The 67,500-nt window shown below is 37.8% G+C and overlaps 4 protein-coding genes across 4 annotated transcripts; 2 read left to right on the forward strand and 2 right to left on the reverse strand.

Moving 5' to 3' along the window:
* The first annotated feature begins 295 nt into the window (after positions 1-295).
* LOC115627591 lies at positions 296-3,940 on the forward strand. The gene is made up of 7 exons (XM_030523314.1): positions 296-606; positions 665-769; positions 838-981; positions 1,031-1,142; positions 2,440-2,783; positions 2,838-3,323; positions 3,386-3,940. Exons 1-5 carry the CDS (start codon positions 406-408, stop codon positions 2,604-2,606), a joined length of 729 nt encoding a protein of 242 aa, XP_030379174.1. The 5' UTR covers positions 296-405; the 3' UTR covers positions 2,607-2,783; positions 2,838-3,323; positions 3,386-3,940.
* A 1,004-nt stretch (positions 3,941-4,944) lies between these two features.
* Positions 4,945-52,530, reverse strand: LOC115627481 (small G protein signaling modulator 1). Its single transcript, XM_030523160.1, has 10 exons — positions 52,398-52,530; positions 18,233-18,662; positions 17,952-18,171; positions 14,777-15,001; positions 14,222-14,717; positions 12,315-12,614; positions 10,393-11,456; positions 6,836-7,140; positions 5,475-5,752; positions 4,945-5,405 (listed from the first exon to the last, which is right to left on the reverse strand). Exons 1-10 carry the CDS (start codon positions 52,414-52,416, stop codon positions 5,317-5,319), a joined length of 3,426 nt encoding a protein of 1,141 aa, XP_030379020.1. The 5' UTR covers positions 52,417-52,530; the 3' UTR covers positions 4,945-5,316.
* Positions 28,506-31,187, forward strand: LOC115627482. Its single transcript, XM_030523161.1, has 3 exons — positions 28,506-29,502; positions 29,555-30,772; positions 30,848-31,187. The coding sequence occupies exons 1-3, from the start codon at positions 28,543-28,545 to the stop codon at positions 31,094-31,096; spliced, it is 2,427 nt and encodes an 808-aa protein (XP_030379021.1). The 5' UTR covers positions 28,506-28,542; the 3' UTR covers positions 31,097-31,187.
* An 8,718-nt stretch (positions 52,531-61,248) lies between the features above and the next one.
* LOC115627583 (small G protein signaling modulator 1-like) lies at positions 61,249-67,433 on the reverse strand. The gene is made up of 3 exons (XM_030523307.1): positions 66,430-67,433; positions 62,921-63,198; positions 61,249-62,855 (listed from the first exon to the last, which is right to left on the reverse strand). Exons 1-3 carry the CDS (start codon positions 67,347-67,349, stop codon positions 62,767-62,769), a joined length of 1,287 nt encoding a protein of 428 aa, XP_030379167.1. The 5' UTR covers positions 67,350-67,433; the 3' UTR covers positions 61,249-62,766.
* Between the last annotated feature and the right edge of the window lie 67 nt (positions 67,434-67,500).

Genomic DNA, 67,500 nt, shown 5'->3' on the forward strand with positions numbered 1-67,500 from the left:
GACAGACGGACGGACGGACATGTCTAGGTCGAGTTCGCCCGTCATGCTGATTCAGAATATATGTATACTTTATGGGGTCGGAATGTTTCCTTCTGCATGTTACATACTTTGCACAAACCTAATATACCCTTTTTACCCTACGGGTACAGGGTATAGAAATAATAATTATGTATATTTGAATCTTAGCTACCGGGTCTATTACTTCAAGACGATCTCGAGCTCTTTAGTCATAACAAAACTCTCTAACTCAATACGACACACACACAATTCTCAGCACAAAAGTATATATAGAAGCCAACCAGAATTGTTGTGTAGAAGATTAGGTGGTTTTAATAATATATACATATATATATATATATATATATATATATATATATACGAGTATAGACGTATAGTGAAGTGAGAATGTCCAAACGTCCTCGCGAATTAGATAGCGTGAAGAAGAAGGCGGCTAGGGCGCGCTTTCGCAAATTAGTGCGCAGTGTTCTGTTCAATCGGCAATGGCTAACGGATACGGATGAGCAGCATACTGTCTCCCTGAATGCCAAGAGAAATGTTGCCACGTTGTTCCGACGCAAGCGCAAGGCGGGTATATTAACAATGGCAGTAAGTATGCAATAAAGCTGTGCACCCACTATGTAGTTCTACCTGGTAACGACAACAGGAAAAGGCGCTTTTGGGGACCGCTAGTTATACGCGAACTGTCGAGGAGCGTAAAAAATTGGTCAGCATTGTTGCTCATTTGGCATGTTTTTCAAAAATACCACCGGTACGTAGTATATATCGGAGTTAGATAATTCGGAATAAGTTTATATCTATTATTAATAAAATCTACAGAAAATACGAGCCCGGATGGTGCCTTGCTTAAGGTTCATGGCTTGTGGAGCTGGTCGCAGGCTAATGAAAGAAGGAGATAGAGGTGTAACTATATACTTTATTGTTACCGGAGAGGTAGAGATGACCAAAAAGGTGTTCAATGCGGTACGTATTGAAAGAAATGCTTTGAAAAAATGCATAATGTTTGCAATAGGTGACCAATGCCTACGAAGACAAAACCGAAGCTATCTACGGCCCTGGCGATTGTGTTGGAGATGTAGATATGCTTGAACAGCAACTAAGAACTCATTCGTTTACATCGACGTGTAAGTGTGAAAATTTTCGGAACGATAAAGTAACATTGGAGCCTTTGTATACATACCCTGTACCCGCTGCACTAGCACATTAAATACAAGTATGTATTAATGTTGTTGATTAAGAATGTGAAGGTTTTAATATGCATATAGCCATATGGGATCACTCTACAAACTAAACTAGGTCAATCAATTTTAATGCAGGTCCCTATCCATTCCAACAACTAGACCTCCATATTCTAACACAAAATATTGTGTGGTTGTCTGAGAGAGAAAACCATTTGATTTCAAAGTATACCCCAATTATTATCAAAATGTTTGAGTACAATATATTTGAATACAAGGGTATAAACCCTTGGCAACGTTTTCTATATTCGAAACTTTTTTGAAGTTAAACTTCTTATGTGTCAGTTTTAAATGCTGGATCAGCAACCTTTTCCGTAACGAAACCAATAGCACGATAACAGGCGCACATAATTGAACAGCAAGTAGACCAGCTGACGAAATTGAAATTATGAATGGAAAATGCTGCCCGAAGGTAACATACATACATACATTAAAATAAACTCGCATCTGGTATTTTGATTTTTCAGAGTCGCCATTTTTTGTGGTTTCCATTAATATGTTTAAAATATTGTCAGAGGCTCTTGAAAGCTGGATCGGCAGCCATCGGTGACGGCGGGTTTTCTATTTTTTTAAGTGTGTTCTATAGCTATATATAGTGGTGCTACTTACGATATTTTAAATCTATTTTTAGTGGGTTTTCTAGATATTTTTAGGCCGATTTGTGGTGGATTTTCCACTCTTTTTCTAACTACTTCAAATAGCTTGTCTACCCATTTACGTATCTAACGATTTTTCTATCTAATTTCATTGGGTTTTCTAGACATTTTTAGGTGGATTAGCAGATTTTCCACACTTTCTCTAGCTACTTAAAATTGCTTTTCTATCCATTTTTTAGCAGGGTTTCTAGCTATTCATAGCAGGATTTGAAGCTAGTTTCTAGCACGATAACCTTAAGCGATAACCATTTGCTAGCGAAGGCAAATTTACATTAGCCACCATCATTTATGAATAATTATAAAGGCTTCTCTGACCAATCTAAATAAATTAACTTATTTAATCATTCCAATACAGCCATAAAGTTTCACTTCTATCGCGTGTTGCCCTTACACACAAATTATTTTTTGTTCTGGTTGAAATAAAAAATGTACACGCTTATAAACTTTGGGTACAGGGTACAATTAGGCATATACGAGTCCCTAGATGACATAATAATTGACGAAGACTCTTTCCTAATGTCCTGCAGCGGCTTGTGAGCTTTTACTTTTAAATGACCGTGATTTCCACGAAATATTAGGGCCATATGCTGTAAAAATTTGGCGGGAGAAGAAGAGGGCCTTAGCGGGCCTGGAATATTTCAGTTTTATGAGCAGGAACCAGGCAAGACACTTGATCTTAATCCTCGTTCACTAAATGCGAACTAAAGTCTATTTGTATTTCATAATGTAGATTGTAGAGGCTTGTAAGTTTGGCACCATTAAGCAATACCATCCGCTGGACACCATATACTCTGAGAACAGAGGTTCAGTGAGCTACGTTTATTTTATTCTAAGCGGCGAATGTGTTATACTGCAGTGTCTTCATATGAGGGTATGATCTAAATCACCTAACTGTAGAGTCATCCTCACATAGTCTTTGCCACAGGTCTCCAAAGTGAACAGTACCAAGCAATATGAATTAGCTGGTTATAGGAAAAGAACTAGCACTTACCCAATGTCAGCCAAACAGTCAAGCTTTAATATTAAAGAAGTTTTAGAGAGCAGCACTTCTGAAGATGCCATTCCGCATCCGCGCAGACCACGTAGAAGTGCGTTAGGACTCGAGGGAATCGAGCAAGCATGCGGACACAATGCACCACCCATCCCTGACCCAGTACATATGTCTCTTTTGGACCCTTATACCGAAAAAGAGTCGCTTGAGGGTGAGGAACAAGAGGTCGAGGAATACGATGACCTAAATGGTAGAAATTTAAGCGAAACAACAGAGCACTCTCAAGCCTTGGACCCATCAAGAAGTTTTATTGAACGATCAAGCCACAGGCTCCTTCTGAAGGAAAGCGAAGTTTTTACCCTATCATCGCTCAGCAGCACGATATTACGGTCCAAGGGGTTAGCGAGATCTCAAACGGAAGTATGCCAGCACACTTAGCATTTACTGTTAGTAAGTAAGTGATTAATTGAACCAATCCACAGCTCCCAGACCAATTTGAGACCCACTTCATAGATGTTGGGTCGCTTACATACGGAGGCATTTTTGGTTTGGGTGAGACATTTGAGCATCGCGTGATAATGGCACGCACGACAGTGCAGTGCTTGGTCCTTCCACGTTTCTGGTTAATGGAGAGTGCTCAGAATCCGGGAAACATATGGCAGCGTCAACGTTTTTATATCGATAGATGTATTCCTTCGAGGGTGGCGTTGTTCGAAGACTTCTTAACTACGCGCAAATGGAATTCGTTTTGTAGCGATTACATTCAAAGTACTTTGGACAAAGACTCAACATCGAACAGCACCAAGATCGAAAATATTCCTATATTTTGTCGCATTATGGAAACATCGGACGATTCCTAAACGGGCAACCACTTACAGACATACATTTACAACACTCCTACTATATATTTTTAATTCACAGTCTTTGCGGACGATAGTCGAGTGTTCCTATCGTATCGTCAATTTATCATGTTCTCATGTTTATGAAGGACAGAAAGTGAAATGATGTTGAATTAAAACAGAAACATAACCAACCAACTACAACTTTTTTAATCACAAGAAATGCATTTTTTTTTTAAATTATAATGGAATACGTTCCGTTTTCGAATAGTAGTAGGTAGGTACATACAAGTGTAATCTTTATTTTCTGGATACATTATATACTTACATACATAGGAAACATTTCACACCCATACTTTTTAACAAACACTATGTAGTATGTACTTCATTGCAGAAAATACTGAGTTCCTAGCAGTTGTTGTTCGCCTGTTCTCAGGATTTCCCCATCTTTCCAGATCTTAAATATTTTTACTCGACGAGAGAAAGGTACATTTACAAAGTTTTCTTTTAATAATAGTAGATAATCCACAACATTTATACTCAGTGTAGAGAGATCACACAGGAGATAATACTTTATAGTACAAACATATAATAGCTTACACAAATCTTTTTCTGTATATTTTTGTACATACATATACATATGTACATACGTACGAGTAAGTACATAACTATAAAAATAAAGTAAATTAAATGTGGAACAAGATTTGGCAAGTAAACGGCTCATACATATGTATATGTGTATATAGATAGTACTTACAAACTCGTATTTTAAATAACGTTTCCAATGAGTCTTCAGACATACATACATACATAGTTACATATATGCATATTGTACAATAGATACAAACATATCATATAGTATAGTAATTGTTGTGGTACATTTTTGACTTATTGTTGACTGATTGTTTTAAGTGTTTTCTTCGCTGGTACATTGTTTAAATAGTCGTATTGGTACTACAAGGATGTACGATGTGGGACTTGGAATCTAACCGATTCATACTATATATCATTTTCTACAGCATGTATTAGTTATACTTGTATATATAATTGTGTATGGTTTTGATTTTTGCATAACATTTCACTAATATTTTTCTACTTTTGCATACATAATACTTACATATATCAATTTTTGTTTAAAAAAAATATTTATTAAGGTACATGCACATCCATATATTGTATGTATATTGAAATAACTTCTCGTCTCGCAGATTGCACGATTGCACTGAAAACTTTCCATTACACACAATACCTTTCTGGTATATTTTTATAAGTAGAATAATTGGTGTAGTTAGAGCAATATATGTATATAGTATATAATTTGGGTTTTCATTTTGTACAATAAATAGCATAGTTTCTTTGGAGTCTTATGTGTTTTCAGCCCCTGTGATTGGTTTTAAGAGATATGCGCACACAGCTTAAATTCAAATACATGTAGATACGTACAAGTTCATTTTGTGCAAGGATGGGGATATTGTTTCCGGATAAAAAAAAAATAGAGAAAAATTGTAGAAAACTACCGCTACTATACTTTGCTTTATATTCCTATATACTATATAGTATACCATAAATTCAATTTACTTATTTTCAATGATCAATTGCAATTGCAGCACGAGACTTCGAGCCAGTTGCAAAACCGCCTGTGCATTGTGACGTTCGGCCATCTCTGAAATAGGTACATATAAATATATAAAGATAAATGAAAATTCATGTATATAACTGCGTATTAGCTTACCATTAAAGAACTTGATGACATCCGTAAAGTCCATGCTGTTCGACAAGATAATGTCGCGGTAGGTTTCCAATAGAGCCAGAGCTAGGAAGAGTACAAAATGGCCGGAAGCCATGTTCTTGGCCGCCCAGATGACTTCCCAGGTGGAAAAGACGTCATCGTAGACCAGTTCCCGCTTAAAGTCCAGCAGGAACCAGCGATAGCAGAAATAGAAGTGCGTGTAGTCGCCGTTCGAGTCCATTAAATCGTACATTTCTGAGTCCAGTATCTGGATGAGTGAACTGCGCCCAATAAAGAAAGCAAAAAAGACAGTATAAATTTTATAGCAATTGCATTCCAGTTTTCCCGCAAGGAGCATTTTAGCTGAAAGGACTACCAGTTAGTTTTCGAAACGCCTAAAATCTGCAGACGTGCCAAATTCTAATCCAACTACAAGGTGCGTTCCAAAACAAACAGGATTTTTACGTATACAAAATTTAGTAATTTAGGAATAATGTACTTTTTCTAATTTCAATGAAGGGGACTACTTCAGACTTCGTACATTGACTTGCACGGTCTAAAAGAATCTCCAATGAATGGCTTCCATATCCACATAACTCTTTCCTTTCATCGGTAAATGCATTGTTCGAAAATATGATTTAGAACATATTCTCCAATTTAAACTATGACAGAGTACTATATTACAACTACAAATACATACATAGCTGCTTAAAAAAGTTTGTTTGCATTGCCAATTGGCTCTTATATAGCTGCTGTTAAAACAACATGTGTAAATATTGTGCAAAAGCAGTGAATACCATTGACCGAATGTCTTAAATATGTAATTGTTCACCCAAATTTTCCCTAGCTGGACCAAAGTCTAGCCTATACAATTTTAATTTACAACTCTCTGCTCTCATTTATTCACAGATACAGACTTTAAGTTAAATCCCACAGCAAGAATAACTGTGGGTGGAAATTTTATAAAAAGCCTTTTCACAAGCTAAGAAACTTAGTTGTAAACAAACAAATTTCTGAAAGCTCAATCTTGTGCCAAAGGAATTATGTGTGTTTACCTCTATTACTATTAATTATTTTTTTATGAATTACTATACAACGTTAAAATTCACATATTTACTTTACATTCGAATAAGTTAGACCTGACTACAATAGTCCCCTAGGATCTTTCCCACTATTAAAAAGTCTCGTTTTAAAATCATTCAAACCGCTATCCAATCCATTATGGGAAATTTATTGAAATTTGAAAGTATGTTCTGATTATTTATTTATTTGCATAAAACGGAGCTTTTTCGACAAGATTAAATGAACTTTCCTAAGCGATATTTTTCGATTTGTTTATAAAGTTTCAATTAATTATTCCTTACCGCATATTGGCAAAATGCATGTCCATTGCACCGCCACTGGGAAAGTTCTCAATCATGCGCTCCATCAGCTTGCAGAAGCAACTGTAGCTCAAGGACTCATCGTCGAAGATTACGAGCAGTGGGGCGACGAGGTCGCACATGCCCTGCATATAGCCCACATCCAGATGCTCCCACACATAGGTCGATATGACGTTGCGCAGCTTATCCAGATTCTCATTAGCAAAGTACCAATAGTTGCGGTCACAGCGCTGCACATCCTTCTCAATGCGATGGAGATTGAGACCAAACTGTTCTAGGAGCTCGCTCTAAATAATTTGAGATACGTACATACATATGTGTATAGGCATTAATGGATGATATTTAGAAAACATAGTCGTTATTTCAATAAAAAAAAGCATGTACATATACGGCTAATATTGCGATCTTTTAAATGCACTCTCGCCACGATGCTCTGACGTGGGTACAGTAGATGCAAAATATTTTGGCAACCCGAAAAAAAAGTTGTTACGCTGTTGGTTTGTTTTTTTTAATGGGGGGATATATTAAACGTTCCGCCTCCCGTGGCTCTTTGGCTAACAAAAATCAAATTACAAAACTATGAACTAAAACCTTCTGCCTTCGCGGCCCAACTTCAACTAAAATTCGTACAACTCCATTTTGCATTCTCTAGCCCAGACTTATCAACTATTCCTCCTCCCTTTCTTAGGAGGAGTCAGTCTGAGGGGCTGCCAACTAGCTCCTGCGCCAGCGGTGCTCGTTGTAGGAGGCTGCCACCTGTTGGTTTGGCAGTCGGTGGCAGTGCTCCCCATTCCTTATTATGGCGTTATGTAGCTGTCAGCTTTGACAGCCAGCGTTATGTTGTGGGGCTGCAGCTGTTGGCCACGTGTTGCCGTGCATTTTTATAGCCTGTACCCAAAGGGTGAAAGGCTATACTAGTTTTGTGCGCATGTATGTAACACACAGACGGAGGCGTGGCAGACCCCACAAAGTATATATATTATTGATCAGGATGAGAAGACGAGTCGATATAGCCATGTCCGTCTGTCTGTCTGTCCGTCTGTCTGTATGAGCGCAAGGATCTCAGTGTTTTTATACCCTGTACCCGTAGGGAAAAAAGGGTATATTAGGTTTGTGCAAAGTATGTAACATACAGAAGGAAGCATCTCCGACCCCATAAAGTATATATATTTTTGATCAGCATGACGAGAGAAATCGATCTAGACATGTCCGTCCGTCTGTCCGTCTGGATGAACGCGAGGATCTCAGAAACTATAAAAGCTAGAATAACCAAAGTTGGCATCCAGATTCTCCTAGGTCCGAGTAAGGACGAGTTTATTTTTTTTTTTTTTAATTTTCCCCCCCTTCCCCCGCTGCAGAATTTCGTCAATAGCGTCCACATTTCAAATGCTACCTGAACCAAACTTTGCACACATAATTTATAAATAATTTATAAAAAATAAATATAAAATCTACTGTTGTTTACAATTTTATTGAATTCTGTCAATTCTAAGAAAAGTTATTAGCGAAACAAATTCTCGCCAGTACAACCCCCACAAACTGCAGTAACAAGTTCGCTCTTCTTCTTCCTCTTTTTGCTGCTGCTTTGGGCGCATATAACTCAGTGACGGAAGTTTACCTGGGTACAGGGTATTACACTGTCGGGCTTGCTCGACTGTAGCGTTCTCTCTTGTTTCTTATAACTTCCGTAATTCTCGGAATTTTGAAATCAATTTTGGTAGGTATATCCAGTTAGTAATGTGTCCGTGTGCCAAATTTCATTATGATAGGTCAATTCTGAAGAAAGTTATAGCCATAAGTAAAATCGCTGCTCATGCGCTGCCTGCAGCTCTGTCGGCAGCGCTGCCCGCAGCTGTTGTTGTTGCTGCTTTGTTCAACTTTGTGCTGCATACATACACGCATATGAACACGCATAGGTACGTGATGTAAATGTATGCTGTTAAAACTGAACATAAACATGTATTCTAATTTAATTAATTCATTCATTCATTTTTTTTAATAATTTAATTTTTTTTAAATTTTTTTTTTTAATTTTTCCTTTTTGTGGAGAGTACAGGCTATTTTACTGTCGGGCTTGCTCGACTGTAGCGTTCTATCTTTTTTTTTTTTTTGCAAATTTAGGTTGCACTTTCCTTTGCAAAATCTGTGACTTCTCCCGAGTGTTGTCTGGTGTTTCGTAGGCGTTAATTGGTGTGTGTGTGTTGTATTGTTGTCACACCTAAAGTAACTTCTGGTCTTCATTTCCCAACAACCGCAGTCTCTTCTGGCGCATCTGAGTCCTCCCCGTGAGCGAATGTTTCCATTCGCCATCATCGCCATAGTCTCCTCGCAAATCGTTCCATCGATACCGGCACGTCAACAACTCGCACATTCCCCCCTACTGGTGGGACGGGCTTGCGAAGCTACTTGTGGCTCCGGTATCCACCAACGCGTCGAGGGCAGACCGCAGATCGCAGTCTACCCTCAACACCATCGCTAGCGTGCGTTCTGCCGTTAGTTCTCCTGCGCGGGCTCCGGCATTTCCCGCTGGACGCCTGCAACACCCATTCGCTCGCACGCCCACTTTCCCGCACTCCCAGCAATCTCTTGGCATTAGGGCAATATCCTAGGTAGTGCCTGGTATTCCACAGCGTCGGCATGGCAGATGTGTAATTGAATGCTGTGACCCCGGAATTTCATCGACGGCGGGTGTTGGCTGTGCCGCCGCGAGTGGAACCATTAGGCTCGTCTCGCCCACTGACATGGGTGGGGCTTCTCCTCGCACTACCTTTTCCAGTCGGTTCATGGCCAGTGCGAGCTCGGATATCGTTCGGATCTCCTTACCGACGCGGATTCTGCTGCGTATTGATGGGTGACTGTTGTGGTGAATAAGTATCAACTATTCTTCTGGCGTCCAGTCTGCGTCGAGCATGAGCTCCTGCATCGCCCGTGAGTACGCCAGACTCGGACTCGACTCGGACTCTCCTTGGAACCACTCCCGCACCGCTCGACGGCACTTCACCACATAGGGTGCTGTGGGGAATGCCTCTAGCAAATCCTCACGGAACTCTACCCACCGCTGGGACAGGTTTTGTCTCTTGCGCTCCCACATGAATGCCACACCCGTGAGGATTATAGGTAACATGGATACTAAAGTCATCTCTTCTAGATTACGAAGGAAAGACCTGGGGTCCGCGCTGCCCGGCTATGTCGATTAATAGATTTCGTGGAGTGTTTCACCTACCTTCTAGTACTTTCGCTCCAATCTAGTATATCGTTTTACAGTATATTATAGGTGGAAGTATGTATGTATATAAGTGTAGAGTCAGGTAAAGAAAACGGGATGTTTTCACTGAATTTTTAAAAGCGGTGGTGCTACAAATATTTGGACTTAATTTTTTGAAGAGACGGGTATCTCACATTGTGAACAATTGCTCGGAACTCGGGAATTCGAACTGGAAAAATTGTAAACTAATCCAGAAAACAACATACTCGTATATTTGAAAACCAAATAGCTCAAAAGCAAGTAGAGATTTGAAAAGGAGGTAAGTGTTACTTACGCTGTAAACACCTCCATTGGAGCTAGCTGGAGATGCGCATGAGGACTTTGGCTGCTGCAGTGAATCCAGTGTGCCACCACTGGCGCCTTCGACCGCTTGCTCCGTGAGAGGTGACATTTGGCCGTTGCTCCCACCTGGCTTCGACCCTTGCTGCCAATTGGCAATGTCTACTGATGCGTTGGTTATGATGACAGCCGCCTGCAATGGCTTGCTGGCCTCCTCTGGCGGTTCTTGGGGTTCTTCGTCTAGCAGCAGCTGTGCCTGCAAATCATCGGCGCTGAGGTACTCTGGGCTAAGGACGCTCCGTGTATCAGCCATTTGAGTCGCGCCGCCAACTGTCTCGTAGCTAGAGGTGGGCGATGTAGAGGAGCTTGGCACACATTTTTCATCCAAGGGCTTGCTCGTATTCACTGCTGATGTCTGTTGCTGATCTTGTTGTTGTTCTTTTTGTTGTTCCTCCTCCTCGTCCAGATCATCGAGTCCTTCATCCACATGACCTGAATCTGTGCTGGTCTTCATAGCACGTGGTATGGGCTTCACGCTTAGGTGCGAACCACTGCCCGTTCCTACGAGTGCGGCTTTGGGGGCTAGTGGTTGTTCCTGTTCCTTTTGCTGTTGCCCCTGCTCATCATCGGACTCCAAGTCGCCTGGATCTGAAATGTCTGATATGTCCTCAAACACCTCGTTTTCTAGCTCACCACCAGCCTCCAGATCAGCAGCGCGCACCGTACGCTCATTTCCACTGTTACTGCCCGAGCTCAGCTTGGCCACAGCTCGTGCTGTTTTTTCCTTTTCCCGCTGCTGCACAATGGCATCCACAGCCAACCACTCGCTCATCGTCGTCTCGTAGTAGTGCTTGCAAGTCTCATCCTGTTTCTGACGGTCCTCCAGCGTGGATCCGAACGCATAGTGGCCCAACAGATACGGCCACACCTGCTTACGTAGTTCCGGCTCTACACCACCAAAGTAGACCAGGCGATAGAACTCTGTTTGGTTGTGCATGACGCCGTCAACGTTGAGTAATTCCCATCGCTCCTTCGTCAAGCCCTCCTCATCGGCTTTCACTGCAATGAGTGTGCGACCAGAAATGAAAAATTAGAAAAATGCATTTCACTTTTTTAAGTAATTAGTATGACTCCAATAAATAAAACTCTGCAGACAATACTGGTCTAAAAAATATATTTTAACTGGTGAGTAGAAAAAATTCTTGTATGAGGGAGTTAATCAAGTTAGCGGAATATATGTATATTCCTATTTGGGTACGTTTTGAAGTGAAACTTCTTATACAAGTATAAGGGTTTTGAAAGCTGAATCGGCAACCTTTTTTGTGACGAAATAACTTTTTTACAAATGGAAATACAACTGTTTTCTACTATTTATAGCGGTGTTTCTTGCCATTTTCTAGCGGTTTTTCTATTAATTTTTTATGGATTTCGTAGGAATTTTCTAGCGGTTCTTCGAGCCATTACCAAATTTTCTCTTCATTTTCTATCTACAAGTATTTATAGCGGTTTTGTATGTCTTTTCTTGAATATTCTACCAATTTTTGCCTGGGTTTCTAAACATTTATAGTGAGTTTTCTAGCCTTTTTAGTGGTCTTTCTGGTTAATTATAGTGGATTTTCTAGCGAGGTTTCTTGTAATTTGTAGAGGATTTCCTATCCATTTTCTATCTATTTGTAGCGGTTTTGTATGTCTTTTCTTGAATATTCTACCAATTTTTGCCTGGGTTTCTAAACATTTATAGTGAGTTTTCTAGCCTTTTTATTGGTCTTTCTTGTGGTGGGTTTTCTAGCGGGATTTCCTTTCAAGCCAAATATACATTAGCCATCAATCATTGTATAACAATTATAAAGGCTTCCCTTACACCTACTTCCTTCTTTTGTGGGTGAATTGTGGGCGTTTATTCTGATTGATACTTACTCTCTGGCGTGATGCGTCCATGCACTAGACCCGACAGGTGCGTGCGGACGGTCGAAAGGTGCCGGCAATAGGCCAGCCAGCCGTAGAAAGCGCGGGAGATGATCTGACGCCTCATGGTGGAGCAGACCATCTCGATGCTGGTGTTCTGTGCGTGCTGCTGCAGCAGCGGCGACTCCAGCGGATATTGATCGATGGAGAGACTCTTGTTGGAGCAATCGCTGCTGCCGGTTGTCGAGCAACTGCTTAATTGGGCGCGTCGCGGAGTGCTGCGCACAAAGTCCAGAATAGAATGTGTGGCCGCTGTGGAGAATCAATGGACAAATAGGCATAACTTTCTAAGCTCTGATGTGAATTTTTTTTTTTTATTTAGTTCATTTCATATTTCATCTATACATATTTCCTTTCACTTAAACAGTACACGCTTTTCAGGAAACACATAAAAAAGTTCACGTTCTCTTCCCAAAAACAGAAAAGATTTGTATGCCAAAATATTTCAATTAGAATCGGGAAGAAACACTAAAGGAAAAGTTTAATTATCTCCTGCTCTATATTTCAGCACTTTTTACGAATGGGAACAAAAAAATCACGTTTATTTCTATCATACAAATAATAAATCATTTTCCAAGTCACCTAAACCCTATATATAGAAATTGCAGCAGGAGGGATTTAAGTTTTAACTTACTGTCAGGACTTTAAAATCCCTTCAAATTGTTGAATAGATAAGAACCAAGATATGTTTCAAGCATTGCTTCTACTTCCTAAATTACTTAAATTGGGAAATGATCCACAGGCAGGACGAGCCAAAGATAAATTATCGAACTATTTAGGATTGTATTATTTTGGACTCCATCAAGTAAAAACCTGATATTCCCCACCTGTGGTGTTTGTTATTTGAAAGGTTGTATCATCGTAAGACGTGAAAACAAACATCTGATATGAAATTAGCTTTTAGACACAATACATATCCATATACAAACAACAAGTATTTCGTGCATAGACTTTATGAAATATAGTGGAGGGATACTCATGTATAAGTAACATTGAAGTTCTATCCTGTCGACTTAGACACGATTCTTGCCATATTGTAGTAGACAAATGGACATATCACTATTCTATACAACAGAAACTTTCAAGTGGAAAACAACTTGATTTTAATTAATTTAACATATTTCTTATACATATTTTAGAAATATTATATATTATATATGTACCAACATATATTCATACACCTTTTAATGTTTTCTGTGCAGGGTACAGCAAATATTTTCTTCAAACATTATTTGGAAATGGGTAAATTGCTTTCTTATTATACCCTGTACCCAAAGGGTAAAACACAAAAAAAATAAAAGCTTGATGATCTTTAAAAATGCTATGTAAATAAAGCCCTTTACCCTTAACATCGCTTGGGTCGTTTCCAATTGAGAAGAAGAAGGACCTCATAAAGTATTTATTCGTATTTATGGCAGAGACAAATGAACCAAGAGACGTCCATCCGTCTGTCTGTATGAACGTGTAGATTTCGTAAACTGCTGAGCCCACATTAACAGAAGTTTGTATGTAGTCTACCCTAGCTCTGTTACAGCACTAGTTTATTTCATTTTATTGATTTCTTGGCTCTTTCCTAAGCTACATAATTTCGTCAATACTACCCCAAATTCTATAAAAACTAAGCTTTCATTCAAAGAAAAGTTTCAAACGAAAAAATGTAATACAGTACTATTGCGTAACGAGACGCCCTTTTGGGGTACAGGAAACTCCACTGTCGGACTGGGTTGACTGTAACATTATCTTCTGCATTATACAAGTGTAATGGAAATTTTCTATTCGTCGTGTGACATGTAATTAGCCATGGCTTGGTCGAACAATCGTGTATTGCTTTCTGAATAAAAAGTGCTGGTCGCACTTACCAAATTCTTCGTGTCGACTCTTGCTCACAATGCGAAACACATAATCAATGGGTGTCTCGTCAACCGATTCCATGACTGATGGCAAAATGCGGCGACGCATGCTGCGCGGCCATAGAAACATTTTGCCAATGCCGCGCTGTGACCAAAGAGGCGGATCCAGCTGTCCATGTGGCAACAAGCCGGTTTCCAGGCAGCTGAGAAACTGCTGCATGTGTCCGCCCTCGGGAAAATGTATCGGGGGTCGCTGCACTCCATCTTGACCCACCAGGATAACAGTGCCCCCACTGTCCTCGCCGCGACTCTGATGACAATGTACATAGACAATGTCATCCACATTAATGTTGAGTGCATATGCCCAGAAGGCGTCTTTGTCAATGTCCTCGTCCTCGGTCTCATTGTAGCCGTTCATTAGCTGGTTGGGCGTCCATTTGATGGTCAGCGTCTGTATGTGCTGGTGAAGACTCAAGTAGCCAGGCATGGGCTCAACCACATCCTTCTGCGAAGCGAAATCAGATCTATATGGTAGTGTACACGAAGAAAAAGCTTCCCACTCACCGGTAAGACGTGCACATTGTTTTTTCCATAAAGCAACGTAGCCTTGGCATTCTGATGCAACGATTCCACATAGTCCTTGGCTACCGAGGCCGAGGCAATGGATTTGAATGAGCAGCTGCTCGCCTCATCCGAGCTGGTGTTCAAGCTGCGCTTGAAATTGATAATCGGTGGTCGGGAGCAGGTCGAAGAGGAGCGGCGACAAGAGCTGATGCGATGACGCTGTACCTGGTGGAAAATAAGTCTATTTAGTGAATACACATACAATTAAATATATAAAATTATGTATGTATGTATATAGATTCCGTAAAATGTAGGCTTTCAATTGAATATAACATTGATTTGAAAGAAAAACATTAATCCAAGAGGTTGGTCCTCTCAGAGAGCTATATTTAACAAGTGAGTCTTTCAATTGAAAAATTTCACTTTATTCCTGTTTTTACTTTCCGAGATTCTAGCATTCATACCGACGGAAGGACAGATGGACAGACGGTCAGACGGATATGGCTATATATGAACTCAAAAAAACTGATCAAGAATTCATATACGGCGCGGAATCGGCCATGCTTCCTTCTGTGTGTTCTATATTCTCGTATCTCTGGGTATATGAAAAGGTAAGTAAAGATCGGCCAACATGCCGGCAGTTCTATTACTTTTTATGAGAATTAAACGGCTTTATTTATACATAGCCTCAATAAAATATTATTTATGCCATTAGGATGATGAATAATACACCTAATTCTGTTTTTACACGGTAGACTGGTTCCAGAAAAAGTCATGTAAAACAAGAGAGAACGCTACAGTCGAGCAAGCCCGACAGTGTAATACCCTGTACCCAGGTAAACTTCCGTCACTGAGTTATATGCGCCCAAAGCAGCAGCAAAAAGAGGAAGAAGAAGAGCGAACTTGTTGCTGCAGTTTGTGGGGGTTGTACTGGCGAGAATTTGTTTCGCTAATAACTTTTCTTAGAATTGACAGAATTGAATAAAATTTTGAACAACAGTAGATAATTTTTAAATTATGTGTGCAATGTTTGGTTTAGGTAGCATTTGAAATGTGGACGCTATTGACGAAATTCTGAAGCGGGGGAAGGGGGGAAAATTAAAAAAAAAATAAATAAACTCGTCCTTACTCGGATCTAGGAGAATCTGGATGCCAACTTTGGTTATTCTAGCTTTTATAGTTTCTGAGATCCTCGCGTTCATCCAGACAGACAGACGGACGGACAGACGGACGGACATGTCTAGATCGATTTCTCTCGTCGTGCTGATTCAGAATATATATACTTTATGGGGTCGGAGATGCTTCCTTTTGCATGTTACATACTTTGCACAAACCTAATATACCCTTTTTACCCTACGGGTACAGGGTATAAAAAGACATTGATCATATGTTATTTTAAATCGTGCTCAGTGGAATAAGGTCGTCTATATAATCTATAAAAATTTTAATTTTCATACCGTGTTAAATCAAAACCGCGTAAAAACAGAATTAGGTGTATAATAAATAAATACACCAAAAATAACAGAAATTTCTTTTCTACCGCGTAGTAGGAATATATTTATATTAATTACCTATTTAAATGTATTTCAATCTGGGTCTAATGGGGTCTAATGCCAATCGCGTCTATTGTTGCTTTCTTTTATTTCCCTTTTAAAATATACTAGTTAGTAGTCGTCCTAAAGAGTACACTAAAAACGATATATTTTATAGAATGGTTATCCATCTCCATTGAATCGCTGCTGAGTAATACGGAACCTGAGTTTTATCCTTTGTCGTGGCGCAGCTTCGCCCATAGCCTAGATATTGTGCCATAGTTAAATGTATTTCATTTTTTTCGTTATTTCCTTTTTAAAATATATTAGTACTCGTACTTGTTTAAAGCGTACCCGGCTTATGTCCATCTCCTTTGAATTGCTGCTGAAAAATGTGGAATCTACAATCTATGGAAGCCTGTGTGACTGGATGACACTTACGTTCTGCTGATCGTTAGCACTTACTATACAAGCCAAACTTCTTCACTTGCATAAAAAAGTTGATTAGAAATAACGAATTTTTATACTCTGTACATTAAATGTACAAGAGAAAATCCCCCCTATGGGGATTTTCCGAATTTTCCATTCGTATAATCGTCTATATCTCAGAGACTATAAGACCTAGGGACACAAATTTTTAGTCCCAGAGGCCTTATGTGAATACGCAGAAAATGCGTATTTTGGAATTTCCCTCCCTCCCCCCTCTCCCCCGCAATCCATAACTACCTTAATTCTTGCAATTTTTCATTAAAATTCAAAAAGGACCTCCCGTTAGTGATTATGAGTCCGTATGTCGAGTTTTATAATGATTAGCCGATTTAACAGGAAGTTATAGCCATATATGTATTTATGATCAAGCAGTGACCGCACCTGTTGTTGTTGTTACTGTTTTGCACAGGCACACAGACACACAAAAACACACACATACACATACACGCATAGCTACGCATAATTATACTACACATATGTACAGAGTATTTCCAAGTCGGGATACCCGACTTTAGCTTCTCTACTTGTTTTGTTTGAATTTGAATTTTCTTTTATGGAGGTCGTTGGAACACTTTTTGGAAATAATGTAAGACTCATCAAATTATAATGATAGGTCACAGATTTGTAGACGCTCTACGCGATGCGTATATTCGGCACCTTTAGGTGTATATATTTTTAATCAGTCTGTCGAAAGGTCTATCCCTCTATCTAAATGAAGGTTTGCATTTCGGAAAGGCTGCGACTCGCAGGGTACAATATTGGTACATCATTATTTATTCTTTTTTTTTCGTCTTCTCCGTTACATAAATTCTTCAATACTATAAATAAGTAGTGTACATGAATTCTACATGAAATTCTACACCATTGTTTCCCATTTTATACAAGTCGACAAAGATATTCTCTTTGGTCATTGTTTGTTTATTTTTTAGAGCATTATCTGAGACCGTTTTCTTACATGACGGAGTACATTGCGTAATTGCTCTGCCAGCAAGTCTCATTGGAACAGGAGCAGGCGCAGGCTTTTCAGATACAGTATATACTTATGTTAATAACAATTTCTTCTGGACAAAACGTAATACCTACATTAGAGTCTTAGATCACTTGCTCGCTCTTTGGACGATAGTTCCAATAATTGGTTGAAATAAATTTCTTACCAACTCATCAGCATGCGGATCAGTCCAATAGTGATCGGCGGTCTTGGCCCGGGTGAACTCCAACGCGCACGGTCCGACGAGCAGAGAGCTGAGGATTGAGCCGTAGTCGGCATCGGCCACCAACGAATCGCGATCGTAATAGCTGGTTGCATTGGCTACCAAATACTCTATGATTTTCGTGAGCCGCTTCTCGTACAGAGCCAAACGAATCCACAAATACCTAGAAAAGAAGGTCCTTAGGGTCGCGCAAAAGCTACTAATGGATCATCTAAGATACTCACTTCATGGAGGCCAGTGACATGCTCGAGTTGCTCGCACTGACCGATGTGGATGCGGTGGCATTTACGGTTGTGGACATTGAACTGCTGCTGCCCTTCTTTAGCATGGGCGGTCGATTGAAGCTGTCGCTGCTGGAGGAGGAGCGCTTATTGGGATCACTCGCCTCAATGTCCTGCACCATTTTGCTAATGTGTTCCGCCTCGGCGCATGTCTTGGCTATTTTGTGCAGCAGTGCTGTGGTGGATGAGGTTTTGAAGAGGCCGAGAGCACGCCTGCGCAGCCCTTGACTGAGGCATGCCTCAATGGCAGCACAGAGCGAGGTCACCGAGCTACTCTCCTCATGCACATATTTCTTTGTGACAGCCTCCTCCATTAGCTGCTTCACCTCCTTCTTGACGCTCGCAATGAGCCGCTCCTTATACTCGTTGCCATCTGCAAAGGGCCAATAATTTTTATTGTAATAAGTACACAAGTATAAACTCGATAGCTCCAACAGCGCCCAGTTGGCACTGCGTTTTATGAAACGCCTCCGAATCTTATAAAAATAATCCCCGGGGGCCTTAAAACAAAATCACAGCGGAGACGGAGACGGTGACAGTGTCGCCGCCCACCAATACGTCTGTCTGTCCATTTGAAACCCAATATGTTCGGAGCGTGTTTCTGACGCCGCGCCATCACGACTGTGCTCTACTCTGCTGCGATGTCCTGCGCCGAACTAGTTTGTGAGAGTGGCGCCCAACAGGCGAGCACTACGGCATGAAATTAAAACTTATGTTCCCACCCGTGTTCGTCCACTAGTTGCCACATACATTTATGCTCGTATATACTATATAATATGTATATACCATATACTCGTACATAAAGAAAGTCGAGACTGACTTTTGATGAATGTAGAGCAAGTGCTTCTCTTCTTCCTTAGTTTGGTTTATATATATTAGTGTTGGGTGCAAAAATTGTATGTATTCAGAATTCAGGATTGGCAGATCAATTGTTTAGCGTAGTTAACAGAAAAGAAAACAATTATGATTGCCTATAAAAATTGATATCTTGATTTGCAAAAGGAAGCACATGACAATTCCTTCTTTATATGAGAAAGATAAGTGTATTGAATTGTTTGTTAAAAGATGTTGGCTAAAATATTTCAATCTGGCAGCGAACGTGCAAGGAGACGAATGGGCGTGAGAACAGGAATTTATTCCGAAACCTTTTAAAACTGCTCCAGAAATTAAAGCAAACCCTAAAAAGGCTGACCAATTTAAATGCCTTCTTACAGCGAATATGCGTTCCACCCGACCGAATTGGTATAATTGGCCAGTGAATACTATAATTGCTGAAGAAAGCAAAAAAAAACAAAACTGAATGGGTCCAGATTTGGGAGTCATTGTGCGTCGTAGAATCCATTAAAGATTCAATGTGATTCAATGTAAAAGGGCTGTAAATCATTTTCCATACATTTTGGTCTAAGGAGCAATTTAAAGTCGAGGTATTGGCGAAATGTTATTAGTGGAAGGTACTGATGCCGAAGAGCAGCGTATACTTGTATGGGAATTATGAAAGCGGGGATTCAACTGAACATGCAGAGAAAGTGGTTTTCGCAACGATTCTACACCATGCCATCCATCGAATTTGGCAAGAACAGTGTGCAAATTTTCTTATATGTACAATTTGTTTCTACATCAGCAAACAAATTTCCACAAATTAATATATAAATATAAATATATTTTATGAACTTCTTCCCTTTCATGGCCAGGGAACAGCACAGACCTTAATCCAATTGATAACTTTTTACATTTGAAAAATACAGTTTATATAGTAATTTTACTATTACTTTTAAAGTAATAATGTTATTTGCACAACTGAAAAGTCTTTAAGAATTTCAATTTTTATTAAATTTAAATTTAAGAAATATTAACATTTGACTGAATAATTTTATTATAATCATAATGTTCCGACTCCATCTCTTCTTTAAAATTGAAAGACAAAACGAAACTCCACTAACCACGACAATCATAAGAAATGTCTTGAGCTCTTAAAGTAATTAAATTCTACTCACTTTTTGTTTCAATTATTGGGGGAAAAATTGCAGAGAAAACTACAAAAAAGTGCTCTTTAACATTCTCTTAAAATAGAACAGAACTTCAACCCATTAGACAATCATTAAACAAGAACTAAATAACCACAGTAGCTATTTATGGAACAACACCTTCCAATATTAGACAATTTTCCTGAAGAATCTACAAACAACAATATTTGGTGTTTCGCTTCAATTTATCACGACTAGACAAAATAAAATGTATGCGACTTCGACTCGGACGCACCAATCTCACTCACAGCTCTATCCTAAATAAACCTCCACCACCCACATGTCCAAATTTTAATAACAAAAATTTAAATTCCTGGAGCAACCCTACAAGTATAGGAAATAGCTTCGCCCAACAAGAATATTTATAAGTAGTCGGACTCTCAAACTAAGTAAGCCACTGTTAGACGACGTCGGTTAATCCGAAATGTCCATCACCTCCCACCACCCACGAGCCGTACTATTCCAACAAAATATAATAGAGAAAATATAAAAATCGTATAATATTACTATAGTTGCTTAGAAATAAAGTTATTTCTCGGTATGTAAATGAGACCAATTTATTTTTGGCTCTATTTCTATTGGGGTTAGGGAAATTGATTTAGATAATTCTTAAGTTCTAGCTTAATTTCTCTATGGGTGCCTTACTCTTCTTTAAAGATGCTTCAATTGTTTAATAGCATATAGCATCATTACTTTTTGGTTCACAGTTTATCAAAGGGGTCCCCAAGTCCCGTACAAGGTTTTAAGTTAATGCCTCAAAGATCACATTCTTAGAAGTGTTGTTTTTTACAGAAAGATGAACATTGATATTTCATCAATGATGCTCACATACTTGTATGAATAATAATAATAATGATAAAAATAAACCTTAAATTTATGTATAAATAAAATTCAACTTAATTTTAATTTTATCTAAGGATTTTGTATACTTTCTGACTAGTGCATTAATTTATAAGAAATTTTCTTGTCGCACTAGGGACTAATAAACAAATAAATGAACAGAATATTTAAAACTTCACCAACCTTAACCATTTATTTAATTTGCCAATCGAAAAGAATGCATTTCCATTTTTACAGAAAGGGGAAGTTGATTTTCATTTTCAGTATCTGTTTTGCCAATTAAATTAAATTTAGATAATTACAATACTCCCTCTGCATATTTGTCGTTTTTCCCCATAAATATCCAAGGCTTTCGACGTGGTAAGACATATTGAACGTCTCGATCGGACCATCCTTTCAAAAGTTTTGTGTAGTTCAATATTGAAATTTATTTGTATATGATTTTTTTTTTATTATTATTTTATATAAAAAAGGTATAATATTACTATAGTTGCTTAGAAATAAAGTTATTTTTCGGTATGTGAATGGGACCAATTTCTTTTTGGCTCAATTTCTATGGAATTTTTCCTACCTATGTACCTATCTTCTGTTCGTTTGCTAGAGTTGCAATATTTTTATAGCTTTAATAGATATTTAGATAATATATATTTATGCTCTTTGTTTTCCTGTAAATTTGTTAAGTTGCTCCCTTTTAAAATATTCATTTTACACATTTCCCTGTAACCGCACTGTTGATATTTTGTATAAAAAAATAAATTTGTTTAGAAATGTATTAAATAAATAAATTTCCCATCGTCCTGCTACTTTCATAGGAATAGAGGTGAATCGAATTAATATCAGAGATTTTGTAAGTCTTTTTTGCAGTCTTTTTTCACTACTAAGTCTTTTAGATCTAGTTTAGAATGAATTAAAATATCAATTTTAAGCTATACAAATAGAGCAAACTATGTACTTTTGTAGTGTTTGCTAAGTGTTCTCATTGAAATGTGCTTATTGCTTCTAAAAACATTGACCGATGTCTGAATAACTCTTAAATTACTGTCAATTTTCAAATGCATTTTCTCAGTAATTGTATCTATACTGAGTTTCGTTTAAGTCTTAGCTTTGCCAGAATTCGCAGCGTATGTGATACACCTACTATTAGTTTAATTGAATGAACATTTTTTGTGGACATCAGGCATTAAATGTGTGTACCATGGACAGCCTACGGCTTTCTGTTTCACATTTCGCTGTGTGGGTGTGTAACACCTTTTAGCAGACACTTCGAGTCGCACATCAACCGACACCAACACCAACACCCACAACCACACACACATGGTAAACACTACATACATATGTACTTATACGTGTACAAGTATATCCTCTATCGACTCCACTGGGCCCCAGCCTCCAATGGCTAATGGCATTTGCACTCAAAATTCATGTTAGCTTCTGGCTACATATAATTTCATTTTCATTAATTGTTTTCCATTTGCTGCAGATGCCACGCAGCGTCCGCCCGAGCTTATGTATTTACAAGTATGTGTATGTACATATATGAACATACATATGTATATACTTGTACGTCGCCCTTACCATATAAAATGTGTACGAGGATATATACTTAGTATGTGTGCACTGCTTCCTGGAAATCTTGGCTATTACCGTCTATAATGAAATATAATGCATAAGAAATAAAAAACTTCGGCTCCAGCCGAACATAATATATTAATGAGGCGGAGGTTTGTTATATGAGAACACGTTGGTGATGAAAATTGGAAGCACAAAGTAATAATAACGTAATTGTTTGTAATGCCCAAGAAAGGAAAATAACTGTAACACATCAGAAGAAATATGATTCCCATCTAATTGAAGAGTTCAGGTAACGAATGTATCTAGTCTGTTGTGGAAGACAATTTTAAAGCGATCAGAGTGCTGCTAAGAGCAGGAAAGATTCACATTGATTTATTACAGTAGTAAACGACTAAAAACTATTTGGAACATGTCCGACTTTAAGAAGTCCTGCATCCATCTTATAAATCTAAGAAATAACAAGATACTTGTAGGAATACTGTAGTCGAGCGACCTCAACTCTAAAATACCCTGTACCCACTCCCACAAAAAAATAACAAGTAAAAAAGCTAAAGTCGGGTATCCCGACTTTGAAATACTCTGTACATATGTTTACAATAATTATAGAAAATAAAAAAATTAAGAAAATAAAAAAAAATTTGATCGATTTTACCTCTCTCGGTATTCGAACTCACGTAAAGGGTTTATAATTGCACATTTACATAGCAATTGCGCCTGTGTGAGTGTATGTATGCCTATGCGCATCTATTCGTGTCTGTGTAAGCATTTTCGCAGTCAACCAAACAGCAACATCAACAACAGCCCGGGGCAGCGCTTGAGCAGCGCTGCAGCAGCAAATATATTTATGGCTATAACTTCTTGTTAAATCGGTCTATCATAGTGAAACTTGGCATACGGACACATAATAACTAACTGGGGATATTTGCAAAATTTTAGTTTGAAATTCCAAGAATTACGGGAGTTACGATTTGCGGGGTAGAGGGGGGAGGGAGGGAAATTCCAAAATATACATTTTCTGCGTATTCACGTAAGGCATCTGGGACTAAAATTTGGTGTTCCTAGGTCTTATAGTCTCCGAGATATAGGCGATTATACGAATGGAAAATCGGGAAAACCCCCATAGGGGGGAAGTGGGGGGAAAATCAAAAAAATAAAACAAACTCGTATAGAATATACACATAACGCATCTTTGTGCAAAATTTGGTGTCTCTATCTCTTATAGTCTCTGAGATCCAGGTGTTCATACGGACGGACAGACGGACAGACTGACAGACGGACAGACGGGCAGACAGACAGACAGGGCTAGATCGACTCGTCTCGTCATGCTGATCAAGAATATATATACTTTGTGGGGTCTGCCACGCCTCCTTCTGCCTGTTACATTTTTCAGCTCCCGCAAACCTAATATACTTCTGTACATTTCATGTACAGAGTATAATAAATATATGTTTATACTCTGTATATGACATGTACTTGTACAAGGATATATTAGGTCCGCTGCAAGGTGAGAAATGTAACAGGCAGAAGGAAAAGATTCTGTTAGTCTGTTTGTCCTAGACCTCGGAGACTCAGCTAGAGACACAAAATGCAGGTGTATTTATAAGTTTTCCTCTTTCCCCCACTCCCCCGATATGAGTATGCAAATAAAATAAATAAATAACATATTTATTTATTAAATATATATGGGTATATAGGGTACTATATAAAAAGTCATTCCATACTATACTGATATACCTTACGTGCTATGTATTTTATATGCATGTTCCGGAAAAGGTGATGCTCTCAAGAACTATTATACAAGGACCGTAGCCGGATAAGGAGCGAAAAGTGGCCCAAAGCTAATGGTCGGGTCTAGAGAATAATCGTTTAAAAAGTTATTGTTTATTAATGTTTGTTTTTGTTTTTATTATATTTATGCTTGTATGGTGGGCGTTGTATAACACGTTATGCACTTGTAGATGGCTTACGATTTAATCTACGTTGCACTAAACAAACTCTTTGAACTAGTTACTAGAATAATAGAAAAACGACTTAATTACGATGTGAAGGTTGGCATCAAGAGCCAAGTAGAAAACTTTTAAATCTGTTGTATGAAAATTTATATTAAATTGGCACTGGCAGTGGAAGCTGGCAACATTTCATAATGCACAATGAACACCTTAAAAACTGGATGGCCAGTTAAAAGTTTTTCTGGGCGCAGCGCAAAGCTGAAATGACAATATTTGCGATGTGTATGCGCAGCTGTTCAGCATTATGATGCCGTTTTTGTTATTGTTGTTGTTGTTGTTGTTTTCGCTGTCGACGCCGCTGTTACAGGCCATGTAGCAAGTAGCAAGGCCATTATGTAGCCACAATGCTGCCTTGTCGCAATGGACAGAGGAGTCGGGGACAGAGGGGAGATCGTGATGTGCTGATGATGGTGACGATGGCGACAAAGCTCCGTCTACCCCAGAGATGAAGGACTGGCATCAGCACGGCATCGACATCGCCATCGCCATCACCATCACCATCGCCATCGCAGCCAATGCAGCGAGCTAAATGAGTGATGTAAATGTACTAACTGTGCATATTTAAACGCTTATGGTCGCTTATGTTGCCGACTCTGTCCACATGGACACTGGCGTCGTTTTCTCTTTGTGTGCGTAAAAACATACACGCTCTTATGGTCCTCCATGCGTTTGTGTGGGTGCGAGTGTGAGGGTGAGTGCATGTGTGTGAGTGCATGTGTGTCCGTTGTCCTTGTCATAAAATGTTGGGCCGTCCTGACTCTTGTGGCCGCTCGCCTGCTTAATTGCTGCTCTTTGTTGCAGTTGCCGCAGCATTTTCATTATCTGTTTTGTTTTCTCTTCTTCTGCCGACTCCACTGCTTGCTCCCCTTCTTATTCTGTGCATAGCATGCAATTAGCATTTAAGTGTCGGTCACACCATGTTGCCATGCAGTCAAGTCGCCAACTTTGTCATTTCATTCCATTCTGCTTGGAAAAAGTTTTAATAACTTAATTTCAGGGCACAGCGCAAACAAATATGACAGAGCGCCAGCGACAGAAACAGCAACAGCAACAGAAACTAAAACTAATAATATTCAAGAGGGTTACAAACCAACTGCAATTTTTTACAATTTGTGCTGCGGATGTCAAGCATTTATAAAAAGTAGACGCACAACTCTGCATTACATATTTCTAATTAAAATTAAAAAATACCATTATTTGAACCCTTTGACAAGTTATGGCTGTGTACATGACACTCAGGGACTAAAAAGTATGCCACTGAAGGCTGCAACGTTTTTTTGCTGCACAGGTAAGCCACAATTAGCTTTGCGTAAGCCATTTGATTTTTTTTTGCTCTCTTGTATAAAATTGTAACTGCCAGCAGGATAGCTACTGAACTAAAAATAGGTAGCAACTATCACAGTTTCACACTCGGCCGAAACAGAAACATTTTAAACTAAAAGAAGCAGTGCAAACAATATGCCGCATTGTGACGTCATTCATTTCACTCTGCTAACTATATTGTTTCGAATGATCGATCATATTTCGTACATTCGATTGCCGAACTTTTTGCCACTATAGATCAATATTAATATTAAAAGTGAGGTGTATAGTCAGGTCATTTCATTAAGTAATTATACTCTGTACATGAAATGTACAAGAGTATATTACGTTTGCGGGAGCTGAAAAATGTAACAGGCAGAAGGAGGCGTGGCAGACCCCCCAAAGTATATATATTCTTGATCAGCGTGACAAGACGAGTCGATCTAGCCCTGTCTGTCTGTCTGTCCGTCTGTCCGTCCGTATGAACACCTGGATCTCAGAGACTATAAGAGATAGAGACACCAAATTTTGCACAAAGATGCGTTATGTGTGTATTCTATACGAGTTTGTTTTATTTTTTTGATTTTCCCCCCCACTTCCCCCCTATGGGGGTTTTCCCGATTTTCCATTCGTATAATCGCCTATATCTCGGAGACCATAAGACCTAGGAACACCAAATTAGTCCAAGGTGCCTTGTGTGAATACGCAGAAAATGTATATTTTGGAATTTCCCTCCCTCCCCCCTCTCCCTCGCAAATGCGATTTTCTCTAACTCCCGTAATTCTTGGAATTTCGAACTAAAATTTTGCAAATACTCCCAGTTAGTAATTATGTGTCCGTATGCCAAGTTTCACTATGATAGACCGATTTACGAAGAAGTTATAGCCATAAATATATTTGCTGCTGCAGCGCTGCTCAAGCGCTGCTCAAGCGCTGCCCGCGGCTGTTGTTGATGTTGCTGTTTGGTTGACTGCGAAAATGCTTACACAGACATGAATAGATGCGCATAGGCATACATACACTCACACAGACGCAATTGCTAAGTAAATGTGCAATTATAAACCCTTTACGTGAGTTCGAATACCGAGAAAGGTAAAATCGATCATTGAATTTTTTTTTTATTTTCTTAATTTTTTTTATTTTCTATAATTATTGTAAACATATGTACAGAGTATTTCAAAGTCGGGACACCCGACTTTAGCTTTTTTACTTGTTTTAATTAGATGTAGTCAGTAAGAATTAAGAATTGTTTGAGGCTTATTTTTAAGTGGAATGAACTGCTTGAATTTAATTTACATGAATGCTTACTCGCATGTAAGAAAAGCGCTGTCTGCGAACAGCGGGCTGTAAAGCTTTGTAATTATGCTCTCTAGCGCACTGTTAAAGTTTCCATACGCGCTTGAGAGCAAGCCTTTGTTCGAAGTGTTAAGTCACTTTAGAAATTGAGATCAGACTGACTGCGTGTGTAGCTTTGTAATTATGCTCTCTTGCGTACTGTTCAAGTTTCCAATTCTCTCTTATCTTGTGCAAACGAGCACGATTCCAAGCAGTCTTTTGCCAGCCAATTCTTGTTGTGCATTTATTTCTTTTGCCATTTGGCCGACAAAAGTATTAAAATTTACAAGTACTATGGAATATCGTGAAGTGGGTGTACATTGAAATTTAATAAAAGGCAAACACTTTAATGACAAAACTTACTCTAGGTTTAAATATTATTCATATTTAAATCAGTAGGTAAATATGTTTTTCGTCAAAATTACGTTGGTTATATTTGATTGATATAAGAAATATATATTGGAAAATCTTCATTTGACCATGGAATTTCCTTTGAGTGTAGATAGAAAGTATGTGGATGTGCGAGCATTTTTCAAATCTCAAGCTGTCGTAAATATTTGGTAAATAAATAATAAGTGTGTCGGGACGGACCATGTATCCAAGGTGATTTTATCTTATAGATAACATGTAAGCCATAATTGAGTATTAAGAATGTTGTTATCATATCATAATGAGTTGAACGTGGATGACCAAATAAATAACGCAATAAAGTGTTTGTTGTAAGGCAACGGATCGTTCTTTTGTAATTTTATTTTTACACCTACGAGTATTTGTTGTTGTGCATGAAAAATCAATAACAAATGAAATCAGCTTGGCTTAAGTGACTGCGACGCAAGGGTTCAGACACATGATTCATTTCTCAGTACTCTTTTTGCACAGTGTAGTATATATGTATGTTGCACACTCTGCTCTTTGTGGTAGAGGCAATGGAAAGCTAAGCCTGTATTCTTTTTATATTTTCATCTTACGACCAGAAAGAAAGGGCTTTTAGTAGTAAATGTAAATGAAATTCCATTCTACGAGTATACATACATACGTACAAGTACTTTTTGTTTTAAATCAAGACTACTTGACAGATTTCGGCATTTTTGTTGTCTCAGTAAATGAATTACTTACAAATTGTGCGTAACTGTTAAATTAAGTGTATCAAAATTATATCATTAAGTTAGAAATGGGCATAAAGACGTTTCAAAAGAAGTTGGACGAATTTATTAGACGGAATGACATTGCCCCTTGGTACCAGGCATTGTCGCCGGCCCAGGAAACCATTTTCCACCGCCTTAGCAATGATTTGCGGGATGACTTCGAGCAGGGCACAAGTTATCGTGTTCAGAAATGCCTGGTTTGCCTGGGACTGAGTCCAGTCATAAATACAAAGAAGATACGGAGTATGGTTCAGCTTAGTCGTGGCAACGATCTGGCCTTTCTATTCTTCATACTGGAGGCCTATTACAAAACCTATGCTAAGGATCATTCATACAGTTTCAATGAGAAGATACTTATGACCGGACTTGCTGAATTGGATATGAAGCCCACGCTACGCGAGCTTGACCGGATCCTTCCTCCCGGGGTTCCAGAAACTTATGCAACAGCGAAGGTACAGTGGGCTATCTCTAAAGTAGAGAGCGGTGCCTTTTCTAACGTAGGAAGCAGGAGTAAAGACAAATTACCGTCAAAACCAAACAACCAAAACCAAGAGGATGGGCCGAAAATTTTGCCATATTTTCAGAAGCAGCCTCGTCCGATTCAAAGACATCTGGACCTAACCTATCGCCCAAAGAAATTTACAGTGACTTTGCCATTCTGGGAGGTTGGAAAACCACCAGACTATGGCCCATATACCCCGGCACCCTGGTTCGCATCCTATGAGCTGAAACCGGCAGTACGTGTGATAAAGCATGCTGTAGACGACGCGGTTACCAAAGTTTGCGAAAAGCAGGCTGAGGTAGAAAACAAAGAGAACGCTGAATCGGATCAAGATCCAAAAGAAGATAGTGAAGAGGAACCAAGAAATCTCTGTGCGTACCACAGATTTCTTAAAGAGCAGATGGCTCTCTTGCAAGACGAGCTCACGGTGAAAGCGCGGGACCGTTGCTTGGAGATGATCGACATAGAGCATATAAGTCGAAAGGTAAGGCTCTTCTGACCAGTTCAACGAAAATACTCGATAACTTTGCCTGTAGATGCGATGTAGGAGAATTGTATCGCAGCTCGATCACGACATCGATCTGTATGTGGAAAAGTACAACAAAATTGTGAAATCGGAAAATACAACCTTGCTTACGATTGTGGGAACGGAGTGTAATGTGTGTCGGGCGTACGTGCCAACTCCAATTCAAAATAAGGAAGAAAAGTCTCTCGTTGGCGACTGCATGGGTGTGGCTCACACAAATGTGCTACAGACGTATAAGGGAAAACGCTTGACTGGAGGTGGTCTAAGAATTGCCGATATTGATTTTGAGGGCGACTTAGAGCCGTGCAAGAAGGGCACTCTGCCCGAGCCAACTAACTGCCCTGAGGAACGAGAGGAATTGCCCAAAAAGGGTCATGTCGAAGGAACTCGCATATCCTTTTCAACAGACTATAAGAAGGCAAACATTGATGTAAGATATACCGCTAAGCAAACTAAGAAAACATTTTTCAAAGCCGCCGAGAAGCATAAGCCATACCAGTTTAAATACAAGCGTGTGTTCAAAACGGGTCGCCAGGAAGTTAATGACTTGGGCAAGCATATCAAAAAGAGTTTTGTACGCGCTCTGAACAAATCAGACGACGACGAGCTATTGCAAAGCATTTGTGTTGACAACAAGCCCAAGGACAACGACCAATTAGCTGAGGGCGATGGAGAACTGGAGCTAGAAGTTGTGGATATTTGTAGATCGAAGCTAACAGACAGCACTGGGTCGACAAACGAAACCAGCGATCACAGCAAATACAGTCATGTGGATCACCGAATCCCAATAATCGACGCCGTCGTCCAATGTGCCGTGAAGATTTGGAAGAAAAGGGTCGAAATAAAACGGGCTGAAATGGAATATAATGAACAGAACGAATTCAGAGACTCAACAATATTGACGTATGATGATATTGACAAATTTGATCCCGACGATATCAAGTTAATGGACCGCTTGTTGAAGGACGGTATGAACGAGCTGAAGAAGAATAAACGGTTTGTGCTAGCCATGCTTCCATTTTCCCACAAGCTACCGATTTTGCGAGAATGGGTGAAAAGGCGCTACGGGAAGAGATATTCGCAAAAGGAGCTCGATGCACACATGAAGATATCGGAACAAATATTTGAAATAGTAATGTCGCTGCAAACCAGTCCACCCGACGTCGATTTACTAGAGATGGAGGATACGGAACAGAGTTTCAAAGATTATAAGAAAATGCTGGAAATGGTAGTCGAATATTTGCATATTTATATCGTAATTTTATATTGCTAACCCACCGTCCATATCTTCCTTTTATTCAAGGCTGAAAATGTCAAGACGAAGTATTACGAGATCATCAATTCCACATTCTTTAAGCATAGCAATTTCTGCTGGTATGCCATGGGTGCATATCTCTGTCCCGGTGGGCCTCCAAGGTCAACGTTCTACTCCTATATGCCGGCCACCCCACGCAATCTGCACCGCCACCATGTATGGAATGGGGAATACAGGAACTACCGTCAGCTTCGTGACATGGTGAGGTCACGTAAAAATGGAGAGCAGGCCCAATAGAAGTACCATATCCATTTCTGGGGCCCCCATATCCATTTCGATTAGCCCTTTTTGAAGATAACAATATATCAGTAATTTATACTAAACCAAAGGCAATTTAGTTCATTTCTATGATATAGACTTAATACCCTCTTAAGACTGGTTGCGCCCTCGACGAAGCTGCAGGCTTCTCCTGGAGAAAAAGAAGAAATACACCAACCTGTTAAAGTAGTTAAAAGTGGTATATCATATCTGACTACTAAATCTTATAACTTTCCTATGCCTCTAAGCTATCCAGCCCAAAATTGGTATTCTCTCTACATATTATACGCGAGCCTAAACCAACACGGACTACCATATAAAATATGTCCTTACCTTGCCTGTACCTTACAAAACGAAACTTTTGTGCGCTATTAAATTTTTTTGTTTTTTTAAAGAATAATAATCAGAGTATTGTTGGCGCCTCAGCGCACTGTTGACAACAGATTTATGTCAGCATTACTTGTAGATGTTATTTAACAGACGGCTGACAGGACGCAGCTCGCGCGAAACCCCTCTCTCCCGCTGTAAATTAGATATTAGCATACTGTAACACCCACGTTGACGATCATATTGGCAATTTGTTCAATTTAAAAAAAAAAACATTTTTACAAACATACTTAAAAAAAACGCACGAGTATAGCTGTGGTTTCAAATCTTTAACATTGTTCGAAAATAAAATCCAATATAGCGAGCTTAACACAGGTTTTTTTATTTATTTTTTTTTTTTTTAGGTGGGGCCTAGGCCAGTTGTTGTTTTTATATTTCTTAAAACAAAACATTTTGTAATGAAGCCCGTATTCAAACAAATTGTAGAAATAATCCCGCAGGACAAAGTTTTATTTGAGCTTCTTTTTGTTGTTGGCGCATGAAATGAAAGATAATTGCCAGACAGCATACTACCCTACCCTCTCCCACTCTTTCTCTGTGTGTCTCCTAATGAACTCTTAATGGATCTTTGGCCAACGGTTTCACTCGCAATGTTGTTAGCAGTGGAGAAGAAGAGCAGGAAGCCGACTGACCCAGGTGACTAACATTTTATGCTTGCTGCTTAATTAAAATGCGCACAGCTAGTTTTCTCCGATTGCCTGCAAGTTTGACTGTATGTGTAGTACATATGTATGTATGTATGTACATATATCCATATGTATGTATGGCAATTGTCAAAAAGCGAACCATTTCCTCAGTATTGCTGCCATTATGGGAAATGCCAAATGGAGTGGAAAACAAATGGTTGTCGTATGTTATGCCGACCACTTTTAAATTGAAAAGCTGCACTATATACTATATTTACTTAGCTAGAATGACCAATATTTGTTTTGATTAAAACTTGATAAATATAATACTGCTATACTTGTATAGTACTGAAATAAGCTCACATTACTTGTGGAAACGAAAGCAAGACGAAAGAAATCACTGTTGCATGCTTGTTTCGCTAATAACTATTCTTGGCACTAGCTGTTTTTAATTTGAGGAATATAATTATTATTTTGGTACTTATCTATTTTGATCTTATCTTTTAATAGAACATACTTGTATTTCTTACTTATTTTTCACTTCGTCATGTATGGTTACTATTCGCAGCCCACGAATATGTATGTATCAGATGGATATTGCGATTTGGATATAACACTCTAGTAGGTGTAGCGTATAAAGTACTTTAAATAATATGTACAGTTGTGTTCAACCCTTACAGTCTTCCAAAACTAGCACTTGATATTTTGTTGGAAAGCCTGGAATGCAAACTCCAGATACAGATAACTGAAAAATTTGTATACATTCGCACTTCTTTTCTTTATTTTTGATAGTTTTCCGCGTATACCCAAAAAATATGCTGTTCATTGAAATAGTACATAGTGCTGGGAGTAAATAAATCAAAAAGGTGAAAAAACAAAATAAATTTATAAAGTAAAGACGCAATCAGTAAGTTCGCTTTAATTATTGATTTTTTTGAAAAGCAAAATTTTTGGGAAATTGCGTTAGTTTTATTTTTAGTGGGTGGAAGAAATCTGATAGTCAGCTCAAAAAATTATGGCAAAACATATAAAGAGATTAAAAATAAAGTTCCATACAATGCCACTGTGGTATTCAATGCTATCAACTATAAAAAGAAGGCAGAGAATCGAGGTGTTTTAGAGGATACTTGTAGACGTATTGTGCGGTACAGCAAGATCGAGCCGTTAACATCGACTTAAGTGATAAAAAGAGATTTGAATTTTGAGCGTTCCAGTGCATGATAAAATATATATGAACATAGTCTGATTGTATGTTGCAGTATTAAATGCAACCACAGTATATCACTTCGTTTCTTGATTTGTTCGTTCGACCCAAAGCCATTGCTTTTGTCTAACATCGGAACTTCAACTTGCATTGAAGACCCGGTAAAAAGTACCGTTCTGTTTTGGCGAGGCATTATCTAAATTTCATAAAGACTAAATTAGCTTAAGATATCTTGATATGTATGGTTTGTAAAAAGCAGCGCACTAATAAGACAAATCTACAAACCGACTTTAATGTCCTTTCTTGAATGGTTCAGGTTTACAAATTATTTGCATGCGAATGCCAAAGTTGGCAAGATAGCTTGCAGCCAATCTGATAGGCTAAATTCTTACAATAATCGTATTTAATCGAGCAGCAGGGAATTTATGTTCATATGCTTTTAGACATCAGTTTCCCGTTCGGCAAAATAAATTATTTATATACAAAGAATATGAAAGGCTATCCGTAATTTTTTCCTTCATCTCCTCCCCCTCGATCTCGGCTTTGAGGCTCAGAAAGACCATTGCATGGGTGGTCGTATACATAGAGCATTTAAAGATCCTCCGCTTTCATCCTGGAAACCCGACACACACAGACTACCGCACAACAAGACTTAACTCCAGAAATAAATGCACAGAAACGGAAAGGCTGCCGTTCGCGAATGCTAGCGCCAAGGACGTATTTACGGATAGTTCCCAGCTCGAAGGGAGATTCGGAGAAGGGATCTACTCCCCAGGACCTGCGCACAAAGATCTCTTTCCGTCTTTTGGATCATTGTAATCTATTTCCGATTGAATCGAGAGACCTCACAACACCTCTCCTTAACCAGATAGCACTTGATGCCAACACAGATAGCTCTAAAATTTCCACTAACTGTTCACCTCATTGCAAATGAGCTGGCTAGGAAGGGAACTATCGCAATCATTCCTCCTTGCAAGGAAGCGATCGGTATGCCTCTGACCTTTTTCTGAACATAAAAATAACCACAGCACATCTAAAACGAAGAGGGATGGAGGTCCGTGCTGTTGTCGGCTCTTATGTACTTACTGTCCGGTTTCTGTAGAAGTTGCAGTTCATTGGTTCCGGGCAACCCTACCTAGGGAGAGCCCCTATCATATCTACCTAACCCAAAACGCACCTTTCGCCCCTAAGTTTCTCACCACGTCAAGAGTTTTCCATAACGAGGAGAGACACTCCGCAAGGACTACATAAAGCGGGCGTGTTCTTACGCTTTCCCGCACTTGAGTCAATAAAATTTGATTTTCATTTTATTAGCAGACATTTATTGACCTTTCCAAGACTGTACATAAGTACAGATGGCCGTGCTCCAGCCCAAGGGCGTGGCATCTTTCCTTTCACCTTGTGCAATCGCTTCTAGCTGAGTACATTAAAATCTACCCACTCACCATGCACTCTCTTTGTTGTTAATTAAGAAAACAATTATTTTAATTATGCTCAATAAATTGAGTTGCGCCAGTTGCCTTTGCAAAAGAGCACAAGAAAGCAAAATAAATTTTAAATTGCGTGGATTGACGCCAGTCGTCACAATTCCTCCTTCTCAACCTCTCCATTGCTTCTCAATGCTCTCAGGTGTCCTTGCCATTCAGATGCAAATGCGCCCGAATAGCTAGTGAGTGGTCCGTAAGTACAGTCGAGCTTCCATGGGATTTACTGAGTCCCATGAAAAAGGCATTTGAATCTCAAAAAATAAATTTCTTTAAGCAGATGTGAATCAAGGTGAATCGAAAGGCTTATTACAAGCATTATTATAAATCCCTCTGAATCGATCTTAATACCAACAACTCTTGGTTTATAACAAAATAGTTACAAAATATTGCAATAATTTAAATCGTTTGTTTGATTTCAGTTTAATGATTATGTGTCCTTGCCTTTGTCCTTTATTTTTCTAGTGCGACAAGAAAATTCTTTAAAAGTCACAAAGCATAAAATTATTCGTTGATAACACTTTAAATAAACTGATTAACATATTTATGCTATTTTTCAAAATGTAGTCTTTAATTTATTGGATAAAACGAAATAAAGTTTATAATTAAATTATGTTTCCCCAAAACAAATTTCATTAGTCACTTCAATCAAATATAATCTTAATATAATATTAACCATTGAGTGAAATAAAAGGCTATACTAGTTTTGTGCGAATGTATGTAAGACGCAGAAGGACGCGTGGCAGGCCCCATAAAGTATATATATTCTTGATCAGAGTCACAAGCCGAGTCGACATAGCCATGCCCGTCCGTCCGTCCGGACGAACGCAAGGATCTCAGAAAGTATAAAGCTTAGAATTACCAAACTAGGTATCCAGATTCTCCTTATTATAATATTTTTTTGCATTGAATATGATGACAGCATTACAAAATAAAATCGCCTTTCTTATGAGCGCGTGTATATGTATATTGTTTCTACTTTTGGTTCTTGCGAATGGACTGAAGCACAATTTTCTGTACAAATAGTTTGGTATTTTTGTCTATACGATTTTATGCAACATTTCCGGTGTTAAACCTTGTTTCAAACATCATATGGTAAATGCTGTTAGCTAATCTGGATATATGCTCCCCCTTCTTGACATTATATACAAGTACACATCTGGCTATATTATTGTATGCTACACTAAATTTATGCTGAAAACTTCGATACCATAACAAAGTGTGGGTATCAGATATGTTATAGCGATTAAGAGTCTGAGATATACGGGCACAAATTCCTGAGTCAACGAAAATTGTCTGAGTAAGCCACAATTTTTCCCCGGAGCCTTGTAAGCTTTTGCAATCAAAAAAATAAAATAAATGGGTTTTTCCTAAATTTGGGTTCAAATGTGGGCTCAATCGTTTCCAAAATCGATGCATTCATCCAGACATACGGACGTACAGACATGTCTGAATGAATACAAGTATGTATGTACTTTCTGGGGTCGCAGATGATTCCTTCAGCCTTTCACATACTTTGCCAAGAGCTTAAATACCCTTTTCAGCCTTCGGATACAGGATGCACAATTAACTTAGATAAAGATAAGAAGCAGTATGAAAAAAATATGTTAGTCCTACTTTTAAATACGCTGCACTCGCTCCTTTCCCCACTGCAGCCTTTCAACTAAAGAAAAAAAGTCAATTGAACCAATAATCCTTATGATTATGGTGCTATCTGGACATAGCGATGCCTCTCCTCTTGCTGATCTTATAAATGTTTGTTTCTAAAACATCGTCTTGTTATGATATTTCAAATACATGAGCTAGGCTACATACAGATATAACAGATCGAACTGAATGACGAAATCAATTATATTTGAAAAAAATATAGACTTCTAAATAAAATTGTATATAGTAAAGTTGGTTTCGTTCGTTAGCAAAAGGGTAGACTGTACTAATGATATCCCTATGCACGTATATATTTAGCTGAAAGCTCTGACCATAAATTCATTACCAAGCATTACGGCGTGTCACTTCAAGGCAACCATCCGCAGAGGTCGCGCGAACGAATTGCCAATTGATGGCTTAATATCTTATGGCGCAGCGCATTTTGCAGGTAGGGGGCTTAGTTAATTAAAAACTCGTAGCGCGCATCTCTCTTGCTGCGGGCACTGATTTAAAATAAACCAACATATTTATGTTTCCATAAGCTCTTGCTATTTTGGGACTGCTGTTTAGGGTAAAAAACAACAACAACAACAACAACAACAGCAACAAAAAATGAAAATAAACATGCACGAATGAACGATAACGGGCTGTGTGGCTACAATGATTTGACCCTTGAATGTCATGGCTCTGAAAATGAAAGCCTGGCTGCTGTTCTGGCCCAAACCAATCTCTCTCACAAGACAAAAACCACAAACCCTCACACACACACATACATATGTGCATTGTATTTATTTATGTATGTATATGTGTGTGTGTGGTTTTCACTCCCTGATAGACCCATTGGATTGCGCATTCGCCGCGTACACGCCCGGAGTTTATCAATCTGACAATTTTTATAGAATTAAGATAAACACTTAATTAGACAATAGTTGCCAGAACAGAACAGAACACAGCGCAGCAGAGCGCACACATATGTTTGTTGTAGTTGTAGTTGTTGTTGTTGTTGCCACTGTTGCCATTATTCTTCCTCTTATTGTAGTACGTGGCAGTGTTTTCAGCTTCCTCCGCCGCCTCTGCCTAGCAGCTTTAAATGAGTTTTTTCACTTGCCGTTTCTGTTACAGTTCCTCCTGCTGTTGGTCATATTAACACATACATACATGTATACACACACACACACACGCACACACACACGCACACACACACACACACACCTATACACATACATACTTAGATAAGTATGTAAGCCGTGCGAGATACGTGCATACATGTACGTGCCCGCGTGGATGAAATTGCTCATACGAGTATATGCGGGCTCTGTGTGCTCAGGTACTGCCTTTATTGTCGAGCATTAATTAAAGACTAATGTATAATGTGCGTGTGTGTGTGTGTGTGTTTCTGCACAGACTGTGACACATAAACTGCATTAGCATTGAAGCTAACAAGAAAATGTGCCAAGCAAAAAGTTATTGAAAATATTCCTACAAGTTGCTTAAACAACTAGAACTCGTTATATTTTATTTAATAGCACCTGAAAAACGGCCGGTTATCCTAGTATTCGAGTACACCTGGTGGCTATGAGCCGGCACTGTTTTTATCGGGTCGTTCGCTTCACTATCACTTCCAAGAAGTGATCCATTTTTGAAGCGCATTGTTGCGTGGCGACAAAATGAAGGGCTACAAAGGATGCACCAGCTCTAACCACTTCGCAGGCCGATAGCCACCATAAAAGGTTGCGTGGGATTTCAAAGGGATCGTTTATTTTGAGCTCTTGCCGATTAATTCTCAAGTCTATTGTGATCAGCTGGACAAATTGAGTGATGCATTCAAACAGAAGAGGCCAGAATTGATCAATAGAAAAGGTGTAGTGTTCCGCCAGGATAATGGGAGACCTCATACAAGTTTTATGACTCGCCAAAAGCTTTTGCACCTACCGTATTCGCCAGACTTTGCACCCTCCGACTATTACTTGTTCCGGTCTCTACAAAATTTTTTGGTTGGGAGAACCTTCACCTCAAATCAGGACCTCAAAAACCCCTTGGACCAGTTTTATATGAGCGTGGAATCAATCCCTTGTAGTAGAGCTTAATAGTTCAAAATAGCGTGAGAACTTTTTTTCACCTTTAGAAGCCCTTACTTTTTGGATTAATTGATGTGAAACTAAATATGATGAGCTGCAAAATGTTGGGTGACAATAAGAAAATGTATACGTATACGTATACTATATATGTATGTATCTTCTAGCATAGGTATTTTGGCAAAATTAAGGAGATGGTGGATACATGTTTCTTTCGAACCTTTTAAACCTGGATTCCCAAGCTGGTTCCAGAAGCATATACTACTTCCATTTCACGCATTTCCGACAGATCTTTGACTTATAGCCGGGCTCTGGCTGTTACACGTTTGTCTCATGGTTATAGATATAGTCTAATGACGTTGTATATTTTGTTGCTCATCCCGACAGAAGACTCAAATACTTCCACGCTAGAGAATACACATAATACTTAAGACGAACCGTCTAAATGGGCTGATTAGTTTACGCTAACTGCTTGAATTGGAAAATAAAGTAAGAAGTAATTTATGAGTTGTAGTTAGATAAATTTTAACTTATTTAACCCGCTAAATGTTTAACTTTTGCAAGCTCATTCAATCATAAAGTATATACAAAAGTATGTATTCATACGTACATAGAAAACCAAAAATGTATGCGATTTCCAGTGGTTGAAGAAACATATTGGTATTGGGTTGTACTTTTGTTAAACAAAAAAGAAGAAAACTTGAAAATAAAATCAACACCGCTATAAAACCAGTCTGCACAACACAGCCATGGAAAAATTCAATGTAGAAAATATTCAACGATCTCAGCGATTGCTGGGTCGCTCTGATATATTAGAAACATTCTATAATCCTTAATCCAAGGCATTGTTCATAAGCATTAACAATATGACGTGAGAACACATTGTGAGTCTCACGTAAAGAGGATACAATAAATAATAAATTATTAAACAAGTGAAATTTTAAAAAACGAAAAAGCGACTCCAGGTCTAGTGCAGTGATTTTTTGTCATTTAAAGTGACTCAATGTTTCGAGTATAATTTTGAAGTAACAGCGTCCTGTTCAGGAATAGAATTTTCAGCTATTTGGACTAAATGAGGTATGATTAAGGTAGTTTTCTCATGGATCGCATCTCTCTATAAAAGAAAAGAACTATTTGCAGCAAGCACGAAAGGAGAGAGGCCAACAATGCTATGCATAAAAAAAAAAAGAATATAAATTTAAATATGAATTCCGTATCAGAATCTAAAGAGCCGGCAACAAAACCTCATAAAGGTCAACACTGTCGGCGCTGGTGTGCACACAGAAAAAGGTCAAATGTTTGGCGACAGATTCGTGTTTATAATCCTCAACAATCATGAAATAGCATGCAGGAAGGCGCCCCACGCAGTCCGACTCGCACACATCAGCAGGCCGCTTTAATTTCTATCGCATTGCAATGGAGGTCAGGTGCATTGTCAAGAGCACGGTCGCCACCAGTTAATTAAACCAATTTGTAGGTAGGTTGCAGCTTCCATTTAATTCAACCATGCACAATGCAATGCAGCGCAACTGTGTGCATTGCAGATGCCGTAATTCTCGGTAATTCTCGGTAACTGTGAAAGCATTTGATTAACCCGAGAGGACACAATGCGTAATGGAAATATAATTACATTTGTCCGGAACTGAGAGAAATTCGCGTTAGGCTCAAATATAAGTTCGAGGTCATTTAAAAACGATTTAAAATACAGATAACATCCGAATCCAGACCATAGAGTCATTCGTAAAAACATAAACATAAAGTCGATTCAGCAATTCACGATTTGAAAAGAAATTTTATGAGGAGCTTATAGCTTATAGCTGTGGGTTGAAATAAAAAGCGAACTCAAAGATGCAGATTTGATTGCACAGGTGCGTTAATGTGCATTGAACTGTTCCTCCCTAGCATTGCTTTAAATTCATAGTCTTAAGTATAAGCTAGCTCATGGGATTCTTTTATTCCCGAATAGTTGTTTAAAAAAACTTAATATCTAATTACGTAGTAGAACTCTTATAACCTCAAGTCTTTATTGGTAATAAATAATAGATATAGAAAATGTTTCACATATCGTCATTACAAAAATTAACAAAAATGGAATTCTAGCCGTGCTGGCTCGACTTTAAAGCACCGTGTGCAAATTTTAAAATTAAAATGAAATATAAACAAACAGACAACATATTATATTCAACCGCCACCTATTTAAGCACTATAAAAAAGTATTAAATTAAAAATTAATAAATTTAATTATTATTAATTATTTGAGTATTCTCCGTTTGCAGATCTAAATGAACTCAGATACCAGTTTTGGTAATTCTATAACTTATATTTAATGAGATCAGAAGGACGAACAGATGATCATATTGATAGACAAACGAATAAGACCATATCGACTGAACTCACCATTCTGATCAAGAATATATAGTACGTATGTAAATACTTTGTGAGATCTGAATCACTCAGCTAACACACTCACCATTCTGATCAAGAATATATAGTACGTATGTAAATACTTTGTGAGATCTGAATCACTCAGCTAACACACTCAAGAATAGCTAAGGAGAGTGAAGCCCAACTAACTTTCAAGTCGACTTAAGCCATCATACTTGTAAAGTTTACAGTTTGCTCAAGGCAGACCCCGCAGGAAATGGGATGCAAATTAATATCTTCATGTTGTAGCAAGGCAAGCACTTACATTGTTGCTATTTGTTGCATTTTGTTGTTGCTGCCGTTACTGCTTCTGCTGCATTTTCTGTAATTGTTGCCGGTTCTGATTAAGCCACCCACAACATGGCAGCACAATCAAGTCGCGTATAGGTCAGAGTGCACGCTGTAGTCATGGGCAAAAAAAAATATGCATACAAATGTGTCTGCTTATATACATACTATATAGTACATATGTATATGTATATCTATCTATCTTAAAAACAGAGAACAACTTGACGAGATAAAAGTGCACGCAAAATTCGTTTGCCACGATCAAAAAGACTATTTTCAAGTAGTTTATTCAAACCGCGAGCACTCCCTTTAAAATCACAGTTTTGTGATCAGAATACGTATGTACTTATGTATTGGGAAAAGGCATAGTTCAATACTTTTGGATTTACAAGTTGCACAACTGGATCGTTCCTACAAGGCCTGCATGGGTCCGCCATGAGGTGAAAGCAAATTTTACAATAATTTATTAAAGAATAATTTAAAAATATTAAATTATTTAAATCATAAACATACTGCACACACTTACATACATACATATACATGTAAACATGTAAACGTGTGCACACACATAAGTAGACAAAACATTGATGCTCATTTATGGCAATAAAATTGTCAAGAAACATGTCTCTATGCGTGAAATAGGAAGTGGGAATTCTGTCTTTTTTAGAAATATAGTATATTTAGCTTTTTCACCGCTTTTTAGGAATTGCCAACAATTAGGCTCGATTTCACAATTCTTCCCGTCAAAAACAAGTTTTTTTTTTCTTCTGAGAAGTTGACATCAGTGGTAAGGATGCCTTCTAGCTAAATATTCTATATAAATACATATATATAGTATATATATTTTTTGTTTTTTTGTTGGAGTAGGAACAGCGTGTTTAAGAATTGGTTCTGCTGGACTCTTAAAAATCTTGCTTGTTATTAATAGCATTGGCTTATCAAAGGATCTTCTTTTTGATTTCCTTCACTAATTAGAGCCATTACGGCTCTGATATTTTTATCCAACTAACACTTTTCGGTACAAACACTATTCTAATATTCTAGTCTAATTTCTTCGCTTCATTTAAGCTTATAAGCTTGTGTGCTGGAACATTATATAGAGCCACCACTCAAATGTGGCTGAAATTGCTTTTTAAACAAAGAAGACGCCCCCAGTAATTCGCTTGCAGGAATAAGTTATGTATATGTTTATATCTATTCATGCCGTCATGATGCGACTATATTTAAATATAAGCCGACTAAGTATAAATAAGTATATGCCGGCTAAATCATTCCTTATTATAATAGTGAATAGAAACAAACTTACTTTTATATAAATACATATGTATGTAAATATGTACAACTACATACATATGTATATTGCAGATTTGTTATCGTTGTTGAAGCAAACGAAAGTGAACTACAAGTATTTAATGAATGAGCGCCTAAAAAACTATTGTTTTCCGATATAGCATATTTAGATGTATCACTGTTATCTATATTATTGCACATATGTACATACTTGTATGTGTGAATCTAAAGAGATTTTTTGCCTTTGTTATCTTTTGACGATATCGGTCAGGAATTACAAAACAACGTGAGCTGCGACTTCTGAATTATCGCATTAGACCTCGAAAAGGTAGCCATAGGGAGCAGAGATTAATACTAAGTAGTATTACATATGTATGTACAAATGTATATTCAAAAGTGCCTTAAAGTCTTGAATAAATGTCGCGCGCGTGACGCGAAACCTCTGCCCGTTCTGCCCACTCATTGCCAGTCGCAATCAGCTGTCGCAGTCACAGTTGCAGTCGCAGTCGCAGTTGCCGTCACTATCCGAGGAACAGCCAGCTAAGTCTGGCGTCGCATTATTAAAAAAAATGAAATCGGCTGTCAGCTGGCGACGGGCACTGAGCAAGATATTAATGAAGGCCAGACAGTAAAATTTATATGGGGTTTACAAAATACTCGTAGTGTAATAATAAGAAGAAATGCTCAAATTTGATTAAATTAAAGAGTTCAAAGCTCTACTTGGTTGCGATGGCGAAATAAAATTAAATTAAATTTATTCTTAAAAATAAGTAACGAACAACATAAAATGTTTGCAACACAAAATAGATTTAACTCCAATTTTATAAAATAGGTTAAGTAGGTTAATCAAACCGTCTTAAATTTGTTTAATGAGAACTGTATGTTTCTTGTGACTAGTGCATTAATTTATAAGCATTTTTTTTCTTGTCGCACTAGGAAATAATATTAAATACATAATGGCCTACAAAGTTTAAGTTCAGGTTTTGGTCAGTTTTGTACTTGTATAAGACCATCTTATCTTTACAATTTGCGGTTCTAAGAGGTATTGTACAACCACTAACGTCGAAAATAACTCTTGAAACATGCTCTTAAAAATAATCGGAGACAAACTATTCTTCATCTTTACATATCGTACACATTTGGGACAGACAATCTGCATTAAAGTTCAACAGACTTACTTCTAGGTCACACGACATGGATATCAGAAATTTGAGTTGCAGTCTTACCTTCGAATGTTAACATATAAATAAATATAGTTGTCAATATAAAATACATGTTATAAGATAACCGTTGTTGTAATGTGGTGGTAATGGGACAAAAATCTATTATGTAGGGCATGTGTGTAATACAGACTTGACCCATAGTAGCAGACACAGGACCTGCCGGTAGAGCATGGGCTAAAATCCTCTAGTACTTGTATAGGTCACCTATTAGCAAGTTTATTCTAAATTGCATATCTATTGAGATGCTGTTCAGCTTTGTTCTTTCAAACACGCCTTCTTCTTTAAAAATATCGTTTCGATAATTTCGAAAAAAAGTTAGTTTCAACTAAAGGGTTGGAATTTCTAATGCAAGCTGCACAATTTTGCTATCCTGAATATAGATTGGGTGCAAGATACTTACATAATGACATCTTGCATATCGGTAATTTGTAGTTTTGAATGGGAATTAATAATTTGAAGGCGAATTCATTGAGGTAGCTTAAATAATAAGTAGTCTGATGTCTGACAAGAACTGGAATTTTAATGGACTAATACTGCTGTCAACGGAGCATATGGCACGTACAAGTATGCCTAGTATGTCTAGGCTCTGGGAATGTGGTTATTGTGTTGACAGTAAGCCTACTTTTATGTTGCTGCCCTTTTTATTTTTATGGAACCATGCGCCTTACTCGTGGCTTATTTATTTTTATTCTGGTAAAAGCCGCGCCGAAGTATGCAATACTTTGCAGAGTCGCACACACACACGCAACCACACAAAGATACCCGCAGAATGTACTATATCTACAAGCACATATACTCGCATACTCGTATATATACGTATTTATAAAGCAGTTTTGAGTGCTGGCTTGTGTGTATTGGTGCGCGCTCAAATGCCAACTGGCATTGACAGCAAATATTATACAACATTTTGGGGCCATAAACACGCATTCCGACATACCCACGCATACGCACACACAGCCACACACACACACACACACGATAGAAACGAGCAACAACACACTTGAATTATACTGATGTGTGGATCTGCCACGTGCCGCACATTGTTCAGCACCATTTTGGACATTGAACGTTGGCGGCAGGTGTCATTAAAGGAAATGTCATTGCGAGGATTGTTAGCAATGATGACAAAGGAACAAACTGCAGGTTTTTCATCTGCTGGCTAAAAGAGGAAGCAAGGCCAAGTCGAAGCCGGAGCCGGAGCCGAAGCCTTTGCAGTGTGAAGCCCTACTACTCTTCATTGTGCTTAATCCGGCAGTGTGTAATTGAAAAGGACTCGGCAGTGCTTCTATGCGAAAGGCGGCTTCATCTAACTTGAATTTGTACACAAAGTGGAACCTCAATTGCCGCAGCTCAGACTTGCAGAAGTCTCATGAAAGGAAATACACACAAATCTTAAACAATAACAGCATTACCATAGATTGTGCTAAATTCGAGGTCACATCATAAATCGAGTAATAAGACACTTAACAATTGAATAAATCAAATAAATAGTTGCAGCTAATTCGCATACATTTGATAATAACAATTTGATAATACTCTCAAAAATAGCAAGTCAGCTGTTGTCTCTATATGCTTCACTCCGATCTTCATGAACATAAAGATATTTCCTTTCCTTCCTCCATGGCTGGCCATCTTAACTATTCGTGTCTGTATACTCGCAAATATAGGTAATCAAGTATTTCATTATACTTGTATTTGTGTAAGCTTTGAAATTTATAAACATTAGTTATTTCTATAATTTGAAAACCGTTCAATGCCAAGTTGTAGGTCCAGTCCGGAGTATAATGCAAGTGCCAGTGGCATTAAGTCCAATTAAACTCTAACCCTCCTTCATTTTACTCGTAAACCCCATAATCTTTTGAAATGTACAAGTTTTATACAAGTATACAGATCCACCTGAAAGTGTTGATTAATTACTTTTCAATTACTTTTAAACATTGGTTTTATTTCCTCTTACAAGTACGTGTATTTCCTCTTTTTGCAGAAGAGCCTTGAATCACAAATTCCTCTATCCTGACATTTTAAAATGATTTCAATCAGAGTGGGTTGATCGGTCGAAACATTACTAAATACAGCATATGTATATTGACTTGTGCTTGTGCTAAGTGGGTGCAAAAAATGCAGCAATGTGGCAAGTGAGCCTTTTTTGTCCTTCCATCGTCTACACATCGCATCCATCACCACATCGCATCGTGTCAAGTTGCACAGACTAGGGTGGTCCGGATGCCGGAACGGTAGCTCGCGGCAATTCAAAACGAACTCAATAATTGAACAATTTGCGGCAAATTATTATCAACTTAAGAACATCAGCAGTCGATGTCGATGTCAATAAAGTTGCTCCCACGCCCGGTGGTTGGCTGAGTGGCGCCTCCTCTATGGTTGCCGGCTTGTGGTTGCTCCACTGCCATTGAGCCAATGCCTACAACTACAACTAAGTGGCTCATGCGGCAGGAAAAACAAAAAACAAAAAGCAAAAAAAAGGAAGAAGGCAGAGAAAATATAAACAAACGCCCACATGCATTGTTGGTCGCCTTCAATAGCTTTGTGGTGTTGTCTCATTTATGTCAGCAATCGACTTTCATTCATAAAACTTTTACGCTCAGCCGGCAAGTGTGGGTGCAAATGCTCGGCAGCTCGGCAACTGGAAGTAAATAGTCAGTCCAACATTCATTGAGCGATACACTAAGCGGCACGTGTTTTATTTCATTCGCCAAATTCGGCATCCGGAATACAGTTACAAATTAGGATACGATTTTTAAATGTTACAAAATATTCCCCTTAAAGTAGAAGCGGCGTCAACATTTTTATAAAGTGTAAAATAATCTCTGATTTGTTTGTAAATCTGCATGGGAGGCACATAGTACTTAACGCCAGAAACCACTATAGTATATTTGTATACCTCGTACACCCCAAAGAGTGTAAAGGGGTTTAGTGGTTTAGTGCGAATGTACCTAGGTACTCGTATATATGATATCACGAGTCCATGATTGTCTGTACGAACGCAAGGATTTTGGATAGTATAAGCTAAACTTGGAATGCATAGTCCCCTAAGTTCCCCCACCCCCATTTAAGGAACTCTTTACTCTAATCTTAATGCCGCGACAAGTGCTCACAAGCTAGTCATGTACAAATTTGCACCCAGTGTGCCCGTGGGTATGAGCACAAAAATAAGTAGAGTTTCACATGTACCCTAACTTCAAAAGATCTACGAAAATAACAGTTTATGTTATATCTCAATTGTCTTTTTAAAAGAAAGCTTTCCTAAACTCAGTGAGACATTTTTCTTTCAGATTTTATGGGGTCGATACTGGAAAGCAACATCGAGAAAGCAAAGAGCACTCTTGGGACATACATGTGTTCTTCACATAAGGGCGTATGTGCTATTAATTAACATAACTAAGCATGCCTGGCCATAAACGATGCGATGCACTTGAAAAGAGTAAAAGCTAGCGAGACCCTCTACACGCTTTTAAGGCCATGGGCGTAGCCCAAATCTCATCAAGATCAGGTTAATAATAGGAGAATGTATAAGGACCTTGTCCTTCATACATTATGCAAAACGACTTTTTTAATTTGAACGGAATAGGTCGAAAAATGAGAAACAAGCTCCTTAAAAGGCATTAAAGAAATTTGTAAATCGGCGATAGTATAAGGCATTAAAGAAATTTGCAAATCAGCGATTGCTCCTACCTTCGAATAGCTTTTCTTCAGGTTTATTTATGGCCTTTTTTGAAATCGTTAAAAACAATTGCTTTGCTTGTGTACATTTCTCCTTTTGGATCAGCCAATCAAAAACTATTCGTAGCTGCACAGAATTTGAAAGGTGCGCTCGTGTTTTCTTTTCCAAAAATATAAATAAAAATATATGCGCCAGCAATGTGCGTCAAAGTGCAACATTGGCGTGGAAGCTCGAGGAATTAGGCTAGCGGCACATGGCATGTGTGGCTCTGACGCCCTACTCTCAAAGCTGCTAGGGCGTTTTTATGTGCGTCATAAATGCCTCACATGTGCGTGCACAACGGGACTAGAAAAGTGGACGCAGCGAACGCAATGGCCGCACAGGAATGTATCCTGCAGATGATGCAAAAGGAAACTGACAGCCAACAGATGTACTTTGGTTGTATGTACAATGACATATTATTATATACTCCTTTATACACACACACGAGAGCAAGAAATGCGATATATACTTCTATACTAGCATAAAATCTGGCTATCTATCTACATACTCGCATGTACATATACGTGTGAGTGTGTGTGTATCATAAGCAATTTCTAAGAGTTCTCTTTCTTTTCAAAAAGTTATTTATTTTCTGACAGAAAGAGTCTTGACATGGCTGCACTAGGACTTATATTATATTATCCTTTAGTAATATTTAAAATCATTTTCTTAGGTTTCTGACCACTCAGGCAAAAGGGTTAGTTTTTTAGAAAACCCTGTTAAATCAATCCTTTTTTAATATTTGTTGTTATTGCTTATTATTTTAATATTTTTTCTTAAGCATTCTTCGTGATAAATAAATGCGGGGGAAGGTGGGGCTAGGTGTATGTTCATATAAGTGTAGGGTGAGCTGTAGCTCACTTTTTGACTAAAACTAATTCTAATAAGCTATGCTCTTTAAATATAAATATCAATAAAATATATTATTAATTATAAATTAAGAGTATGTTTAATTAAATGAACGACAGTGAGGCATAGTTTTCAATTCATATTCAATTATTTAACAACTATTATAACGAATTTTTAATATACACATTATATGTTGGCATGCCTTTATCCTTATTTAAAATCAACTAGTTTTGATAAGTGTCAAATAGTAAAGGTATCTCACGTCTAAGACGTTCTTCAAGGAGTTAAATATACCCCAGTGGTGTCCAAAGAAGTGTTTGAAAAGAATGCTTTAAGTTCAGCTGAAAAGTAGGCAACATTTTATGCCAACATTTGATATGCCTGATCAAATCGTAAACAATGCATTTGATACCTTGAAAAATAACCATAGTACCATAGTCTTTCTTTTTCCCGATTACTTATATTTACCTGCGCTTAACGAATGCGTTCAAACATTTGCAGAAGAAGATAGACTTTTCATCCATCATCCATCACTGATATCAATTGAACTATTTTTAAAATAAAGAGGCATTAAATGTACAATCAAAACATTGACTATTGCATCCAGTTAGTACTCAAGTAGTTTTCCTAAAGCTGATATAAAAACATTCATCGTTGGAAAGACAAATACTATACTATTCAGACTCCAAGTGTTGGGCAAATAGGCACCTTTTGCATTCGAATTCCAACTAAATTGTTCATTTCATGATTAGGTTTTACATGAATTAATTGAGTAGTATAGAAATTAAAAAATGTACACAAATATTATATTTGTCTAAGAAATAAAAATGCCTTTATCAGCTCTTCCAAATGTAAAGCATATTATATTTCCAAAAGAGCCACACTTGAATTGAAATTAAATCATCATAAGATTTGAAAACTCTGACAAATAGTATGTAAATACTTTGTGTAGTTATCATTTGTCTTTATTTGTATTCGCTGGAATGTGGACGGGTGTATTGAATGCATATCTTTCGATCACTTCTTTACCCACAATTTTAAAGGACACAGACAATACTCTTAAATCTGGCACAATCTTCGGGGCTTTTCTTGTAACGTATAATGAAAAAAACTTTCTTAGCTCATAAATTATTAATTTAATTTGATATGCTGTTGAAAGATAAATCCTTTCTGGTTTGTTCGGCAAAATGAGACATGTGTTCTCTAAATCCAATTCAATGTTTTAAAAACACTCTCTCAGATAAATATTCCTCCAAATGGATAACACAAGTATATAAATACTATATGTGTTTGTACTGTAGAATTGCGATTGTGATTGTAGTCAAAATACTGAATGGTGCAGCAACTATTTCTACTACACAACTATTTCTACTACACATAATCTTAACAGTATTCGCAAACAAATAATTGTCACTGTTGCTCTCGAAACACTTTCAAGTTTCTAACTGAAGGGGGAGGCGTTGCGACTATTTTTGCGGCATTTGTTGGGAATGCGTTCGCTGTAAGCTGAATGCAAATATTTAACCCGTTAGTGTTTTTGCTGCGGAATGTCACTCGCACATGCTCACGGCTCACCTGTTTGCCAACACAAAGCATCTTTGTACATATTTGATGTTCATGCTCCTGCACAATCGTAAATTTTATAATCCCCTTATATTTGCATGAACAATTTCAGGATTGCATACTCATATATATGAGTATGAGCAACTTTTTTCTCAGCTGCTTAGCTTACTGGGGCTTATAAAATTCATGAGCTCGCATATTAATTCAGAAATTTCCAGCAGCTGGGTACGAGCACAATAAAAGGTTGCCGCTTATTTAATCCATAAAATAAAGAGAATATAATGGCATAATATTTGCAGTTTAATTTAAAACTTTCAATTTAAAAACTTGTCTACCATATGTATGGAATGTTGGACCTAATACAAAATTGTGGTGTGGCCAGACGTCTAAGTACGGGTCTGATTGGAGGCAATTGTACAGGATAACGATTTTGAGAAGTATATAAGTGCAGTATGGAGGGCATTGAAAGATATATGTATCTCTTGCTCTAGATCGAACGCTTTCTTTTAGATATCTTTTAATAATATCAAATATCATAATTATATATAAATAGATCTATATTTTTTTAAATGACCCGGGTACCATTAAGAGTAAATTGTTAATTTCAGATTAGAAGTATAGACATATTGATATTATTGTTATGTCAGAACGCCCTTTTGAAGTCGATATTATAGACATATATCGGGGACATCAAAGATTCCCTTTTTATTTCACAACAATATTTAAAATATTTTTCTTTGTAGTTGTGTATTTGAATGCTTTGAAAAAAAGTTTGGGTTGTTACGGACTGTGTATAGATAGTATAGTATATTATGGTGACTGGATAAGCCGTGGAAAGTTTTTACTTATAATTTTAATCAGTAGGTCGGCTTGTATAAACTTTTAACCTTGCAATATATAGAAGCTTGCATTTCAAAACTTTCTCCAAGTGGGAGAGTGCATGCGTACGTTTGATAAAGCTACAATTCTTCTTCGTTTCATTCAGATTTATAACAACAATGATTGCGATGGATACATTGTTATATTCAGAATAGTTTTATATTTAATACCTAGAACTCAGCTTAAAACGAAAACCAATGTATAAATTTGGCTACCAGATTAACGGATGTAATAATTGGAAACCTTACATGATTATAGTTATTGTAATTGTAATTTATGAATTATGAAAAGTCATTAATAGCGGATGCATACCTGAAAAAACACAAACTTGTCCTTTTTCAAACGAAACATGCCAGGTATTCAAGATTGGTTATTATTGGGGAGTGACGGACATATCGTCTCGACATAATGATGAAGAATACTTACATATGCAGTTTGTCAATTACTAATAATTCGGAAGGAAAGGTTTCACTCTTGGAAATCTTTTTTATATATTTTTCATACTCAATTAGAATAATGTTGGTTGGCATTTTTATACCCTGTATCCGAAGGGTAAAAAGGTACATTAGATTTGTGCCAAAGTAAGCAGGGTCGAATTGTATAGGAAATATACTCCCAATCAGCATGACGACACGTCGTCTGCATGAATGTCTGGGTTTCGGAAACAGCTTAGTCCACATTGACCCAACTTGTTATGGAGACCATTATTTTTTATTTTTGCTATACATTTTCGTCAATACTGTCCACAATTTCGAAGCTACAAAACTAAACTTTGCACGCGTAATTAATATAAAATTATCTGCCTTTGTTTCATTTTGGTTTATTGAAATCGGGCTTTCTAAGATAAGTTTTTACTGAAAATTTGTTACTCTAGTACTACGCCCACAAACTGCAGCTTTGAGTTCACTCTTCTTCTTCTTTTTGCTTCTGCTATGGGCGCTGATAACAACGCTAACTAGTATTTATCACGGCGTCGAAAGTTTGTCAGAGTACAGGGTATTTGCTCGACTGTGGCATTCTGCCTTGTTTTGAGTAAATATTTTGGGTAGGCTGTGCTTGCGTTTCTTTGATTTAATCGCATTTGCTTCACCAGAGCATACAATATATGTACATATGTCTATATATGTAAGTCCATCTGCTCCTATTTCAATGCTTGTACAAGTATGTACAAGTATATGCCTGCATTTGTTGTTAGTCAATTAAAGCGATTTTAGTGGGCATTTGGGCAAATATTTATAAACTATGCAGACAACTACAAGTACAAGTAGAATGCTCGAAAATACTTGTGGGGGACAGCTAGTTTTGATTTGCATATTAGATCGCAACAAAATTGTGAAAATACGCACATAAATGCGCCCGAAAGTAGGCACTCACATGATGCCATATATTTAACAGACACATGTTTATACATACATATGTATATACATATGTATATGTACATATATGTACCTGTGTACATTACACGTAGAGATACAAATACAAATGCAAAGTGTGGAGCTTTTGGCGGGGGAGGGGGTGCGAGCATTTCTCGTATTTCACACTTCGCGAAGAATCGCGCCGCTCCACTGTTTTCTGCAATTATTTACAATGTGTGGAGATAATCAAAAGGCAAAAGTTTACCTGCAGTGGTTTGCACCATTTTGGCTTCGTTTACTGCTCCTGCTGCTGCTACTGCTGCTTGTGTTGATGTTGTTGTTGCTGCTGCTTATGGCAAAGTTCAATGCGACAAGACGACGATTGTGAGCTTTTCAGCAATGCGTGTAACGCAACAAATACATAAGCACGCACGCAGACACATACACACATACACGTACATACATAGATACGGCGAGCAACACGCGCGCGTAAAACGTTGTTATCTGTCTGTCTGTCTGTTTGTCTGCCTGCCTGCCGCCTGCCGCTTGCCTACGTTCCTTCCTTCCTTCCTTTCCTCGCTCAAACGGGTATTGCCTGTGTGGTTTATGTATATGCATACATGTATACATGTACATACATATGTATACGTATATAAGTATGTATATATAAATGTGTACTACAATGTAGCGCGGTGTAGCGTTTTGGAAGGGCACAAAAAGTACGTCAACTACACTGCGTATACGTAATATATATGTATACGCATTAACAATAATAACGCTTTAACTAAACGCACTGCATGCTCGTATTTGCTTTGGCGTGTTTACCGTTTCAGCAGAAGAACTACAACAACGAGAATAACAATGACCGCAACAACAATATTTAAGGAGCGAGTTCGCAGGGCCCTTCACATCAAAAACAGAACTGAACAGAACAGCACATGCGATCCGGCCGTAAGTTTTCTCAAGTTTTTAGTTCGGCTCCTGAGCTTGCATTTTAAGTTTGAGTTTTGCTCCTCATTTATTTACTCGTTGCTGTGGCGGCTGCTTCATAAATAAATTGCCATTTGCCGCTGGCAAAATAGAAGCACAGAGCAATAATAATAACAACAAAAAAAAGCACAAAAAAACAGGTACAGGAATTGGAGCCACAACAGTAGCAACAAGCGAAAGTGCCACAAGTACTAAGCGGCACTACACCGTACACAAGAATTTGGCATAGAATTTATGCTACGGTTGTTGTTGCTGCTGCTGCAAGGGAGCGGCTGCCCAGCTTGACGTTTAAATGACTGACTGACTGACTGGCTGACTGACCGACCAACTAAACCAACGAACGAACAAACGAATAAACGAAGCAGCGAGGCAGTGAACACAGGCTGTGAGGCAAATGCTGTGCACGGCAAATGCGACAGAAACGTGCGCACGCGACCAACTCAAAAGTAAAACTGAAAGCCAAGGCAGCCAGCGCCAGCGCCAGAGCCAGCACCAGAAGCTACAGGCGAAATGGTCGATGAACGAAGCTGTTGCTGTTGCTGTTGCTGTTTCTGACGGTGTTGGTGTTGCTAATGGTGTTGGTGTTGGTGTTGTTGTTGCTCTTGCTGTTGCTGCAACCTCCCACACATTACAAGCCTCTCACCGGACCCGCCAAGCAGCAGCAACAACGAAAACCACAGTAACGCTCGCAGCCGTAAAGGCAATTAGAGACGGCATCGTGACAATTCTATAAACGAAATAATTCTCTTCATTTATACTTTAACCATTGTTATTGATAAGAAGGATGTTCTTTGTAAATATTATGTTTAAATCAACTATAAATGAAAATAGAGCTGGAAGAAATATTTAACAGACTTATGTTCTGAATGCTTCTTGTTTTGCGAATACATGTTTGTCAGTCCATCTACTGTTTAGTAGACAGACCGAACAAAGTAATTATAGTCTTGATTAGTATTATAAGACGAGTCGATTCTCCCAAGTCCGAGAAAGGCCAAGCTTGTGCTTTTTTCTGATGACCCTTTCACTCCTAAGCTATACGTGATTTTCCATAGCTAGTACTAGATGTAGCTAAATTTGAATAATTAAATAGGACGTTAAAAATATAAAAATTCTAACGAATTGTTAATTCTCATGTAAAATATGGGAGAACTCTTGGTTGCCATTCTTAGTTAGTTTTGTAAGCATCTGATTGATGTTGGAATTTACTTATTGATAGGTAATCCTCGGAAATATTGATGTAATGTCATAATGCACAAATGAAGTATTTACAAAATTATCTTCTAAATACTCTTCCCATATGCTACAAATAGACTTTCAGACTGTGATCTATTCGTGTATTATTACCAATACCTTTCGAAAATATGTTTAACGCAATTTTAAAATTCAAAGGGGGATGTAATTGCGAGGTAGATGGATATTACGTTACAAAACTGTTTAATCGAGTTAATCATTTAAATTCTCCAATTATTATAAATGTGCTCGTATGTACATAAATATGCAGATAAAATACGTTTTTATCATAACAGCTAAATAAAATAAATATGTATACTATAATAATATCGTAGAAATATACAAGAAAGAATGTTACAGTCGAGCAAGCCCCTTTAACGCTTTGGGTATAGGGCATACAAATAAATAAATAAGGTAATAAAGTAAACTCAACTTCATTATACTGCTATACAAGTACAAGGTAGTTCGATCGGTGCGTGACTTGTATCGCTGCCATCTCTAACACAAACAAATTCCAATGCTTTTCGTAAGCTTTATGTGTATTTGTGGCATTGCCGTCTCGTTCGCACAGCCCTAACCACTGCCTGCCTGCCTGGCCCATTTTATTTGTGCGATGCTGACGTCGCATTGTGAAGCGAAATCTTGGCCCCAAAAAAGCAACAGGACTACTACGAAGCCGCCATAAACGTCTGTCCGTCCACACGCCGCGGGGTGTGCTGGAGAGGCGCTGTCATGCCTTACTGTTGCTCCAGTGCGTTTGCGCGCTAGTCGCCCTCGCAGCCTAACCTGCACACTTTGGTTTCGTGTGTACCAAATACTTGTATATCTTATTTAGATATTTCGCCCGTGTTTCTTTGTTGTTCTCGTTTCTTTGGCTGTATCAAGGCACAGGTGGCGCCACTTTCCCTTGGCGGCCCATGCTGCACAGCTGGAATAATGGGATGTGGTCGGGGGAATGCGGGAATGGGGGCCTGCGCGGTGGCTTTGCGGTGGTTCTTGCAGGGCAACGAAGATTTCGGCATTGTTCGGCAAGCTTGTGGGAATCTAAGCTAAAGAGGACTTGATGTGATAGGTTTTTAATTAGTTTGTCAGGACCTGCAATAAGACAGTACCGATAGATGTACTTATGTACAAACATCGTACGCAGCTTTTTCCAAAGGGAGGGCCAAAATATTACAATTTTGATTAAATAATGCGCGATGCGTAAAAATAATAGTTTATTTTTATTTTATAGCTTAAGGCCAGGCTATAAGCCCCTGTTAGCTTCCCCCTATATGCAAAGACTATTTTGGATTCATTAACTATTTCGAATTTTATGTTGATGCATCTTTTGAAATGCATATCCAAGCTTTTTGTTGTCTCAAAAATTTAACATTTCCGTTTTCCATTACATTTGGCGCAAATAAAAAACTCAAACAGTCCAGCAGGCCCCTGAACTTAAACAAATTTCCACCGCTGTGTTATATGTATATCAGAACCAAAATGAAGCTTTAGTAAGTTAGGGGAAACCACCAAATTGAAAACCAGCCTACATACCAAGTTTGATCCATATGGGCTCGGCCGTTTCCCTGATTAAGAACAAACTCGTACTTTATGCGGTTGGAGATTCTTCCTTCTGTTTGTAGCATTTTATATACATACAAGTATAACCTAATAATCCAAGAGGGAATGTTTCAGCCGAGCTTGCCCGCCAACAAAATACTCATTACTCCATGTGTGTAGGTGTCTGAGTCATCAAACGTGCTGTGCATGTGCCACTCAGTCCAGCTACGAACGTATTATTCTAACGCCTTTAACCCTCAAGCTTGCAATCTTTTTTTTTTGAGCGTGGTTGCATACATTTTTTTTTTTTCTAATAGCACAACTCTATAGGAAGCTTGAGTCGGAAAGTATGAACGCATTATAAGGAGGGTATTATCGTAAATTTAAAAAAACAACAAAGGAATGGCTTCAATAGTCTTAAAGACTTATAACATTTAAAATAAATAAAGGGTCTTTCGTTTTTATACTCTGTACATGAAATCTACAAGAGTACAAGTGTATTTGGTTTGCGCCAGCTGAAAAATGTAACAGGCAGAAGGAGGCGTGGCAGACCTCACAAAGTATATAAATTCTTAATCAGCATGACAAGACGAGTCAATCTAGCCCTGTCTGTCTGTCCGTCTGTCTGTCTGTCTGTATGAACGCAAGGATCTCAGAAAGTATAAGAGCTAGAATAACTAAACTTGGTATCCAGATTCTCATGAGCCCGAGAAAAGACGAGTTTGTTCATTTTTTCTGATGCACCCCATTCATATTACGATTTCGCAACCATGCGGGGTCGTTTTATTTCAAAAAGGCATGAAAACACAAAAATAAGAATAAAAGAGACGTTCAGTTACGAAAATGCTGAGAACTTAGTATTAGATAAAAAATTCTCAGAAAAAATCATTTACAAAATTCAAGTAATTATACTCTGTACATGAAATGTACAAAAGTACTATAATAATACATCTCTAATAACAAATTCTCATGAACGATAGTCCATGTAGTGGCGAAAACATCAGCACATGGTGTCAGCACACTATACTGATATAATATATAGTATGTATAAAGGTAAAAGGCTATATCAGGTTTTAGCAAAGTATGTAACAATATGGTTTCGGATTTTAAATCAAATTATCGCGTTTTCAATAACTATTTTGAAAATCAATTATTTGCTCTCGAAAAAAAATATTACAGAACCTTTTCCCATTCGATAGTCGATGAGAGGAAAGGAAATATATATATAAAATGTTGGTTCCCATACATGCATCTATAATATCTTTCTTTAGCGGCCATTAATATTATTTTACTTTATACGAAAACAATACGTTTATTTTAGAATTTAGAACAACTCCTACAAGTAATCTAATCCATCAGGGTAACAAGCACATTAGAAAGGAACTTAATATTATTGACAAGAAAATAATATCTGAAAATCACAAATACCACAAAATTCCAAAAAATAAAATAAATAAATAATAAATAAATAAAATAAAATTCTCCGACCTAGGAGAATCTGGATACCAACTTTGGTTATTCTAGCTTTTATAGTTTTTAGTTTTATAGATCCTTGCCTTCATCCAGACGGACAGACGGACGGACAGACGGACGGACGGACATGTCTAGATCGATTTCTCTCGTCATGCTGATTCAGAATATATATACTTTATGGGGTCGGAGATGCTTCCTTCTGCATGTTACATACTTTGCACAAACCTAATATACCCTTTTTACCCTACGGGTACAGGGTATAATAATTAATTATAAAACAATGATTATTTATTGTAGGTTTTAAACGCACCTTAGGAAATATTATTATTTATTTGCAACGACGATTATACAAATAATGTCATATACAAATAAATACAAGAGAGAGCTTAAAAACGAAAAGCTCAAATTTTCAGAAGTTTCGTTTCTTTTTCCATCTTAATCCATGAAAGGAGCTGGAATTTCTCAATATGTACATATATACTTACTTAAGAAAAGTATTTCTGAATGATAGAAAATTGTCTAAGCTCAAGGGCGTTCAAGTTGAGTTAGGCCATAAGCTATTTCAAGTTAGGCAACAACATACTACTTACTATGGATTTTGTTTTCAATCTCTTAATTGGCGAAAAGTTGGAAATGCAAAAACTTTCGTTTTTGTGACAGCCATAATAAACAGTAGAACTTTGAATAAATGTGATTGAAACAGACAGACGTCGGAATTCGGATTCATCTCTTCAGGCTGAGTGCAAGTATAACACGTGGTCTGTTATTCTTCGTTTCGGGAAATGGGAAATCAATACAACTCGTCAAATCAAATTCATTGTCTACTGGCGACAGCTTTGACAGCAACATGAGAAAATATTGAAGCATCTCAAACCTTAAAGCGATCCCACTCCAAGCCTTGTGACCACTTGTTGGAACACTTCTGATAAATAGACTATGTATTGGGGTTTTGTTGGGTTATGCAAAAACTTATGACGTACGAGTATATTTAGACACATGGTTGTTGTTTTTTTTTTTTTTTTTCAAACAGTTGCATATTCATTTATTTGAATTTGTTTCTTGTTAAATAAATATGTATGCCGATATATTTCGTATGTAAATATGCGCTATATTCACTTAATATTGTATATAAATATCGATTCATGTGGTTTTGTCGTTGCAATACATACATATGTACGAGTATATGTTTTATGTTTAATTGTTTTTAGAGCTGATGCTACACACACACATTGTACCGACTTACATGCACATACATACTATATGTTGCTATATGTATATGTATGTACGAGTATAGTAAATAGTTCTTTTCGGATCCCGCATAAAGCATAGTATACTATATAGCTGTGTAAGTATATATCGATTTACATTCATATATGTGTGTGTGTGAATGTGTATGTGAACGTATGTGTATGCATGCACATACATACGTGCATGTATGTACAAGTATATGGTTAGCTATGTATGTAGGTAGTATGTATATGCGAGTATTTATGTCTATGCTCTCTACATGGCGTTTGGGTACTTCCATATATAATGATGCCATTACAATACAATATATAAAGTTTATTACTGTTATTATGCGAGTATGTATATATATGTATATACTTATATAATGTATATATATATATATATATATATATATATATATATATATATATATATATATATATATATATATATATATATATATATATATATATATATATATATATATATATATATGTACGTGTATGTATAACATGCACTGCGCAACTACTCCGATAACTGGCGCGCTCTGCAACTTCCTCAATATGTGTATCAAAATGTATAAATATATGCTTCTATATATATATATGTGTACACGTATGTATATATGTATGTATGTCTGTATGTAAACTGCAAGCCACAGCCAAAGCGAGTGGCGGCGCCTAACAAACTATTTAACAACAATAGCACATGTTCTAATTGCAAATAAATCGGGTGTGAGTCCAACTACTATTCGTACCTACTATTTCGCTGACAGTTCGTGGATGCATGCAAATCATATAACAAGCAAAGCTACATACTATGTTCATGTATGTTTGTATGCATTTATGTACTATGTATGTGTGTATGCATTTTATAATACATATCCATACTACATATATGTATAACTTATTTCCCAATTGCATTGCAGCTTATACAAAAATATCAATATTCAAAGAAGCAACAAGAAATCACAAATCTGTTTTCATTTAGTTTCTGTTTTTAATATTCGTTATCCTTCTCATCCCATTTTGTTTTTGTTTGTTTGTTTGTTTTTTTTTTTTTTTTTTGGTACACAAAAAGCGTGCTCTACTTGCATTTTAACATTAAAACATAATACAGTATATGTATGTATATTAATTTATAACATTTAGCCCGTTGGAGGGAGTTTTTGGTGCCATACACAGTTGCCCCAAAAAAAGATGCCTGAGAGTTTAATTTTGTTCTACAAGTATGCTTTCGAAACTCTGCGTATAAAAATGCTCAGCTCAGCTCTGCTCTGCTCTGCTCTGCTCTTTTCTCCCTACTCGTTATCGTTATCATTAGTTTGCACTGTTCGTGCAATTACTACTCGTATTGTTTAAATGTTACAACATATTCGTCAACACTGAATTAACACAATTTCGTTTTGGTTTTTTTTTGTTTTTTGTTTTTTTGTTGCTATATATATGCGTACATACATACATACATATTTCCTATATATTTTAACTACAGCACACTCTCTTACTTGTACACACACACGCTCGCACAGGCGCCCTTTATAAATAGTCATCAACATGGTATTTTCTTTAGATATTGTATATTTTTGTGTATATATTGTATATGTGTTTTACTTATGAAGCGCCTTGCGCCACTACACAATTCAGGACATAATTATAGGTGTACAGGTCAATTGGATACTACGAGTATAGTATGTACTTGTACATATTGCAAATGTTTAAAAACCATTCACTTTTTATCAAGTTCTTTGCAAGCAACATACTATAAAATCAAAAGCCATGCTTGATCTTAGGACCACGAAACCGTTTGTATTTGAAACACAAATAAAATACAAAGGACAGCTAATTTTGTGTTTGCACAAAAATCAGAATTTTTGCCCGATATCGGTTCAATTTAATTTGAATTGAATTGAGCGAAAGCGCAGTTTTGTTTATCAGTCCATTTCAGGTAATTTTGTGATTATTGGAAACAAACGAAATGCTTTTCTAAGTACTTTCGAAAATAGGTAAATGCCAGTCTATGCGTGTCTGTTCAGATGTTTGTACCTAGTATTATTTAATAGATTTTATAAAAGCCTTTATATTTCATGTTACTTTTTCGTGAGCTCCAAAATATTAAATCACACTTAGGGGACTAGAGCTATTGGATTACTATAGAATATTATTTTGGTGGATTTTCGTTATCAATAGACTGCCACCTATGATTATGTCTCTGCCAGTCCCAAACAATAAACAAATTTCCTAATAACAAACAACAGCTAACAGAAATGCACAGTCTGCATTTAAAACTTTAGAACTTAAGTTTGCAGTTTAAATAAATCTGTTCATTAAATACACAACATATACATACTATAACACCTACAGTGCTGTTCGACTGAATATGTTTCCAGATATTAACAAAATGACTTCAGAGGCTATCGATGGGAAAAAAATGTGTTTTAGTTTAACAAGAAATCGACATTTGAAACAATGAGTCGGAGATTTTGAAAATCAACACAATACTAGACCATCTATTGAAAGAATATTCTGAATGTTCCGATTTAAATTTCCCGTTGTTTTATGTGTTTTATTGAAAAAGTCTTCTAAGACAGAAATAAAAGTTCCATAAAATATTGATTTTATTAAATCAAAAAATCAGATATACAAGTAGGAGTCCGATTGTGTATAAACTCGAAAACATAAACATCAAATATTAAATTTGGTTGTGAGAGCTTAACAACTAAAGAAGAAATGAAGCCATACAGAATATATATTCGACAGACTAGTTTGTATTGAAACAGATATAGACGGCTATATCGATTCGTCTTGTTTTGAGGATTAGTTCTGTGCTCGCACATACATATATTATGACTATGGGTTTGTTTTCCAGGGCTTCTTCTTCTTCAATAAGGTTACTCTTTCCCTAACTTTCCAATTATTGTTTATATCAAAGAGCAGGCTTTAAGCTAGGAAATAGTCGTATTTATGAGAAATCTTTCAACATATTTAGTTGAACAGCATTGTGCGTGTATCTGAATACTGTGTGTATGAGCTACGCACGTTTTTAAAATGCAATATACTATGTAGATATACTTGTATTTATGTATGTAAATATAATTTGTTCCATTTACAAAAGGTATAAATATTATTATGCTTCCTTGCATCTCTGCTCTTATGCAAATGCGTGCATATTTGTATGTACGTATATATATGTATATATGTATATGGTGTGTATAAATTATTTATTTTCACGTAAAATATATGTAAATACATATTTCAACATTCGTTTTACGTTTTTCATTTTTTCTTTTACGTTTTGTTTATCAGGTCACTACATTTCTTAATGATTTATAGATTCGTTATGCTTTCAACTTAACAATTAACTCCGTGCTGCATGCTTTCGATCGCATTGCAGACTAGCCCTGCATTTTATGTGATCTTGTTTGCATTAATGGCAAATGACTGAGTAGTGAGTTCCAAGGAAAAATATAGAAATCAAAGCCTCATACGAACTTGTTGAAAAAAGTAAAGCATCTACTTGTCTGTTATGGATCATTGCTTTGACATTTGTACAGGTCTAAGAAAGTATAGCTGATAACAATGCTTCGACACATTTTTTGACCCCCAAGAGTACAGATGTGCTGGAAAGGAGGGTCGTTTAATACTTGCACTTCTTTACTACGTAGGTATTTTGTAGATATTTTAATTTGACACTTTTTGAGGTAGAGATACTCAAAATACGTATTAATGGTAGGTAGTATTAATGGTATGTAGTATGTAGGAATATATACTTGTATGAACTGCATCAGAACAATTGCAACCAATGCAAACGGATTTGCATTACCATTTATCTACACACGCTCATTTTTAATAACTTTGTTAGGTCATCTATGGATCTATGGATCTATGGGTGCATACATATATGAGAGTACTATGGGTACTTGATCTAAGTATTGGTGCCTACAGCAAAGCATTCGCATTTCGCTATGGAAGTACACATACACACAGACACACTAAATATTGCGTATGAGGAGCGCTTAAGTGCTTGAGCCTACAGCGTGCCAACTACGTGAGCCTTATAACAATTCTACAGACTGGACACACGCATACAGATACAGATTAGTACTACGACGCCCTAAGGTATGCAACCAATCTATGCACAGAAGCAGCTTGAAGGATTTGCTGTCCAGCTGGAACTTATTTGTTCTCGATTATTGTCTGCAACTGCAGCACAAGGCTGCGAGATAACTGCAATATTGACTGCGCATTGTGCCGTTCCGCCATTTCTGTGATAAAGAATTGATTTATTCATCATTTGAATTAGATACTCGTATGCTTTACAATTACGCACCATTGAAGAACTTAATGACGTCCGTAAAGTCCATGCTGTTGGACAGAATAATATCGCGATAGGTTTCCAGTAATGCCAGAGCTAGAAATAGTACAAAATGACCAGAAGCCACATGCTTGGCTGCCCAAATGACTTCCCAGGTGGCAAAGACATCATCGTAGACCAGCTCCCGTTTAAAGTCCAGCAGGAACCAGCGATAGCAGAAATAGAAGTGCGTGTAATCGCCGTTCGAGTCCATTAGATCGTACATTTCAGAGTCGAGGATCTGGATGAGGGAGCTGTCGGGAAAAAAGGGAAACACTTAATACATAAAGGCACTCAAAATATATTGCTGCAATGCAATACAATTAAAGCGTATCTAACTTCAGAAGCTGACTATTTAAGCAGCATTTATTACAAAGAAAAGAATATAATTTCACAAAAAACAGAATACGAGTATTTACGAAGTTCGGAAAAGATACAATTCCTAACCGATTTGCGACCTGGGGTACATAATAACATAGCGTCTTGCCTACATACTACATACGATCTGTATGTGTCGCTTATGTCGCAAACAAAGAATATCCTTCCGCAAACTATAGGGCCTGCCAAGTGTACAACAGCCCGTTGCCCGTCCTCAGGCTAAAATTAAAGCCCTATCGTCTCTGGCGTCTCATTGCCAAACGCACTGAAATCTGAAACTCGAATCAGCGTCACAAACACCGTTAACCTTTAACGGTAGCTCACGTCTGCCCTTAACATACTACGTGGTTTTTTTGCGAAAAATATATGTAGGTTATAAAAAAAATTGGATCCTTGCTAGCAGCGACTTTCATGGACTTACTACAAAGTACAATAGTAGAGCTTATGAGTAATCCAAATGCTTGCTGCTGCACATTCAAAATAATGGCTTCAGTTCTCGCCACAAACTGCTGTTTATTATCAACAGTCGCGGACTAAAATAGCCCGTCCATACCAAGCCGGTTAGAATCCATCCGCTTGATTTGAAAACCATAACTTATAGTAGACTTAATCCAAATACGCAGATCGAATAATATTCGAACTGTATGTGAAAGCCGAGAATATTGCGCTGTCTCCACTTTGCAAAGTCTCACAAAACGATGTGAAATAAATTACATAACACAAGATTCACCCGTTTTTGCATGCTCGTATATTATACACGGAAGATATTTCAAGAATATTGTTTGCGAATGAGATTGCAATTTGAAACACAAACCGATGTCCGAATTAAGCAACTAAAGCTTTGGTTAACAACTTGGCATCAAACCAATATGGAGATATGGCTATAAGCTATGGGGAGACGCTTGAATTAGTAATTTGGAAATAATTCAAAGCCCTCAATCGAACATACTGAGTGAAATACGGAATGAAAATATTCATAAAGATCTGTTAAAGATGACATCGCCAAGGTGAAACTAAAGTACGTCAAGCTTCAGGCCCATTCTAATAGACTTTCGCAGCATTTAATTTGGCATACTAGCCATTAATTAAACAACTAATTAGATTAAGATTTGAAAATTCGGTAAATAAAAACTACCGATATAGAAACAGGAGAGAACGCTACAGTCGAGCAGGCCCGACAGTAAAATAGCCACAAAAATTCAAATTAAAAAAATGAATTAATTAATTAAGTAATTAAATTAAATTAGAAGGCATGTTTATGTTCAGTTTTAACAGCATACATTTACATCATCGTGTCTATGCGTGTTTATATGCGTGTATGTATGCAGCACAAAGTTGAACCAAAGCAGCAACAACAACAACAGCTGCGGACAGCGCTGCCGGCAGAGCTGCAGGCAGCGATTTATTTATGGCTATAACTTTCTTCAGAATTGACCTATCATGATGAAACTTGGCACACGGACACAAAAGCACTAACTGGATGTAACTACCAAAATTTCAAATTCCAAAATTCCAAGAATTACGGAATTCATAAACAAAAACACGAATTGCGGGGGAGTGGGGGGGGGTGTATCAGAATAGAAAAATAAACTTGACCTGCCTAGGGCTTAGGGGAACCTCGATACCAAGTTTGCTTATTCTAGCTCTTGTACTTCCTGAGATCCTTGCGCTCATACAGACAGACGGACAGACGGACGGACGGACATGGCTATATCGACTCGGCTTGTCATCCTGATCAATAATATATATGCTTTGTGGGGTCTGCCACGCCTCCTTCTGTGTATTACATACATTCGCACACAACTAGTATAGCCTTTCACCCTTTGGGTACAGGCTATAAAAATTGGCATTTGTTGAGGAGTGGTCGGCTAATTACATTATACTATTTATAATTCAAACCAAAAAAAATTAGCCTAAAGTAAAGTAAAGCAAAGCTAATATGGACCTATTGGAAAAAGCATGTGCCAGCAATGTGAACACCATTCAAAAAGTCAAATCTGAGATGCTGAGAAGCATTACTGGAGCCCCTGATTCTCAACATATGCGTCCACAATAACCATAACATTTCATTATTGAAAACAGAAATAGCCGATTGATTCCCTTATCATGCAACTCTCTATTGAGTTGAAGCCTCTATATGTATCATAAAATACCTTTCGTGACCGCGTTTCATCTGTAACACAGATTTACATTATAATATCATCAATAATGATGTCTTTTGAATCAAACAAAAACATAAATCATCACATCGCGCACATAGTTCTTAATGCAAATTTAAGACTTATTTGGGATTCTCATGGATGACATTGTCAGAACTGGACCAAATTAAAATGGGATCATTCGGGAAGCACGAGCGTTCAAATGGAAAAGAATCATCAAATCATCTGTTCACCCAGTCTAATGTGCTGGGATAACAAAAATATGTAAAAAAAAAAATACAGACGTATTACTAATCTCCTCGTTTTACGAAGAAAATCGAAACTATTAAGCTCTTGACATTCTATAACTTAACACAACTTGATCAAAAAATATTTTTGGGACTGATTCCATCACAAAAACTGACAGTTCTAGCTTAATGCCTTGCACCTTCCACAACGTTAGAAACAGTATGGACGTTTTAAGACTATCCCCCAATCCTTGACTTATACCATGATGCCACTGGAGATTATGAATACAATTTATATATTAATATATATTATATATATTATATATATTATATATATTATATATTAACTATATTAACACCATCTCTATTCCCTTTTCAGTATTATTCAAAGCTCTTACAATCATAAAATCGACGTCAATTAATTGCTGAGGCCTCGCATCAAGTTCTACTTATACGCATAATATTGTACGAACACTCTTCTAAGATTTATATGCAAATAGTTGTATTGAAAAAAAACTAAGTCGCAAACTTTAACTCATCCCTTACAAATTGGAATATAGCCTAAGACTTTATTGTTATAATGTTCAGAAGTCAAGTACACTTATTAACACATAAATAATTAACAATAAACGTCTGATGAGAATACTGATTGCTGATTCGAATTTCTCACTAGGAAGCTAGATAGATGCTATTAATTTGATGTAAGCTGATTGTTCCTTACCGCATATTGGCAAAATGCATGTCCATGGCGCCGCCACTGGGAAAGTTCTCAATCATGCGATCCATCAGCTTGCAGAAGCAACTGTAGCTCAAGGACTCATCGTCGAAGATTACGAGCAGGGGGGCGACGAGGTCGCACATGCCCTGCATATAGCCCACATCCAGATGCTCCCACACATAGGTCGATATGACGTTGCGCAGCTTATCCAGATTCTCATTGCCAAAGTACCAATAGTTGCGATCACAGCGCTGCACATCCTTCTCAATGCGGTGGAGATTGAGGCCAAAGTTCTCTAACAGTTCGACGCTGTAGACGCCGCCATTCGAGCTCGCCGGCGACACGCATGCTGATTTCGGCTCCTGCAAGGCATCCAGAGAGGCCACCACTGTTATATCCTCATTCATAGGCGACATGAGACTTGTTTTTCGTGACGTAAACTCCTCAGTGAGCTCGTCCTCGCACTGTAGTGCATCCAGAGAGGCAGCTTCCGTAATGATAACCGCTGTGGCTGGATGTTCCTCGTCGATACACTCGCGCACATCACCGGCGCTATGGAATTTGCTGAGCTGCTTGCAAGGCTCTTCTTCTTCTTCTTCCTCCTCCTCTTCCTCCTCCTCTTCCTCCTCCTCTACCTCTTCCTCTGTACCCTTTTCACCATCACTTTTTGCCTGCTGCTCTTCTTCATTTGTGTGTAAGTTTCCATTTAGAGTAACAGGGGCAGCTGGCTTTAAGGGTCCGGCCAACTGGCTTAATTCATTCATGTCCGCAAATTCGTTGCCAACCGTTTCGTAGGATGATGTGGAGGGTGAGCTCTTAATGCTCAACACCAGAACGTTTCCACTAGCGTCCAGAGTCAGACCCAGTTCGCCCTCAGGCTCGGAGTCCGCAAAACAATTCTCCTGCAGACGCAACGGCTCCATATCGTCAATGTTCTCGAATTCCAAAACCACCTGCTCGCTCAGCTGTCCAGATGAAGCCAACGCTTCTTCTGCCTCCTCGGCAGCCTCCACTTCTGGCTCATTGGATTGCTCATTTGATTGCTCATCAAACTCATCACCCGGATCACTTATA

The sequence above is a fragment of the Scaptodrosophila lebanonensis genome, unplaced genomic scaffold (assembly GCF_003285725.1).
Source record: "Scaptodrosophila lebanonensis strain 11010-0011.00,11010-0021.00 unplaced genomic scaffold, SlebRS2 tig00000096-arrow-pilon, whole genome shotgun sequence".
NCBI lineage: Eukaryota > Metazoa > Arthropoda > Insecta > Diptera > Drosophilidae > Scaptodrosophila > Scaptodrosophila lebanonensis.

Coding starts and splice junctions, on each gene's coding strand:
- LOC115627583 (XM_030523307.1), bottom strand. CDS start 67,349: ATGGAGCCGTTGCGTCTGCAGGAGAATTGTTTTGCGGACTCCGAGCCT. Junction 63,199..66,429: donor ATGCATTTTGCCAATATGCG/GTAAGGAACAAT, acceptor TTTTCCCGACAG/CTCCCTCATCCAGATCCTCG. Junction 62,856..62,920: donor CGTCATTAAGTTCTTCAATG/GTGCGTAATTGT, acceptor TCTTTATCACAG/AAATGGCGGAACGGCACAAT.
- LOC115627482 (XM_030523161.1), top strand. CDS start 28,543: ATGGGCATAAAGACGTTTCAAAAGAAGTTGGACGAATTTATTAGACGG. Junction 29,503..29,554: donor TAGAGCATATAAGTCGAAAG/GTAAGGCTCTTC, acceptor CTTTGCCTGTAG/ATGCGATGTAGGAGAATTGT. Junction 30,773..30,847: donor ATAAGAAAATGCTGGAAATG/GTAGTCGAATAT, acceptor CTTTTATTCAAG/GCTGAAAATGTCAAGACGAA.
- LOC115627591 (XM_030523314.1), top strand. CDS start 406: ATGTCCAAACGTCCTCGCGAATTAGATAGCGTGAAGAAGAAGGCGGCT. Junction 607..664: donor CGGGTATATTAACAATGGCA/GTAAGTATGCAA, acceptor TAACGACAACAG/GAAAAGGCGCTTTTGGGGAC. Junction 982..1,030: donor CCAAAAAGGTGTTCAATGCG/GTACGTATTGAA, acceptor TGTTTGCAATAG/GTGACCAATGCCTACGAAGA.
- LOC115627481 (XM_030523160.1), bottom strand. Junction 15,002..17,951: donor ATCCGCATGCTGATGAGTTG/GTAAGAAATTTA, acceptor ATTTTCCACCAG/GTACAGCGTCATCGCATCAG. Junction 12,615..14,221: donor GAGTCGACACGAAGAATTTG/GTAAGTGCGACC, acceptor GATTCTCCACAG/CGGCCACACATTCTATTCTG.